The sequence below is a fragment of the Pseudophryne corroboree genome, chromosome 7 (assembly GCF_028390025.1).
Source record: "Pseudophryne corroboree isolate aPseCor3 chromosome 7, aPseCor3.hap2, whole genome shotgun sequence".
Lineage (NCBI taxonomy): Eukaryota > Metazoa > Chordata > Amphibia > Anura > Myobatrachidae > Pseudophryne > Pseudophryne corroboree.
In genome coordinates, this window is record NC_086450.1 from 146,011,774 (window position 1) to 146,083,862 (window position 72,089).

Here is a 72,089-nt window from a genome sequence, read left to right on the forward strand (position 1 = left end):
CACACTGGAGCCGCAGTTTGATCATGACGCTATACTGCTGAGGCTCTGGACGCAGCGTGGGGGAAGAGATGGGGATCACATCGCCTTTGTTTTGTGGGAGTGCCGAAGCCAGTGACAGCGTCTTCTGATTTACTGGCAGCGGTGGCGTAGATGTAGCATCCATTCTGAGTCACCTTACGCTGATGGCTGATGATCAAGCTGATGATCTGACGCTGCCTCTTCGGACACAACAGTGGATCAGAGAAGCCAGTAGGAGGCATCTACTGATACAAGATGCCTACAGTGGCATTTGCATGTTGTCACAATGCTGCTGCATACAAAAGATCAGCGGCGGCAACAATAGGGTCAACCTCTGAATCAGCTCCATAGTCGTTACAAATAGAAATTAGTACTGCCACCACCAGTGACATCTATTGAGGGTGAGGGGACACTGCTTACTTCAGTCACCAACAGATTTTAAACCAATTGGCTTGGGCTTTAATCCCAACTCCTGGATTTTGGCTACTCTATGATGTAGTGCCCTAGTAGTGCAGCGACTGCGATGCTATGACTTTGCAATACTGCTCAGCAAGTCCGTCACTTTGCCTGGGGCTCCCGGACGATATGATACGGACTGAGTTACTATTACTTCTAGGCAGTGGTGCAAGTAGAAAAAATGTCTTACAGATACTGTATGCAAGCGCCGAAGGCGCGCGTGCCCAAAAATGGGTGTGGCCAAATGCCACATGGGGCGTGGCCAATTAAAATGGGGGTGTTATACACATATGGGGGGGGGGGGGGGATACACATATGATCCCAGTAGTGCCAGATATACGTTACCCCACAGTGCCAGATATACATTGCCTCACAGTGTCAGATATACATTGCCCCACAGTGTAAGATACACATTGCCCCACAGTGCCAGATACACAAATACCCCCACTGTGTCAGGTATACATTGCCCCCCAGTGCAAGATACAGAAATGCCCCCACAGTGCCAGATATGCCCCCAGTGCCAGATACAGAAATGCCCCCAGTGCCAGATACACATGTCCCCACAGTGCCAGATATGCCCCCAGTGCCAGATACAGAAATGCCTCCACAGTGCCAGATATGCCCCCAGTGCCAGATACAGAGATGCCTCCAGTGCTAGATACACATGTCCCCCCAATGCCAGATACAGAAATGCCCCCACAGTGTTAGATATGCCCCCAGTGCCAGATCTGCCCTCAGTGCCAGATAGAGATGCCCCCAGTGCCAGAGATTCCCCCGCAGTGCCAGATATGCCCCCCAGCGCCAGGTACACATGCCCCCCCTTCCCCTGCTGCTTACCACGCTGCTGTAAATTAAATAAAATTGGCCACACGTGGCGCTCCTGTTTAAAAATTCATAAAATGGCTTACACAATGGTAACTGGCAGTGAATCTCACTCTTAAATCAGATCAGAAATCCATCACAATATGGATCATTAGTCCTAAAATTTAAAGGAAAATCCAATAGTGCAAATAAAAGATGGCACCATAGAGAGGAAGACTTGCTTTATTGGTCCCACTCACATGGATACAGACGAATCAATGCATATCACCCTCATAGGGTTATCACGAACATGTTGGGAAAATCAGTGGAGAGACTCCAGGATCCGCTGTGGCTGCAAGGTCCAGTTGTTACAGAGTCCCCTTTATCCAAAGCAGGATAAAGGGGACTTTGTAACAACTGGACCTTGCAGCCACAGCGGATCCTGGAGTCTCTCCACTGATTTTCCCAACACTAGGTGATACATCTGATCTTGTGAGGAGCTCCAAGTACATCAGGACTAGCGTGACTGTTGGGGAATCCAATACCAGGGAACTGGTGATATATGCTTTTATGTTATTCTTTTATGTGAGTGCAATGTCATATTAAATACTCATTCTTTAAAACCAACAGAATTGCACTATATTGCTCTTTTTAAGTTTTAGCTGTATAAGGAACATTGTCGTGCTGATCGTATGAGGATGATAAAGACCTTATTGATGTTCGTGATAACCCTATGAGGGTGATATGCATTGATTCGTCTGTATCCATGTGAGTGGGACCAATAAAGCAAGTCTTCCTCTCTATGGTGCCATCTTTTATTTGTACTATTGGATTTTCCTTTAAATTTTAGGACTAATGATCCATATTGTGATGGATTTCTGATCTGATTTAAGAGTGAGATTCACTGCCAGTTACCATTGTGTAAGCCATTTTATGAATTTTTAAACAGGAGCGCCACGTGTGGCCAATTTTATTTAATTTACTGTTGCACTTAGGGGTTTGGTGAAAGCTCTGTTTTTTGTGTTCACACAGGCTGCTACTGTTTTCTTTGCAAGAGCTTTGGAGAATATTTTGTATTCACTGCTTACCACGCTGCTGCTGTGCTGTCCTGTGTGTGAGGGGAGGAGAGCGCAGTGTGCGCCTCTCCTGCCCCTTAGTCTCTGGCGGCGGTGCGGGTGTCACTCTACCTTCAATTAGGTGCCGATCCGTGAGCCAATCAAAGCTCGCGGTCCGGCAGCCAATCAGGAGCCTTGGCAGCCGGTCCGCGAGCTCTGATTGGCTCATGGGATGTCGCCGAATTTAAGATAGAGACTGAGGGGCAGGAGAGAGGCAGGAGAGGTGCACGCTGCGCTCTCCTCAGCAAAGGGAGCGGCGGCCCGTCGGAGGTGGGTACGGCATACCCACTGCTAAATTCTTAAGGGTACGCCGTACCCACCCGTACCCGCCCACTTGCACCGCTGCTTCTAGGTGCAAACTGGAAAGTAGTCACTGTAGTGCTTTCATCATTGGAGTGGATTCTAAAATGCTGACAAGTGTCCAAAGCACTCAGTACAAACTGTTGCCAGCTGAAATATATCATACAAGAGCAGATCCTGTCCCATTTTATCGTAATCACTCACTAGTAGTGTGAATAAAAAGTGCTGCATTTTTTTAGTTATAACATGACAGAAAATGTAACAACAGCCAGAGCCAGATTAACACTTTGAGGGCTTTGGAGAACTTAAAGCATGGGTGGCACTGGCCCTTCAGTACAGTGGTTTCCAAACTTTTTTGAATCACGGTGCCCTAGAGAATCAGGATTTTTTTCACAACAGCCCTAAGCCAGAAGTTTCTTATTGTAAGATTCAGAAAAACATTAAATTAAGTAAATTGTGCTTATTTATGTCATACTTAAATATGAGGTGAGTGACAGGATTCACTTCTGTTTGTCCTCATAGTTTATGATGGGAAGCCACAAACACTGGTTTTACCTATTACACTGGCCATAAATAATTGTAATTGATCCTGAACCACCAACCCAGGCAGTAGCGGATCTTGCCACGGGCAAGCAGGACTTTTGCCCGGGGCGCCGCCTTCCGGAGGGCGCTGGCGCCATCCGGAGGGCGCCGCACCATGGCAAGATCCGCCACTGCTGTGCCCTGCGCTGCCTGCTGTGTCCCCCGGCTGTGAGCTGTGTCCCCTGTGAAGGGAACTAGACGCTACGCGTCTAGTTTCCCTTCGTGGAGAGGACCTTTTGCTGTGCAGTGCGCGATGACGTCATCGCGCACCGCTCAGCATTTAAGCGGCGCTACTACTATACAGGGGGTGTACCTGACCACGCCCCCTGTATTAAGCCACACCCCATTTCCTGCCCGGGGTGCAGAGGGCCCTCGAACCGGCCCTGAACCCAGGGCACCCCTGCAATTGCCATGAGGCACCCCAGAGGAACCACTGCTATAATAAAAAAAATAAGGAGCATAGTGTCATCAAGCAGAAGAGAGTGAGAATTACTAGAAGATGTTAAAGATGAATATCATATAAATGTGTATATATGTGGATGTGTATATATATATTTAATATATAAAATAAGCTTTGTTTGTATATAGACAATATAATCAAACCACCTCATAATGATTATTAACTACATGATCGGTCAGTGTTCTCATTCTCAGCCATTAACCCTCTCATAACTATTACATATCAGAGCCTCATTTTAAATCCTTCTACATCACAAACTTGCCAATCTGTGATCCCCAACATTACAACTGCCCTCCTTATATCCATCTACTCACTCATCCCCATCATTAGTTAATGTTGCATCATCAATTCAAATTACAGTATATACATTTACCCCCGCAATACCTCACTCAGGCGCATATTTATCAATTATTGGGTTTTAACCTGATCATTGAAATTTCTTATCACCGCTATTCATGGTAATAAGACCTTATATACCAGCCATAACTAACACGCAGAGGCTCGGAAAGGATAGGGACTCCAAATGGGATTGGCTGTGGGGGTTTTGACAAAAGAGTACATTTTAGGCTTTGAATGGAACATGTTGATGGCTTCACACATTTAGAAATAAAATATACAAGGAGCTAGGAGAGACATTTTTAAAAACAAAAGACTCTGGGTGCAAGAAAGCAAACACATCACTCAGCCAAATGTCACTGCTTTCTGATGATTACGGAAACAAACCAGACACAATGAGAGTGGATAACGCACTGACATTACTTATTCATTAAACATACATATGCTGCGTTCCACTTGCTCCAGAAAACCGAGATTCACACTGTTCCACAAAGGATTTTGATTATGAAGATGCAAATTAGATGAACGTGTTTTGGTTCCCTACTCCTTCCAGGGACCCCCTTAGCTCCAGCATATAATAAGCAGATGCCCATAACCTTGATTTGGAGAAAATGGATTCATTATTAATTGTACACTCAGCAGATATGTTGTGTGGCTATTTTGTTTAGAGTTAAGAATAAAACATTACCAAAAAGCTGTGACTCACACAATTGCATTAATGGTAGCAATGCCATGTAAAGAGGTGGACTCTTCATGGGAACTTTCTAAATAAATAGCTATGAAACTCTTTGGATTTCTATTATGTTATGGCGACTGGATCCTGCTAAAATAAAATAAAAATCACTGGTGGTAATGGTAAACTAAGCAATAAACGCACAGATATTGCCACATAAAAATATTTTCCTGAGTTTCTCTGTATTGTAAGAAGATGAGAACAGCAGGCATTTGTTGTAGACTGTAGCAAACAATCAGATTCTATTTCATCCATTACTAATATATTTCCAACGCAGAACGCATGGCATAGGACTGTGATGATAGAGAACACAGCACAGATACAAGGTTGAACTGGCCCAGACAGGAACACAGAGAAAATCCCTGGTGGGTCCCACTGACTGGGGAAAGGGGGGGGGCAGTTCAGACAGTACACTCGATGTCAGGTTTCGGATAGTGTACTAAATTATACATTATAAAGAAACATGGATGAACAGACCAAGCACTGTAGTATCCATGTTGTGTGCAGGCTATGTCCTGTATAATGGTTGACCAAACCTCTGCGGTGGACGGCCACACCCCCTTAAGCATGGGTCTCTGTCAGTGCCTCCCCAGTGGGCCCTTCAGTCCGACACTGCACAGACACATAGCATAGCAATACTAATAATAATACTACTACTTCTTCTATTACTACTACTCTAGATTAATCTACAGTAATTGTGTTTTATTAAAAATTATAGATAGATTATATATATATATATATATATATATATATATAAATGTCATACACAAGGAAAGAAATAAGTTGGGTATATACCAGATTTACATAAGCACTCTGTACAACACAAAAGGTTGGGCAAGCCACCCATACATATATATTACTGATTGCTTGACCTATGTGTCCTATTTGTGTCCAACGTTTTGCTCTATCATTGTGACTATACCAGTGGTTCTCAAACTGTGTGCCGTGGCACCACGGGGTGCCGCAAGACACTTGCTGGGGTGCCTCGGGTTGGTGGTCCAGGACCAATTCAAATTATTTATGGTCTATGTAATAGGCAAAACCAGTGCTAGTGGCTGCCAATCATAAAATATGTGGACAAACAGAAGTAAATCCTGTTCCTCACCACATTGACCCTAAGGATAACATATAAACACAAATTACTTAATTTAATATTTCTTTTTAATATTTCTCAATAAGAAACTTTTGGCCTAGGAGTGCCGTGAAAAAAATTCTGATACTCTAGGGCGCCGTGATTCCAAAAAGTTTGAGAACCGCTGCACTATACTGAATGTATCTATTGCCACTCGCCACTAAGGCCGAATGACTGATCACATGGGGCCCAGGTAATTATGTCAGTTGGTGTTTGAGCTAGAGATGAGCGGGTTCGGTTTCTCTGAATCCGAACCCGCCCGAACTTCATGTTTTTTTACACGGGTCCGAGCGACTCGGATCTTCCCGCCTTGCTCGGTTAACCCGAGCGCGCCCGAACGTCATCATCACGCTGTCGGATTCTCGCGAGGCTCGGATTCTATCGCGAGACTCGGATTCTATATAAGGAGCCGCGCGTCGCGGCCATTTTCACACGTGCATTGAGATTGATAGGGAGAGGACGTGGCTGGCGTCCTCTCCGTTTAGAAATTAAAATAGATAGGAGAGTGAGAGTGAGACACTTCATTTACTTACTGGAGCTTAGGAGGAGTTATACTAGTGACTGATGACCAGTGACCTGACCACCAGTGCAGTTTTATAATTTATTATTATTTAATAATCCGTTCTGTTCTTGTTCTCTGCCTGAAAAAAACGATACACAGTGACTCAGTCACACTCACATACCATATCTGTGCTCAGCCCAGTGTGCTGCATCATCTATGTATAATATCTGACTGTGCTCACACAGCTTAATTGTGGGGGAGACTGGGGAGCAGTTATAGGTTATAGCAGGAGCCAGGAGTACATATTAAACAGTGCACACTTTTGCTGCCAGAGTGCCACTGCCAGTGTGACTGACCACTGACCACTGTGACCAGTGACCTGACCACACTGACCACCAGTATAGTATATTGTGATTGAATGTCTGCCTGAAAAAGTACACTCGTCGTGTGACTTGTGTGGTGTTTTTTTATTCTATAAAAATTAAAAAACTCATTCTGCTGACAGACAGTGTCCAGCAGGTCCGTCATTATATAATATATACCTGTCCGGCTGCAGTAGTGATATATATATATTTTTTATATCATTATTTATCATCCAGTCTATACTAGCAGCAGACACAGTACGGTAGTTCACGGCTGTAGCTACCTCTGTGTCGGCACTCGGCAGTCCATCCATAATTGTATACCACCTACCCGTGGTTTTTTTTTTCTTTCTTCTTTATACATACTACATCTCATTATCATCCAGTCTATATTAGCAGCAGACACAGTACAGTACGGTAGTCCACGGCTGTAGCTACCTCTGTGTCGGCACTCGGCAGTCCATCCATAATTGTATACCACCTACCCGTGGTTTTTTTTTTCTTTCTTCTTTATACATACTACATCTCATTATCATCCAGTCTATATTAGCAGCAGACACAGTACAGTACGGTAGTCCACGGCTGTAGCTACCTCTGTGTCGGCACTCGGCAGTCCATCCATAATTGTATACCACCTACCCGTGGTTTTTTTTTTCTTTCTTCTTTATACATACTACATCTCATTATCAACCAGTCTATATTAGCAGCAGACACAGTACAGTACGGTAGTCCACGGCTGTAGCTACCTCTGTGTCGGCACTCGGCAGTCCATCCATAATTGTATACCACCTACCCGTGGTTTTTTTTTCTTTCTTCTTTATACATACTACATCTCATTATCAACCAGTCTATATTAGCAGCAGACACAGTACGGTAGTTCACGGCTGTAGCTACCTCTGTGTCGGCACTCGGCAGTCCATCCATAATTGTATACCACCTACCCGTGGTTTTTTTTTTCTTTCTTCTTTATACATACTACATCTCATTATCATCCAGTCTATATTAGCAGCAGACACAGTACAGTACGGTAGTCCACGGCTGTAGCTACCTCTGTGTCGGCACTCGGCAGTCCATCCATAATTGTATACCACCTACCCGTGGTTTTTTTTTTCTTTCTTCTTTATACATACTACATCTCATTATCATCCAGTCTATATTAGCAGCAGACACAGTACAGTACGGTAGTCCACGGCTGTAGCTACCTCTGTGTCGGCACTCGGCAGTCCATCCATAATTGTATACCACCTACCCGTGGTTTTTTTTTCTTTCTTCTTTATACATACTACATCTCATTATCAACCAGTCTATATTAGCAGCAGACACAGTACAGTACGGTAGTCCACGGCTGTAGCTACCTCTGTGTCGGCACTCGGCAGTCCATCCATAATTGTATACCACCTACCCGTGGTTTTTTTTTCTTTTTTCTTTATACATACTACATCTCATTATCATCCAGTCTATATTAGCAGCAGACACAGTACAGTACGGTAGTCCACGGCTGTAGCTACCTCTGTGTCGGCACTCGGCAGTCCATCCATAATTGTATACCACCTACCCGTGGTTTTTTTTTTCTTTCTTCTTTATACATACTACATCTCATTATCAACCAGTCTATATTAGCAGCAGACACAGTACAGTACGGTAGTCCACGGCTGTAGCTACCTCTGTGTCGGCACTCGGCAGTCCATCCATAATTGTATACCACCTAGTCCTACCCGTGGTTTTTTTTTTTCTTTCTTCTTTATACATACTACATCTCATTATCATCCAGTCTATATTAGCAGCAGACACAGTACAGTACGGTAGTCCACGGCTGTAGCTACCTCTGTGTCGGCACTCGGCAGTCCATCCATAATTGTATACCACCTACCCGTGGTTTTTTTTTTTCTTTCTTCTTTATACATACTACATCTCATTATCAACCAGTCTATATTAGCAGCAGACACAGTACAGTACGGTAGTCCACGGCTGTAGCTACCTCTGTGTCGGCACTCGGCAGTCCATCCATAATTGTATACTAGTATCCATCCATCTCCATTGTTTACCTGAGGTGCCTTTTAGTTGTGCCTATTAAAATATGGAGAACAAAAATGTTGAGGTTCCAAAATTAGGGAAAGATCAAGATCCACTTCCACCTCGTGCTGAAGCTGCTGCCACTAGTCATGGCCGAGACGATGAAATGCCAGCAACGTCGTCTGCCAAGGCCGATGCCCAATGTCATAGTACAGAGCATGTCAAATCCAAAACACCAAATATCAGTAAAAAAAGGACTCCAAAACCTAAAATAAAATTGTCGGAGGAGAAGCGTAAACTTGCCAATATGCCATTTACCACACAGAGTGGCAAGGAACGGCTGAGGCCCTGGCCTATGTTCATGGCTAGTGGTTCAGCTTCACATGAGGATGGAAGCACTCAGCCTCTCGCTAGAAAACTGAAAAGACTCAAGCTGGCAAAAGCACCGCAAAGAACTGTGCGTTCTTCGAAATCCCAAATCCACAAGGAGAGTCCAATTGTGTCGGTTGCGATGCCTGACCTTCCCAACACTGGACGTGAAGAGCATGCGCCTTCCACCATTTGCACGCCCCCTGCAAGTGCTGGAAGGAGCACCCGCAGTCCAGTTCCTGATAGTCAGATTGAAGATGTCAGTGTTGAAGTACACCAGGATGAGGAGGATATGGGTGTTGCTGGCGCTGGGGAGGAAATTGACCAGGAGGATTCTGATGGTGAGGTGGTTTGTTTAAGTCAGGCACCCGGGGAGACACCTGTTGTCCGTGGGAGGAATATGGCCACTGACATGCCTGGTGAAAATACCAAAAAAATCAGCTCTTCGGTGTGGAAGTATTTCAACAGAAATGCGGACAACAGGTGTCAAGCCGTGTGTTGCCTTTGTCAAGCTGTAATAAGTAGGGGTAAGGACGTTAACCACCTCGGAACATCCTCCCTTATACGTCACCTGCAGCGCATTCATAATAAGTCAGTGACAAGTTCAAAAACTTTGGGCGACAGCGGAAGCAGTCCACTGACCAGTAAATCCCTTCCTCTTGTAACCAAGCTCACGCAAACCACCCCACCAACTCCCTCAGTGTCAATTTCCTCCTTCCCCAGGAATGCCAATAGTCCTGCAGGCCATGTCACTGGCAATTCTGACGAGTCCTCTCCTGCCTGGGATTCCTCCGATGCATCCTTGCGTGTAACGCCTACTGCTGCTGGCGTTGCTGTTGTTGCTGCTGGGAGTCGATGGTCATCCCAGAGGGGAAGTCGTAAGCCCACTTGTACTACTTCCAGTAAGCAATTGACTGTTCAACAGTCCTTTGCGAGGAAGATGAAATATCACAGCAGTCATCCTGCTGCAAAGCGGATAACTGAGGCCTTGACAACTATGTTGGTGTTAGACGTGCGTCCGGTATCCGCCGTTAGTTCACAGGGAACTAGACAATTTATTGAGGCAGTGTGCCCCCGTTACCAAATACCATCTAGGTTCCACTTCTCTAGGCAGGCGATACCGAGAATGTACACGGACGTCAGAAAAAGACTCACCAGTGTCCTAAAAAATGCAGTTGTACCCAATGTCCACTTAACCACGGACATGTGGACAAGTGGAGCAGGGCAGGGTCAGGACTATATGACTGTGACAGCCCACTGGGTAGATGTATGGACTCCCGCCGCAAGAACAGCAGCGGCGGCACCAGTAGCAGCATCTCGCAAACGCCAACTCTTTCCTAGGCAGGCTACGCTTTGTATCGCCGCTTTCCAGAATACGCACACAGCTGAAAACCTCTTACGGCAACTGAGGAAGATCATCGCGGAATGGCTTACCCCAATTGGACTCTCCTGTGGATTTGTGGCATCGGACAACGCCAACAATATTGTGTGTGCATTAAATATGGGCAAATTCCAGCACGTCCCATGTTTTGCACATACCTTGAATTTGGTGGTGCAGAATTTTTTAAAAAACGACAGGGGCGTGCAAGAGATGCTGTCGGTGGCCAGAAGAATTGCGGGACACTTTCGGCGTACAGGCACCACGTACAGAAGACTGGAGCACCACCAAAAACTACTGAACCTGCCCTGCCATCATCTGAAGCAAGAAGTGGTAACGAGGTGGAATTCAACCCTCTATATGCTTCAGAGGTTGGAGGAGCAGCAAAAGGCCATTCAAGCCTATACAATTGAGCACGATATAGGAGGTGGAATGCACCTGTCTCAAGCGCAGTGGAGAATGATTTCAACGTTGTGCAAGGTTCTGATGCCCTTTGAACTTGCCACACGTGAAGTCAGTTCAGACACTGCCAGCCTGAGTCAGGTCATTCCCCTCATCAGGCTTTTGCAGAAGAAGCTGGAGACATTGAAGGAGGAGCTAACACGGAGCGATTCCGCTAGGCATGTGGGACTTGTGGATGGAGCCCTTAATTCGCTTAACAAGGATTCACGGGTGGTCAATCTGTTGAAATCAGAGCACTACATTTTGGCCACCGTGCTCGATCCTAGATTTAAAGCCTACCTTGGATCTCTCTTTCCGGCAGACACAAGTCTGCTGGGGTTGAAAGACCTGCTGGTGAGAAAATTGTCAAGTCAAGCGGAACGCGACCTGTCAACATCTCCTCCTTCACATTCTCCCGCAACTGGGGGTGCGAGGAAAAGGCTCAGAATTCCGAGCCCACCCGCTGGCGGTGATGCAGGGCAGTCTGGAGCGACTGCTGATGCTGACATCTGGTCCGGACTGAAGGACCTGACAACGATTACGGACATGTCGTCTACTGTCACTGCATATGATTCTCTCAACATTGAAAGAATGGTGGAGGATTATATGAGTGACCGCATCCAAGTAGGCACGTCACACAGTCCGTACTTATACTGGCAGGAAAAAGAGGCAATTTGGAGGCCCTTGCACAAACTGGCTTTATTCTACCTAAGTTGCCCTCCCACAAGTGTGTACTCCGAAAGAGTGTTTAGTGCCGCCGCTCACCGCTCACCTTGTCAGCAATCGGCGTACGAGGTTACATCCAGAAAATGTGGAGAAGATGATGTTCATTAAAATGAATTATAATCAATTCCTCCGCGGAGACATTGACCAGCAGCAATTGCCTCCACAAAGTACACAGGGAGCTGAGATGGTGGATTCCAGTGGGGACGAATTGATAATCTGTGAGGAGGGGGATGTACACGGTGATATATCGGAGGATGATGATGAGGTGGACATCTTGCCTCTGTAGAGCCAGTTTGTGCAAGGAGAGATTAATTGCTTCTTTTTTGGTGGGGGTCCAAACCAACCCGTCATATCAGTCACAGTCGTGTGGCAGACCCTGTCACTGAAATGATGGGTTGGTTAAAGTGTGCATGTCCTGTTTATACAACATAAGGGTGGGTGGGAGGGCCCAAGGACAATTCCATCTTGCACCTCTTTTTTCTTTAATTTTTCTTTGCGTCATGTGCTGTTTGGGGAGGGTTTTTTGGAAGGGACATCCTGCGTGACACTGCAGTGACACTCCTAGATGGGCCCGGTGTTTGTGTCGGCCACTAGGGTCGCTTATCTTACTCACACAGCTACCTCATTGCGCCTCTTTTTTTCTTAGCGTCATGTGCTGTTTGGGGAGGGTTTTTTGGAAGGGACATCCTGCGTGACACTGCAGTGCCACTCCTAGATGGGCCCGGTGTTTGTGTCGGCCACTAGGGTCGCTTATCTTACTCACACAGCTACCTCATTGCGCCTCTTTTTTTCTTTGCGTCATGTGCTGTTTGGGGAGGGTTTTTTGGAAGGGACATCCTGCGTGACACTGCAGTGACACTCCTAGATGGGCCCGGTGTTTGTTTCGGCCACTAGGGTCGCTTATCTTACTCACACAGCTACCTCATTGCGCCTCTTTTTTTCTTTGCGTCATGTGCTGTTTGGGGAGGGTTTTTTGGAAGGGACATCCTGCGTGACACTGCAGTGACACTCCTAGATGGGCCCGGTGTTTGTGTCGGCCACTAGGGTCGTTTATCTTACTCACACAGCTACCTCATTGCGCCTCTTTTTTTCTTTGCGTCATGTGCTGTTTGGGGAGGGTTTTTTGGAAGGGACATCCTGCGTGACACTGCAGTGACACTCCTAGATGGGCCCGGTGTTTGTGTCGGCCACTAGGGTCGCTTATCTTACTCACACAGCTACCTCATTGCGCCTCTTTTTTTCTTTGCGTCATGTGCTGTTTGGGGAGGGTTTTTTGGAAGGGACATCCTGCGTGACACTGCAGTGCCACTCCTAGATGGGCCCGGTGTTTGTGTCGGCCACTAGGGTCGCTTATCTTACTCACACAGCTACCTCATTGCGCCTCTTTTTTTCTTTGCGTCATGTGCTGTTTGGGAGGGTTTTTTGGAAGGGACATCCTGCGTGACACTGCAGTGCCACTCCTAGATGGGCCCGGTGTTTGTGTCGGCCACTAGGGTCGCTTATCTTACTCACACAGCTACCTCATTGCGCCTCTTTTTTTCTTTGCGTCATGTGCTGTTTGGGGAGGGTTTTTTGGAAGGGACATCCTGCGTGACACTGCAGTGCCACTCCTAGATGGGCCCGGTGTTTGTGTCGGCCACTAGGGTCGCTTATCTTACTCACACAGCTACCTCATTGCGCCTCTTTTTTTCTTTGCGTCATGTGCTGTTTGGGGAGGGTTTTTTGGAAGGGACATCCTGCGTGACACTGCAGTGACACTCCTAGATGGGCCCGGTGTTTGTGTCGGCCACTAGGTTCGCTTATCTTACTCACACAGCTACCTCATTGCGCCTCTTTTTTTCTTTGCGTCATGTGCTGTTTGGGGAGGGTTTTTTGGAAGGGACATCCTGCGTGACACTGCAGTGCCACTCCTAGATGGGCCAGGTGTTTGTGTCGGCCACTAGGGTCGCTTAGCTTAGTCATCCAGCGGCCTTGGTGCAAATTTTAGGACTAAAAATAATATTGTGAGGTGTGAGGTATTCCGAATAGACTGAAAATGAGTGGAAATGATGGTTTTTGAGGTTAATAATTCTTTGGGATCAAAATGACCCCCAAATTCTATGATTTAAGCTGTTTTTTAGGTTTTTTGGAAAAAAACACCCGAATCCAAAACACACCCGAATCCGACAAAAAAAATTCGGTTAGGTTTTGCCAAAACGCGGTCGAACCCAAAACACGGCCGCGGAACCGAACCCAAAACCAAAACACAAAACCCGAAAAATTTCCGGCGCTCATCTCTAGTTTGAGCACGCTGGCTGAATACTGCATGTTGTCTGCATGCTTTGTTTCTGAACCTGTTTATCGCGTCATACTTAAAATGACTTAGACGTTCTCAGCACTTTTCGTCAGTATTGCAATATTTTTAAACCAACATTCCCTGAATTTAAACAAAATGCAGTTTGGAGTGCAAACACAGCAGAGCCTGCCAATATTGTGGTACGTGTGTGTGTGTGTGTATATATATATATATATATATATATATATATATACACACACACACACACACACACACACACACACACACACACACACACACACACACACACAGTATTTTAGACTTGAGGAGCCTGCACACTCAGAGTGCCGAGCGTTCCTTTTTTTCATTGCTCCTATCCCTGATGTCACATCAAGAGCATACATGCCTCAGTTTTTTTGTTGGTCACTAAGTTTTACAATAGTGAAAATGTGATACAAATTCATCCAGTAGTTTCTGTGTGATGCCGGAACGAACAGACAGACAAAAAGTCAGAATTTCTTTCATCTCCATAGTTCATAAACAGTCTGTAGAAGTATATTTCTCAACAAATAATTGCTATGTACACTGTACAGACACAACCCTTATATATTTTTTTATCTGTTTAAATATACCATCTATTTATCTATCTATCTATCTATCTATCTATCTATCTATCTATCTATCTATCTATCTATCTATCTATCTATCTATCTATCTATCTATCTATCTATCTAGACGGATTGGTCCGCCGGGATTCCGGACCTTCGTCGGTCCTATTATCCCCTGCTGCTATCGGATGCTTAGCTCTGACCAGGCAGAGGGCAGCGCAGGAGCTCCGTGTGTCCTTATGTAAGATGGCTGCAGGAGGTCTGCTGTGCAATTGTGCATACCGATCCACAGGCAGCTCCTCCCAAGGTTCTTCGTGGAGCTTGTGAGTCAACTCACGGCTCCTCCTCCTGCAGCCTGCAAGTCCTGCTTCTTAGCGTGCGTGTCCGATGCTGGTGACTGTGCGCATGCATGGCTGATCCGGTTGTTCTCTTCCCGGTCTCTCTGAGTCTCTACGGAAGAGCATTTGAAGACCATGGACATGGAGTTGCAGCATTGGAGTACAAAGGGGACATGGGGATGCAGCATTGGGCTACAGATAGGGATGTGGGGCTGCATCATTGGGGATCAGATGGGAATGTGAGGCTGCAGCATTGTGGTACAGATGGGGATGTGGGGCTGCAGGATTGGGGTACATAGGGGGACTGTGGGTTGCAGCATTAGGGTACATAGGGGGGACTGTGGGGCTACAGCATTGGGCTACAGATGGGGATGGGACGTGGGTCTGCAAAATTGTATTGTAAGCAATTGTGTAATCTATCCAGTGCACTGTAAGTAATGTGGAGTGTACTGTATGCAGTTATATGCAGTGTAAGTGACATGCAATGTAAGTGATGTGTAGTCTAAACTAACTGTATTGTAAGTAAAATGCAGTGTTCTGTAAGTGATGTACAGTGTACTGTACAGTGCAGTGTAGGTAATATGCAACATAAGTGATATGCAGTCAGGGGTGTCAAAAAGTTTTTTGTTTGGGGGGGCAAGCTAGAATCTCAGTTTGGCGCCCCTAGCTTATGGCCACCTTAGACGGTGGCCATGAGCTCGTGGTGCTAATTGGCTTGTGAGGACACTGAGGAGTCCTACCTTGCGGAGTACTGTGGGAAGAAACACTGCGGAGGAGGGGGCAGGGCTACTAAAGAGGAGAAGTCGGCACTATGGAGGAGGCAAGCCGTCTTCAGCCGCAGGAGATGGAGAGAGGAGGTATGGTGGGAGGAGAAGAGGTGGCCGGCAATGGTACAGCCAGGGCCGGCCCGTGCCTAATTTTTTGGGCATGTGAGTATATATTTTGGCGCCCCTTAGTGGACTATATAGAGCTGCTTATACATGTGACACCACAGAAGAGCCGCTTATACACGTGACACCACAGAAGAGCCGCTTATACACGTGACACCACAGTAGAGCTGATTATACACGTTACACCACAGAAGAGCCGCTTATACACGTTACACCATGGTTGAATCGCTTGTATACGTTACACTACAGTAGAGCTGATTATACACGTTATACCACAGAGGAGCCACTTATACACGTTACACCACAGAGGAGCCGTTTATACACATTACATCACAGAAGAGCCGCTTATACACGTTACACCACAGTAGAGCCGTTTATACACATTACACCACAGAGGAGCCGCTTATACACGTTACACCACAGTAGAGCCGTTTATACACATTACACCACAGTAGAGCCGTTTATACACATTACACCACAGAAGAGCCGCTTATACACGTTACACCACGGTTGAATCGCTTGTATACGTTACACTACAGTAGAGCTGATTATACACGTTATACCACAGTAGAGCCGCTTATACACATTACACCACAGAGGAGCTGCTTATACACACCACATAAATTGCATAAAGGGCACACTGACACACACACACACACACACACACACACACACACACACACACACACACACACACACACACACACACATAACAGCAACCAGGGGCACACTGACACATTGTACAGGGGAGCTGCACATACGTTCCATCTGTAGGGTCATAGCTCCAGCTCCCCTCGTTAGCAGATGCTGCACTGTCTCCCTCACCCTGTTCCCTAGCATCAGGGGAGGGCTGTGGAGACGGGTGTGGTATGGAAGGTAGATAGTAACTAGGTCGACAGTGTCTAGGTCAACCACTATTGGTCAACAGTAATTAGGTCGACAGGGTCTCTAGGTCGACAGGGTCTTTAGGTCGACATGGTCTAGGGCGACAGGCCAAAAGGTCGACATGAGTTTTTAATGTTTTTTGGGTGTCGTTTTCTTCGTAGAGTCACTGGGAACCTCAATTAGTGCACTGTGTCCCCTTGCATGTCTTGCTTCACTCACCATGCTTTGGGCAAGGTGCCTCGCTTTGCTCGGCACAGATTACTGTTCCAATCGTAGTCCACGTGGATCATTAAGTATGAAAAGGTTCAAAATAAGAAAAAAATCGTGAAAAACTCACGTCGACATTTTGACCTGTCAACCTAGAACATGTTGACCTAGAGACCCTGTCGACCTAATTACTGTCGTCCAATAGTGGTCGACCTAGATAGTGTCGACCCAGTTACTGTCGACCTAGAGACCGGATCTCGTGAAGACAGCTGTCACTCGGGAGGCGGATCATCAGGCAGTTCCAGGTCTCCTCTGTGCGCCTGTCAGAGGAGCCTGCTTGTTACTGTCCATGGTGGGAGGCGGGTGGTGAGCGCCACGTGGGTAGAGAGAGGTGAGCAGCGGGTGGTGAGTGGCGGGTGGCAGGTGGTGTGCGTCAGGATGCGGGCAGTGAGCAGCGTGTGGAGCGTGGCGGAGAATGAGTGACTGTGACTTCATCAGACTAGATGGGCCAAGTGGTTCTTATCTGCCGTCAAATTCTATGTTTCTATGTTTCTATCAGCGCCGAAGCGCCCTCACAGGTCTAGCGCTCTACGCAGCCACGTAGTCGGCATATGCGTAGGGCAGAGCCTGGGTACAGCACAGCACCATAGGATAGCTGAGGTGAGTCCGCCGTCCGGCCGCTGGGACCAGGAGCCACTGCACTACGGAGGAGAAGGTGTAAGGTGCGGCAGCGGCATTTCACCTCACCGCTTGCCGCTCCCCTGCTCCTCCAGTATCGGCTCCTCTCTCATGTTTTGGGGGAGCAAGCTGTCCCCTTGCCCCCCCCCCCCCATTCCAACGCCTCTGTATGCAGTGTAAGTGAAGTACATTGTGTACTGTAAGTGGTGTGCAGTGTAGGTGACATGTGGTGCTAATGGTATGATACTGATATGCAGTGTAAGCGATGTGCACTGTAAATGATATGCAGTTTACTGTAAGAAAAGTGTAGTGTGTGCAAGGGCGGATTGGGCGGGAAAGTTCTTGGTACCATCAGTCGGAAACAGCGGCGCTGCGCAGAAGCACTGGCTCCAGTTGCAGCCTTTAAGCTATCCTGCCCTACTCCCTGAGACAGCTGCATAGAGTACCCACTCACCCCCAGCCTCCAAAGCATACCCTCCCCCCCCCCCCCATCCACCTGAACTCCGAACATACCCTATCCGCTGACCTCCAGAACATACTCTACTTCCAATCCAGGATAGAGCTGGTGAAAGTTTTAATGGTGCAATCAATGACGTACAAAGCATAATTGCAGCATTTGTATACACTGAAAGTCTGTATCTCAGTTCTTGCATATTTGGAAGGACGGATGTACTTCTTGAACTAAAATTGTATCCTGCACCAGACTTTTAAATACTCAATATTGCTCATTTTATAAAAACCAGCTATCGTCAGTCCAATAGTAAACCCTATATATTCATTGCTGAAGCTGGAGGTGCTCCTGGAATTATGAAAAACTTCACATAAACACTATTTGTGGGGACTAGCCCCGGAGAAAATTCCTTTTAGGAGCACTCTTTTATGATATATAACAAAATATGATATGAAGCGAAATGATGTGTATGATTAAAACATAACTTTTTTTCATTTATATTTTTCATCCACATATAATATATAGGTAAGAAATAAAAGTTATGTTTTAATCATACACATCATTTAGTTTCATATCATATTTTATTATTATATATCATAAAAGAGTGCTCCTAAAAGGAATTTTCTCCGGGGCTAGTCCCCACAAATAGTGTTTAAGTACTTATGTACACCAGGGAACTGAGGGAAGGGCATTGTAGCAGCATTAGCCGCAGATACAACCGCAGCAAAAGACACAAGGGGGGAGATTCAAATGTTTGAAAAGTCAGTTGGAAGTCTGTTTTTTCCTATCTAATAGACAGGAAAAAACAGACAACCAACTGACTTTTCAAACATTTGAATCTCCCCCAAGGAATGCCACAACTGTATCTATTAAGAATCAAGACCACAAAGAGATCCCGCCCCCTCAACTGACCCTGCCGCCATTAGGGCTGCTTCCATAAATTTCCTGGGCTGGTTTTCCATACCAATCCACCCCTGTGTATATCTATCTATTTATATACATAGATAGATATTAGAGATGAGTGGGTTTCGGATGGTGATGTGGTTTGTTTGAATAAGGTACCAGTGGAGACAGTTTATGTCCGTGGGATGAGAAAGCCCATTGTCATGCCTGGGCAAAATGCCAAAAAAGCCACCTCTTCGGTGTGGAATAATTTCTCCACAAATCCGGACAACAGGTGTCAAGCCGTGTGTTCTCTTTGACAATCCATAATAAGTAGGGGTAAGAACGTTAACCACCTAGGAACATCCTCCCTTATACGTCACCTGCAGCGCATTCATCAGAAGTCATTGTCAAGTTCAGAAACTTTGGGTAAGAGCATAAGCAGTCCACTGAAACCTAAATCCCTTCTTCCTCTTGTACCCAAGCTCCTTCAAGCCACATCACCAACTCCCTCAACATCAATTTCCTCCTCAGTCAGGAACATCAGTAGTCCTGCAGGCCATGTAACTGGCATGACTGACGAGTCCTCTCCTTACCGGGATTCCTCCGGATGAACCTTGAGTGGTACGCCAATTGCTGCTGCTGCTGCCGCTGCTGTTGCTGCTGGGAGTCGATCGTCATCCCAGAGGGGAAGTCGTAAGACCACTTGTACTACTTCAACTAAGCAATTGACTATCCAACAGTCCTTTGCGAGGAAAATTTAATATGACAGCAGTTACCCAGTTGCAAAGTGGATTACTGAGGCCATAACAACTATGCTGGTGTTAGACGTGCATCCGGTATCCGCCATTAGTGTAGTGGGATTTAGACAGTTGATGGATGTACTGTGTCCCCGGTACCAAATCCCATCTAGATTCCACTTCACTAGGAAAGTGATTCCTGGACTGCACAGGGACATTAAGAAAAGTGTCCTCAGTGTCCTGAAAAATGAGGTTGTACCCAGTGTTCACTTAACCACAGACATGTGGACAAGTGGAGCAGGGCAAACTAAGGACTACATGTCTGTGAGAGCCCACTGGGTAGATGTATTGCTTCCCGCAGCAACAACAGCAGCGGCACCAGTAGCAGCATCTCACAAACGCCAACTCATTCCTAGGCAGGCTACGCTGTGTATCACTGGTTTGCGTAAGAGGCACAACCTCTTACGGAAACTGAGGGACATCATCGCACAATGTCTTACCCCACTTAGACTCTCCTGGGGATTTGTGATATCGGACAATGGCCCTCATTCCGAGTTGATCGCTCGCTGCCGTTTTTCGCAGCGCATTGATCAAGTGAAAAAGCGGCAAATCTGCGCATGCGCATGGTACGCAGCGCGCATGCGCTAAGTACTTTCACACAAAACTTTGTAGTTTTACCCAAGCTCAAGCGACGTTTTTCAGTCGCTCGAGTGTTTGTAGTATGATTGACAGGAAGTGGGTGTTTCTGGGCGGCAACTCTGCGTTTTCAGGGAGTGTGCTAAAAAACGCAGGCATGCCAGGCAAAATCGCAGGAGTGGCTGGAGAAACGGGGGAGTGGCTGGCCGAACGCAGGGCGTGTTTGTGACGTCAAACCAGGAACTAAACAGACTGCAGTCATCGCAAGATAGGAGTAGGTCTGGAGCTACTCAGAAACGGCATGAAATTTTTCCTGTGCAGTTCTGCTAATCTTTCGTTCGCACTTCTGCTAAGCTAAGATACACTCCCAGAGGGTGGCGGCTTAGCGTTTGCACTGCTGCTAAAAGCAGCTAGCGAGCGATCAACTCGGAATGAGGGCCAATGCCACCAATATATTGTGTGTGCATTACATCTGGGCAAATTCCAGCACGTCCCATGTTTTGCACATACAATTAATTTGGTAGTGCAGAATTTTTTAAAAAATGACAGGGGCGTGCAGGAGATGCTGTCGGTGGCCTGAAAAATTGCGGACCACTTTCAACATTCAGCCACTGCGTGCCGAAGACTGGAGCACCAGCAAACACTTCTGAACCTGCCCTGCCATCACCTGAAGCAATAGGTGGTAACAAGGTGGAATTCAATACTCTATATGCTTCAGAGGATGGAGGAGCATCAAAAGGCCATTAAAGCCTATACACCCACCTATGATATAGGCAAAGTAGGGGGAATGCACCTGACTCAAGCACAGTGGAGAATGATTTCCGTGTTGTGCAAGGTTCTCCAACCCTTCGAACCTGCCACACATGACGTTAGTTCAGACACTGCCAGCTTGAGTCCAGTCATTCCCCTCATCAGGCTTTTGCAGAAGCAGCTGGAAAAATTGAAGGAGGAGTTAAGACGGAGCGATTCCACTAAGTATGTGGGACTTGTGGATGAAGCCCTTCATTCGCTTTGCCAGGATTCAAGGGTGGTCAATTTCCTCACTGGCCTCGCTTGGTCCCATCTTGCTCCCCTCCAATCTGTCCTGAACTCCGCAGCTAGACATATCTTCCTATCCCGCCGCTCCACATCTGCCACTCCCCTTCGACAAAATCTACACTGGCTCCCATTCCCCTACAGAATCCTCTTCAAACTCCTCACCCTCACATACAAGGCCATCTCTAATTCCACTGCTCTCTACATCTCCATCCTCCTCTCCCTTCGTACTCCCTCCCGCCCCCTACGGTCGACCAATGACCATCGCCTCTCCACTGCCCTGGTCACTGCTTACCATGCTCGAGTTCAAGACTATGCCCGTGCTGCACCCCTTCAGTGGAACACACTCCCCCGCTCCATTAGACTCTCCCCAACCTTGCAAAGCTTCAAATGGGCACTAAAAACCCACATATTCATCAAAGCATACCCTCCCGATGCATAACTTAGTCCTGAGGCCACTCCTCTATCCCCCTGCCTCATGCCTTGAATATCTCAGCTTTGCTTACATACTGCCATCAGGCTACCTCCCGCTTGCTTCCACCTCATGTCATCTGTCTGTCGACTCTTCCCACTAGATTGTTTGCTCTTCAGAGCAGGGCCCTCTTTCCTCTTGTTATCTAAGCCCTCTTCTCGACACATTTCACTCGCAGCTCTCCCCTACTCAGCGACCATCTTTACCCGTTTTTTCTCCTGCTTGTAAAGGCTCATCTCCATCTAAGGCCACCAGTCCCTTGTAGTATGATGATCACTCCATCACTACTTATATCTTAGCTGTATTATGTCTTGAGAATTGTGGTGCTCTTTGTTACCTGTACTCTATTTCTGTTATTTATTTACTGCAATGCTAAGTTTTGTCTCCCTGTACTGTCCTTTGTACAGCGCTGTGAAACACTTATGGCGCCTTATAAATGAAATGTAATAATAATAATAATAATAATAATAATAAATCAGAGCACTACATTAATTATTTGTAAAGTAGCGCCTTTGATCTTCCTTCCATTTATTGTTTTATACTTGTTTCTTGTGTGATCTGGATTTGGGCGGATCATAGGAAGGTTAGGATTGGGCTGCTAACTTCAGTGCGCCAGAACTCATACATATCTATTTTTATTTTGGCCACCGCGCTCGATCCTAGGTTTAAAGCCTACGTTGTATCTCTCTATCCGGCAGACACAAGTCTGCAGAGGTGCAAAGACCTGCTGGTGAGCAAATTATCAACTCAAGCGGAACGTGACCCGTCAACAGCTCCTTCTTCATTTTTTCCCGCAACTGAGGCTCCGAGGAATAGGATAAAATTCCCTTGCCCACTCACTGGCGGTGATGCAGGGCAGTAAGGAGCAAGTGCTGACATCTGGTCCAGTTTGAAGCACCTGCCAACATTTACTGACATGTCTATTGTTACTGCATATGATGCTGTCACCCTTGAAAGAATGGTGGAGGATTGAATCGGTGACAGCATCCAAGTAGGCATGTCAGACAGTCCATATGTATACTGGCAGGATAAAGAGGCAATATGGAGGCCATTGCACAAACTGGCCGTATTTCACCTAAGTTGCCCCCTCTCCAGTGTGTACTCTGAAAGAGTGTTTAGTGCAGCCAGTAACCTTGTCAGTGATCGGCGTAGGAGGTTACTTCCGCAAAATGTGGAGAAGATGATGTTCATCAAAATGAATTATAAATTCCTCCAGGAAGACCTTTACCAGCAATTGCCTCCAGAAAGTACACAGGGACCTATGGTGGTGGATTCCAGTGGGGACTAATTAATACTCTGTGAGGATGAGGATGTACACACTGAAAGGGGTGAGGAATCGGAGGATGAGGACGACATCTTGCCTCTGTAGAGCCAGTTTGTGCAAGAAGAGATTAATTGCTTCTTTTTTGGTGGGGGTATTAATTGCTTCTTTTTTTGTGGGGGCCCAAACAAACCAATCTTTTCAGCCACAGTCGTGTGGCAGGACCCTTTCGCTGAAATGATTGGTTTGTTAAAGTGTGCATGTCCTGTTTATACAACATAAGGGTGGGTGTGAGGGCCCAAGGACAATTCCATCTTGCACTGCTTGGTGTCGCTTAGCTTAGTCATCCAGTGACCTCGGTGCACCTCTTTTTTTTTCTTTGCATTATGTGCTCTTTGGGGCCTAGTTTTTAACACTGCCATCCTGTCTGCCACTGCAGTGCCACTCCTGGATGGGCCAGGTGTTTGTGCCGCCCACTTGGTTCGCTTAGATTATCATCCAGCCACCTCAGTGCAACGTTTTGGCTTATAAACAATATTGTGAGGTGTGAGGTGTTCAGAATAGACTGGAAATGAGTGGAAATTAATGTTATTGAGGTTAATAATACCATAGGATCAAAATTACCCCCAAATACTGTGATTTTAGCTGTTTTGTGTTTCCCCCTCCCCAAAAAAATCATCCAGATCCAAAACCAAAACCCGAAAGTGTGGTTTTGGCAAAACCAATCCAGATCCAAAACACGAGCGGGGATCCAGATCCAAACCCAAAACACGAAAAGTGCCCGCCGCACATCTTTAAATATATATATATATATATATATATATATATATACTTATATCTTATGCGGGAGCTCTATTTGGAGAGAGCGAGTGTGGCATTCTTACTAGAGATGAGCGGGTTCGGTTTCTCTGAAACCGAACCCGCACGAACTTCATGTTTTTTTCACGGGTCCGAGCAGACTCGGATCCTCCCGCCTTGCTCGGTTAACCCGAGCGCGCCCGAACGTCATCATGACGCTGTCGGATTCTCGCGAGACTCGGATTCTATATAAGGAGCCGCGCGTCGCCGCCATTTTCACACGTGCATTGAGATTGATAGGGAGAGGACGTGGCTGGCGTCCTCTCCATTAGAAATTAGATTAGAAGAGAGAGAGAGATTGTGCAGAGTCAGACAGAGTTTACCACAGTGACCAGTGCAGTTGTTGTTAGTTAACTTTTATTTATTTTAATATATCCGTTCTCTGCTATATCCGTTCTCTGCCTGAAAAAAAACGATACACAGCAGCAGCCAGTCACACAGTGTGACTCAGTCTGTGTGCACTCAGCTCAGCCCAGTGTGCTGCACATCAATGTATAAAAGGCAAAGCTTATAATAATTGTGGGGGAGACTGGGGAGCACTGCAGGTTGTTATAGCAGGAGCCCCCAGGAGTACATAATATTATATTAATTTAAAATTAAACAGTGCACACTTTTGCTGCAGGAGTGCCACTGCCAGTGTGACTAGTGGTGACCAGTGCCTGACCACCAGTATAGTAGTATATTGTTGTATGTATTGTATACTATCTCTTTATCAACCAGTCTATATTAGCAGCAGACACAGTACAGTGCGGTAGTTCACGGCTGTGGCTACCTCTGTGTCGGCAGTCGGAACTCGGCAGGCAGTCCGTCCATCCATAATTGTATTACAATATATACCACCTAACCGTGGTATTTTTTTTTCTTTCTTTATACCGTCGTCATAGTGTCATACTAGTTGTTACGAGTATACTACTATCTCTTTATCAACCAGTGTACAGTGCGGTAGTTCACGGCTGTGGCTACCTCTGTGTCGGCAGTCGGCAGGCAGTCCGTCCATCCATAATTGTATTATTATTATAATATATACCACCTAACCGTGGTTTTTTTTTCATTCTTTATACCGTCATAGTGTCATACTAGTTGTTACGAGTATACTACTATCTCTTTATCAACCAGTGTACAGTGCGGTAGTTCACGGCTGTGGCTACCTCTGTGTCGGCAGTCGGCAGGCAGTCCGTCCATCCATAATTGTTTTATTATTATAATATATACCACCTAACCGTGGTTTTTTTTTCATTCTTTATACCGTCATAGTGTCATACTAGTTGTTACGAGTATACTACTATCTCTTTATCAACCAGTGTACAGTGCGGTAGTTCACGGCTGTGGCTACCTCTGTGTCGGCAGTCGGCAGGCAGTCCGTCCATCCATAATTGTATTATTATTATAATATATACCACCTAACCGTGGTTTTTTTTTCATTCTTTATACCGTCGTCATAGTGTCATACTAGTTGTTACGAGTATACTACTATCTCTTTATCAACCAGTGTACAGTGCGGTAGTTCACGGCTGTGGCTACCTCTGTGTCGGCAGTCGGCAGGCAGTCCGTCCATCCATAATTGTATTATTATTATAATATATACCACCTAACCGTGGTTTTTTTTTCATTCTTTATACCGTCGTCATAGTGTCATACTAGTTGTTACGAGTATACTACTATCTCTTTATCAACCAGTGTACAGTGCGGTAGTTCACGGCTGTGGCTACCTCTGTGTCGGCAGTCGGCAGGTATCCAATACTAGTATCCAATCCATCCATCTCCATTGTTTACCTGAGGTGCCTTTTAGTTCTGCCTATAAAATATGGAGAACAAAAAAGTTGAGGTTCCAAAATTAGGGAAAGATCAAGATCCACTTCCACCTCGTGCTGAAGCTGCTGCCACTAGTCATGGCCGAGACGATGAAATGCCAGCAACGTCGTCTGCCAAGGCCGATGCCCAATGTCATAGTACAGAGCATGTCAAATCCAAAACACCAAATATCAGAAAAAAAAGGACTCCAAAACCTAAAATAAAATTGTCGGAGGAGAAGCGTAAACTTGCCAATATGCCATTTACCACACGGAGTGGCAAGGAACGGCTGAGGCCCTGGCCTATGTTCATGGCTAGTGGTTCAGCTTCACATGAGGATGGAAGCACTCAGCCTCTCGCTAGAAAACTGAAAAGACTCAAGCTGGCAAAAGCACCGCAAAGAACTGTGCGTTCTTCGAAATCCCAAATCCACAAGGAGAGTCCAATTGTGTCGGTTGCGATGCCTGACCTTCCCAACACTGGAGGTGAAGAGCATGTGCCTTCCACCATTTGCACGCCCCCTGCAAGTGCTGGAAGGAGCACCCGCAGTCCAGTTCCTGATAGTCAGATTGAAGATGTCAGTGTTGAAGTACACCAGGATGAGGAGGATATGGGTGTTGCTGGCGCTGGGGAGGAAATTGACCAGGAGGATTCTGATGGTGAGGTGGTTTGTTTAAGTCAGGCACCCGGGGAGACACCTGTTGTCCGTGGGAGGAATATGGCCGTTGACATGCCAGGTGAAAATACCAAAAAAATCAGCTCTTCGGTGTGGAGGTATTTCACCAGAAATGCGGACAACAGGTGTCAAGCCGTGTGTTCCCTTTGTCAAGCTGTAATAAGTAGGGGTAAGGACGTTAACCACCTCGGAACATCCTCCCTTATACGTCACCTGCAGCGCATTCATAATAAGTCAGTGACAAGTTCAAAAACTTTGGGTGACAGCGGAAGCAGTCCACTGACCAGTAAATCCCTTCCTCTTGTAACCAAGCTCACGCAAACCACCCCACCAACTCCCTCAGTGTCAATTTCCTCCTTCCCCAGGAATGCCAATAGTCCTGCAGGCCATGTCACTGGCAAGTCTGACGAGTCCTCTCCTGCCTGGGATTCCTCCGATGCATCCTTGCGTGTAACGCCTACTGCTGCTGGCGCTGCTTTTGTTGCCGCTGGGAGTCGATGGTCATCCCAGAGGGGAAGTCGTAAGCCCACTTGTACTACTTCCAGTAAGCAATTGACTGTTCAACAGTCCTTTGCGAGGAAGATGAAATATCACAGCAGTCATCCTACTGCAAAGCGGATAACTGAGGCCTTGGCATCCTGGGTGGTGAGAAACGTGGTTCCGGTATCCATCATTACTGCAGAGCCAACTAGAGACTTGTTGGAGGTACTGTGTCCCCGGTACCAAATACCATCTAGGTTCCATTTCTCTAGGCAGGCGATACCGAAAATGTACACAGACCTCAGAAAAAGAGTCACCAGTGTCCTAAAAAATGCAGCTGTACCCAATGTCCACTTAACCACGGACATGTGGACAAGTGGAGCAGGGCAGGGTCAGGACTATATGACTGTGACAGCCCACTGGGTAGATGTATGGACTCCCGCCGCAAGAACAGCAGCGGCGGCACCAGTAGCAGCATCTCGCAAACGCCAACTCTTTCCTAGGCAGGCTACGCTTTGTATCACCGCTTTCCAGAATACGCACACAGCTGAAAACCTCTTACGGCAACTGAGGAAGATCATCGCGGAATGGCTTACCCCAATTGGACTCTCCTGTGGATTTGTGGCATCGGACAACGCCAGCAATATTGTGTGTGCATTAAATCTGGGCCAATTCCAGCACGTCCCATGTTTTGCACATACCTTGAATTTGGTGGTGCAGAATTTTTTAAAAAACGACAGGGGCGTGCAAGAGATGCTGTCGGTGGCCAGAAGAATTGCGGGACACTTTCGGCGTACAGGCACCACGTACAGAAAACTGGAGCACCACCAAAAACTACTGAACCTGCCCTGCCATCATCTGAAGCAAGAAGTGGTAACGAGGTGGAATTCAACCCTCTATATGCTTCAGAGGTTGGAGGAGCAGCAAAAGGCCATTCAAGCCTATACAATTGAGCACGATATAGTAGGTGGAATGCACCTGTCTCAAGTGCAGTGGAGAATGATTTCAACGTTGTGCAAGGTTCTGATGCCCTTTGAACTTGCCACACGTGAAGTCAGTTCAGACACTGCCAGCCTGAGTCAGGTCATTCCCCTCATCAGGCTTTTGCAGAAGAAGCTGGAGGCATTGAAGAAGGAGCTAACACGGAGCGATTCCGCTAGGCATGTGGGACTTGTGGATGCAGCCCTTAATTCGCTTAACAAGGATTCACGGGTGGTCAATCTGTTGAAATCAGAGCACTACATTTTGGCCACCGTGCTCGATCCTAGATTTAAAGCCTACCTTGGATCTCTCTTTCCGGCAGACACAGGTCTGCTGGGGTTGAAAGACCTGCTGGTGACAAAATTGTCAAGTCAAGCGGAACGCGACCTGTCAACATCTCCTCCTTCACATTCTCCCGCAACTGGGGGTGCGAGGAAAAGGCTCAGAATTCCGAGCCCACCCGCTGGCGGTGATGCAGGGCAGTCTGGAGCGACTGCTGATGCTGACATCTGGTCCGGACTGAAGGACCTGACAACGATTACGGACATGTCGTCTACTGTCACTGCATATGATTCTCTCAACATTGATAGAATGGTTGAGGATTATATGAGTGACCGCATCCAAGTAGGCACGTCACACAGTCCGTACTTATACTGGCAGGAAAAAGAGGCAATTTGGAGGCCCTTGCACAAACTGGCTTTATTCTACCTAAGTTGCCCTCCCACAAGTGTGTACTCCGAAAGAGTGTTTAGTGCCGCCGCTCACCTTGTCAGCAATCGGCGTACGAGGTTACATCCAGAAAATGTGGAGAAGATGATGTTCATTAAAATGAATTATAATCAATTCCTCCGCGGAGACATTGACCAGCAGCAATTGCCTCCACAAAGTACACAGGGAGCTGAGATGGTGGATTCCAGTGGGGACGAATTGATAATCTGTGAGGAGGGGGATGTACACGGTGATATATCGGAGGGTGAAGATGAGCTGGACATCTTGCCTCTGTAGAGCCAGTTTGTGCAAGGAGAGATTAATTGCTTCTTTTTTGGGGGGGGTCCAAACCAACCCGTCATATCAGTCACAGTCGTGTGGCAGACCCTGTCACTGAAATGATGGGTTGGTTAAAGTGTGCATGTCCTGTTTTGTTTATACAACATAAGGGTGGGTGGGAGGGCCCAAGGATAATTCCATCTTGCACCTCTTTTTTCTTTTCTTTTTCTTTGCATCATGTGCTGATTGGGGAGGGTTTTTTGGAAGGGACATCCTGCGTGACACTGCAGTGCCACTCCTAGATGGGCCCGGTGTTTGTGTCGGCCACTAGGGTCGCTTATCTTACTCACACAGCTACCTCATTGCGCCTCTTTTTTTCTTTGCGTCATGTGCTGTTTGGGGAGGGTTTTTTGGAAGGGACATCCTGCGTGACACTGCAGTGCCACTCCTAGATGTGCCCGGTGTTTGTGTCGGCCACTAGGGTCGCTAATCTTACTCACACAGTCAGCTACCTCATTGCGCCTCTTTTTTTCTTTGCGTCATGTGCTGTTTGGGGAGGGTTTTTTGGAAGGGCCATCCTGCGTGACACTGCAGTGCCACTCCTAGATGGGCCCGGTGTTTGTGTCGGCCACTAGGGTCGCTTATCTTTCTCACACAGTCAGCTACCTCATTGCGCCTCTTTTTTTCTTTGCGTCATGTGCTGTTTGGGGAGGGTTTTTTGGAAGGGACATCCTGCGTGACACTGCAGTGCCACTCCTAGATGGGCCCGGTGTTTGTGTCGGCCACTAGGGTCGCTAATCTTACTCACACAGCTACCTCATTGCGCCTCTTTTTTTCTTTGCGTCATGTGCTGTTTGGGGAGGGTTTTTTGGAAGGGACATCCTGCGTGACACTGCAGTGCCACTCCTAGATGGGCCCGGTGTTTGTGTCGGCCACTAGGGTCGCTTATCTTACTCACACAGCGACCTCGGTGCAAATTTTAGGACTAAAAATAATATTGTGAGGTGTGATGTGTTCAGAATAGGCTGAAAATGAGTGTAAATTATGTTTTTTGAGGTTAATAATACTTTGGGATCAAAATTACCCCCAAATTCTATGATTTAAGCTGTTTTTTAGGGTTTTTTGAAAAAAACACCCGAATCCAAAGCACACCCGAATCCGACAAAAATAATTCGGTGAGGTTTTGCCAAAACGCGTTCGAACCCAAAACACGGCCGCGGAACCGAACCCAAAACCAAAACACAAAACCCGAAAAATTTCAGGCGCTCATCTCTAATTCTTACAAGAAATGCACCTCAAACTATAGTACTGGCTGCTCCTAAACTTGAAAATGATTATTACCACCATGTCTTTTGCAGTAACCCAACTGGTAAATCACAGGGGGTTGCTATACTTCTCTCCCACAGGCTAGTGATTACTGAAATTTCTCACCATATTTTAATGGCTGGCATATGCCAGGTCCTGAATGCAAAATATAAAATCGTCTGTACACTTTTGTTAAAGCTTACTCTCCCAACCTGCACCAGTGTCAGTTTTTTGTTAAAATTCTGAAGACTTATAGAGTCACTGAAAGAGGGATATTTAATTATCTGGGGAGATTTCAATTGGTCTTTGAACCCCTCACTAGACTGTTCCTCTGGGTCCCCTCGTGCCTTCTCTAGGGACTACTGTAGAGTACATCAGCTCTTACATCACTACCATTTGCTAGATCTGTGGAGGACTCAGCACCCCACTGTCTGGAAGTACTAAAGTTAGTGCCAGAGTATCGACTGTATGAAGTATATGAAAAATACAAAGAATATGTTAGAAATGTCTTCTTTGTATTATTTTAATAATTTTTATAGTCAAAACTCTGGAGTAAAAGTTTATGGCAGTTGAGGCAGTGCCTCCCCTGCCTATCTTTTCCGCACTTCTCCGATCAAAAGTGACCAAATTTTCCAGGAGTTTATACCTCTGTACCTGTGTATAATGCCCACATGAACCCTTTGGCTCATATATTGTGGGTAAATCTGGCTCTGGTACTAGCCAGTGCCTCCTCAACGATTTACCTCACCGCTCGTCCCTGCGGCCTGTTTATGCATCTGTGAGTCTTCCTGACGCCACTCACAGGCCTTGGACACGGCACTTCAACAAACTTTTGCTTCATGATACTTGCATGAAGGAAGACCTTTTTCGGTCCATTACGGATTACATTTCTTTCAATGATGTTTCAGACTCCCAGGCTGTGATGGTCTGGAAGGCTCATAAATGTGTGATCCGGGGGAAGTGTATACAACTAGGCTCCCAACTGAACAGGGAAAAGGAAGCTCAACGTAAGCGACTACTGGCCCGTATACATTCACTGAAAGTTTCTTATAAATCTTCCTTAGATGGAGCGTGACGCGCGATCGCACTGAAGCTAGATAGGCCCTTAACAAACTTCTTCATGATAAGACTAAACACGAACTGCGGAGATACCGCCACAAATTTTATTAATGGGGTGATACACTGGTTCTATGTTAGCAAAAGCTCTGAGAACCCAGCACATACAGTGTTATGTTCACTCAATTAAGGACTCTGGGGGTAACACTGCTCGCTCCTTTCCCAAGATTGCAGCTGCATTTCAAACGTATTATTTGAATATCTAGAATTTAAAGGGGTGTCAGTCTGCAAACGACCTCCCCACCTCTTCTGCTGCAGTAGAAGATTATCTTTCCTCAGTTGAGTTTTCACAACTTGCTGACAGTGACTTGGCTTCCCTCCAACTGCATTTCACTATTGAAGAGTTAGATCTTGCCTTGTCCTCGACACCGATTGGTAAGAGCCCACGTCCTGATGGTTTTCCAGTGAGTTACTATAAGGCCTTCTGGTCACAGTTAATGCCCCTATTTGTAAAGGCTTGCTATTTGTTTCCCCTCAGTCCCTTGAGACTTACATCTCTATAATGCCAAAGCAAGAAGAAGAAAAAAGAAAGACTCTGTGTTGGGGCACACTTAGAAATTTGAAATAAATTTATTAAAACTTAACATTTAATTGATGACAAATAAAAATAATAAAGAGTTTGATACAAAAAAATGTTCAAAAGCACAAAGTATACATATAATAATGACAGAGGTTGCAGCAAAAGATTTTTGGTACTAAAATAGAGTCAGGATAAGCCTGATACAGGGTAGAGAGCACCTGTGGTGAAAAATATAACGAAAAGTACAATGAAATGGTGCCTGAGTAGGTCAGAAATCAATAATGGGGTAGAGGTAGACGACATGTACATATAATCACCACAGTGATAGTATTAGGAGGACACCTAGTCTGAATACCTCATAGAAATAGAAAAAGGGCACAAAAGTTCCTAATTGAGATGTCAAATGACTAAAGGTAATCGCCTGGTAAAGAATCTGTTTGCTGAAGAAGTGGAAATACTGAAAATATAGTGAAAATACTGTAATAAAGTACACAGGAAGAACTCATGATTTTTTCTGTGCACATCCTGGCTCTTTTTCTCTTAGCATCTGACATGACTCACGTACAGTAAGCATACTTACTGTATGTGTGTCATGACTGGGTACACACACCGCACTGCAGGACTGAGGACACAGGCATGCGCTCGGGCTGGCACCCAACAGCTGTCTAATCACTGACAGACTGCTAGGAGTATTCCGCCAGTTTAGCTCTCTGACAATTTCGGTGGTCTGCCAGAAATGCCCTTTATACAGCCTTGTGGCGGGCCCCCTGGGACCAACAGGGCCCTAAACAGCTGCTTTGGTTGTCTTGTGGTAAATCCTCCTCTGGCTGTTGGGACTTAGGAGCTGAGCCAAAGCAGCAGGGACCTACTGTCTGCTCTCTAGGTTGCAAGGTGCTGCTCCAGACACCCTGAAAGCCAAATGCTGGTACCATGGGGGTACGATGGTGCCAATCCAGGTCCTGCACCCTGGGCAGCTGCACAACTCACTCACTCATCACTAGTTACAGCCCTGAAGGAGTACCAACTGAATAAGAGTATGTAATTAAATATCCCATGTACTGTAGTAATAAATTATACAAATACAACAAAAAACTGCCTACTTCTGTGTGATGAATCATTACAGCATTCCTGCACTGTTAAAGCAAAAAATGCAGCATTGCCCTTAGGAATTTCAGGCCAGTAAACCCTTAATTATGTTAAAGGGACAATACAGAAACCCATGCTGCATTCCTGATCAGTGCACACAAACGCAGCAACAGTTGTTCCTCTTTGGGTTGTCTGACAGATCTATCACGTTTCAGTACAGACCTGACTCTTGGTAATTACACCCAAAATGACCCCCAAGTTCACATGTGCTGGGACAGAGCTATTTTAAAAGGAGATCATCTTAATGTAAATATTTGTCCTTCATGACTATGTAATAAAATAGCCCCAGCTGCCCAGAATATTGCCCCCACCAACGCTGAATACCATTTCATAAGAAATTGTTGTAGTCAGCCATAAAAAGAGTCCACTCATATCTCTATCTTATACAATGGGGTATATTTACTAAGCTCCCGATTTTGACCGAGATGCCGTTTTTTCATCAAAGTGTCATCTCGGTCAATCTCGGTCATTTACTAAACACTAATCACGGCAGTGATGAGGGCATTCGTAATTTTTTGCTAGTTCAGGTAAAAAATTACGAATGAATACACCATCGGTCAAATTACGCCTGTTTAGATACGAATCTCGGTCATTTACTAAGCAAAAAAACACAAAACACTGCCGTGAATAATTACAATTCGCAAAAAAGTCCTAAAAAAAAACAGACCTGCTTTTTTTTTTCGTGATTTGAGATGCATGCAGGGATCCATGAGATCCGTGCATGTATATCAATGGGAAGTGGTGGGAAAGTGCTTTTTGTTGTTAAAAAAAAATGCGTGGGGTCCCCCCTCCTAAGCATAACCAGCCTCGGGCTCTTTGAGCCGATCCTGGTTGCAGAAATATGGGGAAAAAAATGACAGGGGTTCCCCCATATTTAAGCAACCAGCATCGGGCTCTGCGCCTGGTCCTGGTCCCAAAAATACGGGGGACAAAAAGAGTAGGGGTCCCCCGTATTTTTAAAACCAGCACCGGGCTCCACTAGCTGGACAGATAATGCCACAGCCGGGGGTCACTTTTATACAGCGCCCTGCGGCCGTGGCATCAAAAATCCAACTAGTCACCCCTGGCCGGGGTACCCTGGGGGAGTGGGGACCCCCTCAATCAAGGGGTCCCCCCCCCCCCAGCCACCCAAGGGCCAGGGGTGAAGCCCGAGGCTGTCCCCCCCCATCCAATGGGCTGCGGATGGGAGGGCTGATAGCCTTTGTTGAAAAATAAAAGATATTGTTTTTAGTAGCAGTACTACAAGTCCCAGCAAGCCTCCCCCGCATGCTGGTACTTGGAGAACCACAAGTACCAGCATGCGGCGGAAAAACTGGCCCGCTGGTACCTGTAGTACTACCACTAAAAAAATACCCAAAAAAACACAAGACACACACACCGTGAAAGTATAATTTTATTACATACACACATACATACATACTTACCTTATGTTCTCACGCAGGTCGGTCCTCTTGTCCAGTAGAATCCAAGGGGTACCTGTTGAAGAAATTCTACTCACCAGATCCAGTGGTCCAGGCTCCTCGTCAAATCCAGGCATAATCCACGTACTTGAATAAAACAAAAAAACGGTTGCCCGACCACGAACTGAAAGGTGACCCATGTTTGCACATGGGTCACCTTCCCACGAATGCCAGAAACCCACTTTGCCTTCTGGCTAAGTGGGTTTCTTCAGCCAATCAGGGAGTGCCACGTTGTAGCACTCTACTGATCAGCTGTGTGCTCCTGTCCTCACTGACAGGCGGCACACGGCAGTGTTACAATGTAGCGCCTATGCGCTACATTGTAACCAATGATGGGAACTTTGTGCCCTGCGGTTGACCTAAAGTGACGTCACCGCTGAGCAGAAAGTTCCCATCATTGGTTACAATGTAGCGCATAGGCGCTACATTGTAACACTGCCGTGTGCTGCCTGTCAGTGAGGACAGCAGCACACAGCTGATCAGGAGAGTGCTACAACGTGGCACTCCCTGATTGGCTGAAGAAACCCACTTAGCCAGAAGGCAAAGTTGGTTTCTGGCATTCGGGGAAAGGTGACCCATGTGCAAACATGGGTCACCTTTCAGTTCGTGGTCGGGCAAGCGTTTTTTTGTTTTATTCAAGTACGTGGATTATGCCTGGATTTGACGAGGAGCCTGGACCACGGGATCTGGTGAGTAGAATTTCTTCAACAGGTACCCCTTGGATTCTACTGGACAAGAGGACCGACCTGCGTGAGAACATAAGGTAAGTATGTATGTATGTGTGTATGTAATAAAATTATACTTTCACGGTGTGTGTGTCTTGTGTTTTTTTGGGTATTTTTTTAGTGGTAGTACTACAGGTACCAGCGGGCCAGTTTTTCCGCCGCATGCTGGTACTTGTGGTTCTCCAAGTACCAGCATGCGGGGGAGGCTTGCTGGGACTTGTAGTACTGCTACTAAAAACAATATCTTTTATTTTTCAACAAAGGCTATCAGCCCTCCCATCCGCAGCCCATTGGATGGGGGGGGACAGCCTCGGGCTTCACCCCTGGCCCTTGGGTGGCTGGGGGGGGGGGACCCCTTGATTGAGGGGGTCCCCACTCCCCCAGGGTACCCCGGCCAGGGGTGACTAGTTGGATTTTTGATGCCACGGCCGCAGGGCACTATATAAAAGTGACCCCCGGCTGTGGCATTATCTGTCCAGCTAGTGGAGCCCGGTGCTGGTTTTAAAAATACGGGGGACCCCTACTCTTTTTGTCCCCCGTATTTTTGGGACCAGGACCAGGCGCAGAGCCCGATGCTGGTTGCTTAAATATGGGGGAACCCCTGTCATTTTTTTCCCCATATTTCTGCAACCAGGATCGGCTCAAAGAGCCCGAGGCTGGTTATGCTTAGGAGGGGGGACCCCACGCAATTTTTTTTAGGATTTTACTTTGTTTAATTAAAAAAAAAAAAAAAAAAAGAACCCCAGCACGGATCACACAGATCCGGCCGAGATTGATTGTAAAAAAAAACGGCAGTGTTTTGCTAATCACTGCCGTCAAATTAGGTAAAAAAACACGAATGACATCGACATCGGAAGCAAAGAAAAACACGAATACGACAGCTTAGTAAATTAGTCGTAATCCATTCAAAAAGTTGCAGTTTTACACTGTCGATGTCATTCGTGATTGAACTTTGACCTTTTTTCGGAAATTACGAATCTTAGTAAATAAACCCCACTGTATCAAATACCAAAGGTTTGTTCATAAGTGTGTATTTATGAGGGGATGTAGTTATGTGACCGCCGGTCTCTATACTGATGCCGGGATCCCGAGCAATTCAAAGTATGACAGTTGGCATGCCAACTAACAGGGACTATTTCCACTCGTGGGTGTCCACGACACCCATAGAGTGGGAATAGAACCTGTGGTGAGCACAGCGAGGGGCTTTGTTGCACTCGCCCCCCACAGTCAATCTAAACCTAGGGATCCCTGCATCGGTATGGTGACCAACGGGATCCTAAATACCAGTCACCCATACCCAACCCAGAGTTGTCTATGGCAGAGGTACAAAGCTTGTATCTTTCCAGCTTCTACTGGACACACCTGCCAGCATATATCAGAGGTGTAAGTCATCAATATCTGTACAATCAGTCACAAAGGATCTCTGGCAGAGGTTCTCATCATATACGGTCCTCAAGGCACCCCAACGGTTCAGGTTTTAGGTATATTCATGGCTCAGCATGTATGGTTAAATTAAATTGACTGAGGTGCTAATTAAGTCACCTGTGCCAAGCTTGGATAAACATAAAACCTAGACCGTTGGGGTGCTTGAGTACCGCGTTGAGAACCTCTGGTCTGTGGGTTTTGGTTAGGCTTCTGGTAGTGGTTATTGATCCATTACAGCAACGCAAAGTAAAACTTAAAGAAATAGAGGGCATTTACATGATGTAAATGTGTTTTCCACTTTTGACCAACCACAATAACTTAGCCCTCTTGTCATGCAGAAACATATTTACCTAGAGATCCCTCTCTTATTTTATCTAAGCTATAATACTTTTTGATAAGGGTTACCTGTAGTACAGAACTCTGTAGTACAGAACTCTGAGGTCATGGGTTCAATTGACCCTAACTGTTTAGCGTTTGTATATTCTCCCTGTACTTGCATGGGTTTCCTCAGAGTATTTCGGTTTCCTCCCACAATCCAAAAATATACTGGTAGGTTAGCTGGCTCCCAACAAAAAATAACCCTAGTGTGTGTGTGCATGTACATATGTTTAGGGCCACGTGGTTCTTAGCTGCCGTAAAATTCTACTGTATGTTCCTATGTAACTCTACCATATGCATGGCCAGATTCAGGCTGGTTGGGGCCCCTGGGCAATGAAGATGTGGGGGCCCCCACTAGTAATAGTGATTGGAAGCCCTCAGTCCCCCCCCCCAATTACATGTCCGTGCTCCGCACCAGCTGTACACCCAGCCAGATCACAGTCAGTGCCTCGCGGGATTGTACTTCCTTATACCGTGAGACTCACTAGAGATGCAGGAGCTCTTCGGTGGCCTCTGGAGCCACCAGATGGAGACTCTTCCACTTCACGCAGCACTGTGACCGCCCCTGTCACCCCTCCCTTAATCCGGCCCTGACAATATGAGAGAAGAGCTAAGAGACAGAGAGTAGTAGAAGAGAGATTCAAACAGTTTGGGTTGGAGGTGTGTCATGACTGTTGACCTATTGGTGGTTACCCAATGAAGTGTCCCTTTCACACCTTCCTTTTTTGCAGGCTGAATTAACCCACCAATGCAGATAGGTCTTCACCTTTGCTCTAAAATATGATGCTCCTACATCTCTAACTAAACATGAATTGTAAGATGAAACTGTAGCTCTGATGCTGTCTGTGTGGTTATATTCTGACTATACAAACAGGCTGCAATGAAGTCATCTAGCAAGCCAACCAGAGAGACAATTAATCTTATTTCCCACTTGCATACATTGAACATTGATCATGTTGCCTGACTCTCCGGCTGAGTGGCAAGATGATGAGTGTTCTCCTTTACATGGCCGAGTTTGCAATATATTAATAAGAATGGACTTTGTTTCTTCTGTTGCAAGTGAGGAATATTCAGCGGTTAGTGAAAGTGCTGATCAATATGGGCGGGTGGTCTTCTGATTGCCGGCGGCCGGGCTCCCAATATGGGCCTGTTATCTTCTCATTAAACTACACTGTTGTAAACCTTAATGCAACATTCTGCAACTTTTAGTAGCTGACCATGTATTTGTATCCATTAAAAACTGTACTGTAAATATAAAATAGCAGAGAGAGTGTTTGAAGCACACAGCGGTTATACAGTAGTTAGCACCCGGCCACATTTCCCGCAAGGCAACCTATGCACCCACGTAGGGCTGGGCCCCACAAAATCCAGCTCTGGTACTACGAGACTCGATTCCCCGAGGAGCATTGCGCATGCATCTCAGCCCGAGCCTGCCCCAGCCTCACTGCACTGGACTTCCACACAGTCAGCCTCAGAACCCTCTGCTCTACTATGGCGCCACATAGGCCGGACATGCACCCTGCACAATGGGGATGAAGAGAGACCGGCTAGTGCTACAGCAGCATGTACAATATATTCGGCCAGAAGAGATGGAGCTGGGTCACTGAGCAGGACAAGGCAGTGCTGGTGAGAAGAGTCACTGTGACTGACTTCTTAAACACACCCACTACACCTGCACACCCGAATCTCACTGCTGCCACACACCTGATTCTTCTCCTTTATATTACTTATACCCCTCCTATTCATACTGACACCCTCACACATGACTCTCCATGCCCTCCTGCTCCTATTACTGCTGCCTCAGTCCAGCCTCAACTGCTTGCCTCTATCTCTTTTCCACTCACCTGCCTAAGCCCTTACCCTGCTGCCTGCCTCTCTCTCTCTCTCTGTTCCACTCACCTACCTCAGCCTAGCCCCTGCTGCATGTCTCTCTCTCTCTCTGTTCCACTCACCTGCCTCAGTCCGGCCTCTGCTGTCTGCCTCTGTCTCTATTCCACTCACCTACCTCAGCTGACAGTCTCTCTCTCTGTTCCACTCACCTACCTCAGCTGACAGTCTTTCTCTCTGTTCCACTCACCTGCCTCAGCCCAGCATCTGCTGCCTGCCTCTGTCTCTACTCCATTTACATACCTCAGAACAGCCCATATGACCTGCCTCTCTCTCTCTATTCCACTCACCTGCCTCAGCCCAGCCTATCTTCTATGTTCCACTATTTCTGTTTTGGATATATAGTATTGGACTCCTCACAGACTGCTTGTGCTCAACACCTGCAGCAATAATAACATGCAAATAATAGGACATATTATCTGCCTTGCTAAACTACTAAATGAAGACAATTGATATGTGCAGAGTCTCTTGCGTCTTCATGACTGGACCTTCCCAATCCGTAATCTTGGTTGTTGTTATTATTATTATGATTATTATTATTTTTATGTATTATTATTAGTATTATTATTATTATTATTATTATTATCATCATTTAGCCGTAGGACTGAAAACCCCAGATTAAGTAATTTGGTACAACAGACACTATGGACGGGATGTAATGAAGTCCAAGTTCATCGACCATGCAGGATGCCAGCCGAGCTCTGACTTTTTTTAAAGAGGCAATCATTTACAAGGCATAGTTTAGCCTTGTAAATGATTGCCCTTTAAAAAACATCCGAGTTTGGCCAGCATTCAACACGGTCGATGAACTCGGACTTCATTACATCCCGCCCATACTATCCGTTGCACCAAATTACCTAATCTGGGGTATTCAGTCCTACGGTCTACTTAAAGTTTTAGTCCTGGACTCTTCTCTGTCCAGATGCGGTTACCCTACTGTGTCTACACCCTTTGACATATATCATTAACATGAGTTAATGTGAGTTATAAAATGTGAAATTCAATTGTATAGATGTATAGTAATATTGAATACTTTGCCTCGTTTTTGTTCCTGTGTGTTTATTTGGAACATTATATGTCCCTCTGTTTATTCCATGTTTCACATATTATATTGTAATGTTTTTGTAACCATTTGAAATGTTTTAATAAAACGTTCTCTAAAAAAATCTATTATACTTATTTGTTGGTGACATTATTAATTAATATTAATTTATTTATTACTTTAATATAAAAGCAGAATTGGCGCACTCAGCTTAACTAGATTTTAGCCACCACGCTGATCTATGGCCTAAAATGTTCAGATTTGATTATTTTAAATATTTGTAGTTATGTGTTTGGCAATGAATGGCATCCTCTAAATTACCCCAAATCTAAAGGTGGGTACACACTGATAGATATATCTGCTGATCAATTGATCGGCAGATATATCTATGGACGGATCGAGCAGTGTGCTGTGCATACACACTGCCCGATCCGTCGGGGACTGACGTCATGAACTGTTCAGCTGTCTATCACCGCCGGCCACCGCAGCATGTGTACGGGCGGCCAGCTGATCGCCCGTACACACCCAGCGATGCGCCAATATATCGGTAGATATATTGGCCATCAGCTGTGCTGCGGGGCTGATGCGATATGTCTGTGAACGACGGAGTTCACAGACACATCGCCCGTACACACTGGCCGACAGACCCGCGATATATCGGCCGTTCAATAGAAGGGCTGATATATCGGCCAGTGTGTACCCACTTTTAGTCAATAAAAAGTATTGCATTGTCTATATCTACTTTTTACATATCGCTGAAACATAAAATGTTGATTTATTTTGACAGACCCCCTGTTAACTGGCATTTCTGTAGCAATGTGGCATATATACATCTGACTATGTCCATAATTTATTCTGCTAATTTATTTATAGTTGGAATATCATCTATGAGCACTGTTGGTTTATAAACAGTCTATAGAGTGGATATACAAATAAGTAGACCTGTGTCTTTAGGTACTGATAGAATAGTGATAGTGATTCAAATCTTCAACAGTACCCATTCTAAGTGTATATAGCCCTGTACACCCAAACAATGGAGTCACCTATTTAGGTGTTACTAATTGTCACTGATACCTCAGCCTACTTTTTTGGACCCAGGGAGAGGCCTGGAGGATGGTTTGCCTAGGGGCACACAGGATGTGCTCTGACCCCACTTGGAACAGTGAAGAATGAAAATACTGTGAAAATGAATTAAGTGGTGATAAATTGGGGTAGGTTTCTATCCAGAGGGAAGAACTGGCTCTCATGCTGTGCTAATTAATGATAATTACCAATTAAAGTGCTTAATGAGCTCTCTGCATGTAAATGAAGAAGAGAGAGTAGAAAACAAATTGAAAATGTTCCACCAAGTTCCTCTACAGATTTCTCCTCCAAGGCCTGGTGACAAAGGTAAAACATGCAGGGATTACCAACACTACAATAGACTGAACATCAAAAACTAGTCTCAAAACATTAAGAATGCCTTTGTAACACAAGAGGTACGGTAACTGAAACCCGGGCATTTATTAACAAAGTGGATGTTCGAAAATTGTTTCCGATAGGTATGTGTATAAATGTCTACTATATGAATTCATCACTCTTATTCCGCATCACAACCCCTTTCTTTTGATATCTTCTGGGCTAAGATCAAAGGATAATGAATAGTAATCAATTCATGTTTTGCATTTTGGCAAATCATGAAAGGGATAACCCATTTGTTAAGAGAATGAGGAAGAATGTAAGGTTTCTCACAGGAAGAAACATGAGTGCACAAATGGCTTATATGGATCTATAACATGTATTGTCTGGTTGCCCTCCTGCTCCACATCAGTGGAGAGTTTATCGAATGCAGGTAAGGCAGCATTAACAGGGCTTCAGTATGGTGAGTAGGTTAGTATGGCGAATTGGATACATTATGCCGTTATTTGTATTGGTGATGGCGTTTGTCTGTATATGTTGCTAGGCAATGTCTGGGATGGGAGAAGCGTAGAGTTTGCATGTTGCAGACCTGTGATGTCACTCAGACTCCGGCTGATGGCTCACCATACCGAAGCCCTGGGAGTGCCACCTTACCTGTCTATCTATCTATCTATCTATCTATCTATCTATCTATCTATCTATCTATCTATCTATCTAATAGTGAGTTATTGAGCTGTTAACGAAATGCAGGTGCCAAAAGTATTAATGATGATTAAATTGGCTGTTATGGAAATTATGGGGGGGTGTTTTTAGGTGGGTGGGATTATTCTTTTGTGTATAGACAGTGAAAAGATTATGTTGGTGGTATTCTCAAGATTAAGCCTAAGGGGCATATTTATTAATTGGCAGGTATTAGACACAATAATTGTAATTACTTATGACCGCTATTCACAGCTATAAGAATATATACTGCCCTAAAGTATCAAAACCCACGCAAGGCCTGGGGCTCCGAAAGAAGCCTGTCTCTACAATGTGTTCAAAGGGAAGTATCCGTGTCAGAGATCACTTCACTCCTCTATCAGACTCCTTCACTCCTCTATCAGACTACTGTGCATGCACATCTGCTGACCACGTGGTAGCCATTGGCCTGAGGAACCCTGTTCTGGTAATTTTTGGAAAACTGTAGCCCATAGGATACAGTGGCTAAAGCCATCTTCAGACGATGTTAGCTGCGGTGGTCTAACCCCGACAGTGTTGCGACTGTGTCAGAATTGTTGGGACAGTGGTAGATAATGGTGATATCTGCTGTGGTCCCTCCATGGTACGTTTAGGGGATACTTAATTGTGGGTATCCCTCAAAAATGGTTGTTTTGGGTAGATATCTCACAAATATTATTTAATAAACTGGCCCCTAAATCATTTTTAGCAAAAGACTATTCTTCTCGTTAGTCCATGACATCATGTGTATTCTTATTGCAACTACCAGCCTCCACACGCAGCAGAAGGAGCAGTCGGGGAGCAGACAATCAGTGAGGGCAGTGGGCAACAAAAAAATGGCTGCTGGAGGAGGGCTGTTGTGAATGCCAACCTACAGCAACTCCTCCTCCCATGGGCCTTGCGGAGTCCAGTAGGCTGTGCCTTCGCTGACTCCCTGCTGTTGCCCATAATAATCAAATGTTTCATTTCATTTCCTAAAATAGATTGGGTTGTTTGCTGTGGGCAATAGCATATAGCATTTGCGTAATGAGTACAGTATAAAACCCAGCCATGACATTTTAAATAGAGCCTCAGAGCTTAAGCCGTGTACACTACACACTAGCAATGTGTACCTGGCCAATATCATGGGATGAAAGGGGATTCCATGTTGCATTTGGCAGCATGGCATCACTAGCATATTCTTCTGGTTAACCCTGCAGCAAGGCCAACCAGAACATATCACTAACAATGGCTGAGGCGTGCATATTGGGCATAGACATTAGACACTGAACGATCCAGCCAATATGCCAATTTAATTTGTCCGGAAATGACATATGAGGCCGAGATCATTCTAGTTTGTACCCAGATTTAGCCTCAAAAGGTGTAATTCACTTTTCTAACATGCAATCCGCAAAACTAAATATTGTGCTGTAATTTCCAATGCATGTTCTAACGTGTGCAATTAAAGTCACTGGCATAAAATGGGCAATGGCTTATTTATAGTTAATCTCCCAATAATACAGAGACTTATACGGGCTGGCTGTGCAGATAAAATGAACAGAAAGCCTGTTTGCCAACAATAAATGAACAAGTCACCCTACAAATAACGCTCATGATAAACCTATGGTCTTATGCAGTGGCGGCTTCTACAGTACCTGCCAGTTTCAGGACGCCATGTTCCCGGAGACCTGTGCATGGGCACTAAACTCTGCAATAATGCCAGAGTAGTACTTATGGCCAGAGAGGAGGGGCCAGCCTGGAGCCTGCACGCGGGCACTCTTCTCTTTTAAAACATCCCTGTGCACAAGCCACAGTCAGTGTCAAGGGAGTAGAAAAAAGACCCCACAGCATCGCACTGGCTTCTATGTACTGCATTGACTGCTGCCCATAGATGCACATTACGACTGGCAGGGAAAGTTGTGCATGTACACCTGCAACCCCCTTTCTCCCCTGAATCTTCCAGGGACTGCATCACCTGCAGCCCTAGAAGTACATTAAAGCTGGCAGAAAGGCTTCCTACTGGAAGCCCTATCTGTCGAACACAGTCCAGCATATGATTGTCAGATTGTGCTTCCAATAGGAAGCCACTGCAATCACTGGGGGCACACTGGTGGTGGCAGATATTTACTGGGAGAGCTGCAGCCCTGTAGGCCCAAGCTAAGAGCCATCACTGGTACTTATTTAATCAAATACAGTAGTACTCTGTATACAATAATATGTAACAATCAGCAACCAATGTTATGTTGATGTATGGTATAAAAAGTAGAGATGAGCGCCTGAAATTTTTCGGGTTTTGTGTTTTGGTTTTGGGTTCGGTTCCGCGGCCGTGTTTTGGGTTCGACCGCGTTTTGGCAAAACCTCACCGAATTTTTTTTGTCGGATTCGGGTGTGTTTTGGATTCGGGTGTTTTTTTAAAAAAACACTAAAAAACAGCTTAAATCATAGAATTTGGGGGTCATTTTGATCCCATATTATTATTAACCTCAAAAACCATAATTTCCACTCATTTTCAGTCTATTCTGAATACCTCACACCTCACAATATTATTTTTAGTCCTAAAATTTGCACCAAGGTCGCTGGATGACTAAGCTAAGCGACACTAGTGGCCGACACAAACACCTGGCCCATCTAGGAGTGGCACTGCAGTGTCACGCAGGATGTCCCTTCCAAAAAACCCTCCCCAATCAGCACATGACGCAAAGAAAAAAAGAGGCGCAATGAGGTAGCTGACTGTGTGAGTAAGATAAGCGACCCTAGTGGCCGACACAAACACCGGGCCCATTTAGGAGTGGCACTGCAGTGTCACGCAGGATGTCCCTTCCAAAAAACCCTCCCCAATCAGCACATGACGCAAAGAAAAAAAGAGGCGCAATGAGGTAGCTGACTGTGTGAGTAAGATTAGCGACCCTAGTGGCCGACACAAACACCGGGCCCATTTAGGAGTGGCACTGCAGTGTCACGCAGGATGTCCCTTCCAAAAAACCCTCCCCAATCAGCACATGACGCAAAGAAAAAAAGAGGCGCAATGAGGTAGCTGACTGTGTGAGTAAGATTAGCGACCCCTAGTGGCCGACACAAACACCGGGCCCATTTAGGAGTGGCACTGCAGTGTCACGCAGGATGTCCCTTCCAAAAAACCCTCCCCAATCAGCACATGACGCAAAGAAAAAAAGAGGCGCAATGAGGTAGCTGACTGTGTGAGTAAGATTAGCGACCCTAGTGGCCGACACAAACACCGGGCCCATTTAGGAGTGGCACTGCAGTGTCACGCAGGATGTCCCTTCCAAAAAACCCTCCCCAATCAGCACATGACGCAAAGAAAAAAAGAGGCGCAATGAGGTAGCTGACTGTGTGAGTAAGATTAGCGACCCTAGTGGCCGACACAAACACCGGGCCCATTTAGGAGTGGCACTGCAGTGTCACGCAGGATGTCCCTTCCAAAAAACCCTCCCCAAACAGCACATGACGCAAAGAAAAAGAAAAGAAAAAAGAGGTGCAAGATGGAATTGTCCTTGGGCCCTCCCACCCACCCTTATGTTGTATAAACAAAACAGGACATGCACACTTTAACCAACCCATCATTTCAGTGACAGGGTCTGCCACACGACTGTGACTGATATGACGGGTTGGTTTGGACCCCCCCCAAAAAAGAAGCAATTAATCTCTCCTTGCACAAACTGGCTCTACAGAGGCAAGATGTCCACCTCATCATCACCCTCCGATATATCACCGTGTACATCCCCCTCCTCACAGATTATCAATTCGTCCCCACTGGAATCCACCATCTCAGCTCCCTGTGTACTTTGTGGAGGCAATTGCTGCTGGTCAATGTCTCCGCGAAGGAATTGATTATAATTCATTTTAATGAACATCACCTTCTCCACATTTTCTGGATGTAACCTCGTACGCCGATTGCTGACAAGGTGAGCGGCGGCACTAAACACTCTTTCGGAGTACACACTTGTGGGAGGGCAACTTAGGTAGAATAAAGCCAGTTTGTGCAATGGCCTCCAAATTGCCTCTTTTTCCTGCCAGTATAAGTATGGACTGTGTGACGTGCCTACTTGGATGCGGTCACTCATATAATCCTCCACCATTCTTTCAATGGTGAGAGAATCATATGCAGTGACAGTAGACGACATGTCCGTAATCGTTGTCAGGTCCTTCAGTCCGGACCAGATGTCAGCATCAGCAGTCGCTCCAGACTGCCCTGCATCACCGCCAGCGGGTGGGCTCGGAATTCTGAGCCTTTGCCTCGCACCCCCAGTTGCGGGATAATGTGAAGGAGGAGATGTTGACAGGTCGCGTTCCGCTTGACTTGACAATTTTCTCACCAGCAGGTCTTTCAACCCCAGCAGACTTGTGTCTGCCGGAAAGAGAGATCCAAGGTAGGCTTTAAATCTAGGATCGAGCACGGTGGCCAAAATGTAGTGCTCTGATTTCAACAGATTGACCACCCGTGAATCCTTGTTAAGCGAATTAAGGGCTCCATCCACAAGTCCCACATGCCTAGCGGAATCGCTCCGTGTTAGCTCCTCCTTCAATGTCTCCAGCTTCTTCTGCAAAAGCCTGATGAGGGGAATGACCTGACTCAGGCTGGCAGTGTCTGAACTGACTTCACGTGTGGCAAGTTCAAAGGGCATCAGAACCTTGCACAACGTTGAAATCATTCTCCACTGCGCTTGAGACAGGTGCATTCCACCTCCTATATCGTGCTCAATTGTATAGGCTTGAATGGCCTTTTGCTGCTCCTCCAACCTCTGAAGCATATAGAGGGTTGAATTCCACCTCGTTACCACTTCTTGCTTCAGATGATGGCAGGGCAGGTTCAGTAGTTTTTGGTGGTGCTCCAGTCTTCTGTACGTGGTGCCTGTACGCCGAAAGTGTCCCGCAATTTTTCTGGCCACCGACAGCATCTCTTGCACGCCCCTGTCGTTTTTTAAATAATTCTGCACCACCAAATTCAAGGTATGTGCAAAACATGGGACGTGCTGGAATTTGCCCATATTTAATGCACACACAATATTGCTGGCGTTGTCCGATGCCACAAATCCACAGGAGAGTCCAATTGGGGTAAGCCTTTCCGCGATGATCTTCCTCAGTTGCCGTAAGAGGTTTTCAGCTGTGTGCGTATTCTGGAAACCGGTGATACAAAGCGTAGCCTGCCTAGGAAAGAGTTGGCGTTTGCGAGATGCTGCTACTGGTGCCGCCGCTGCTGTTCTTGCGGCGGGAGTCCATACATCTACCCAGTGGGCTGTCACAGTCATATAGTCCTGACCCTGCCCTGCTCCACTTGTCCACATGTCCGTGGTTAAGTGGACATTGGGTACAGCTGCATTTTTTAGGACACTGGTGACTCTTTTTCTGAGGTCTGTGTAAATTTTCGGTATCGCCTGCCTAGAGAAATGGAACCTAGATGGTATTTGGTACCGGGGACACAGTACCTCCAACAAGTCTCTAGTTGGCTCTGCAGTAATGATGGATACCGGAACCACGGTTCTCACCACCCAGGATGCCAAGGCCTCAGTTATCCGCTTTGCAGTAGGATGACTGCTGTGATATTTCATCTTCCTCGCAAAGGACTGTTGGACAGTCAATTGCTTGGTGGAAGTAGTAAAAGTGGTCTTACGACTTCCCCTCTGGGATGACCATCGACTCCCAGCAGCAACAACAGCAGCGCCAGCAGCAGTAGGCGTTACACGCAAGGATGCATCGGAGGAATCCCAGGCAGGAGAGGACTCGTCAGAATTGCCAGTGACATTGCCTGCAGGACTATTGGCATTCCTGGGGAAGGAGGAAATTGACACTGAGGGAGTTGGTGGGGTGGTTTGCGTGAGCTTGGTTACAAGAGGAAGGGATTTACTGGTCAGTGGACTGCTTCCGCTGTCACCCAAAGTTTTTGAACTTGTCACTGACTTATTATGAATGCGCTGCAGGTGACGTATAAGGGAGGATGTTCCGAGGTGGTTAACGTCCTTACCCCTACTTATTACAGCTTGACAAAGGGAACACACGGCTTGACACCTGTTGTCCGCATTTCTGGTGAAATAGTTCCACACCGAAGAGCTGATTTTTTTGGTATTTTCACCAGGCATGTCAACGGCCATATTCCTCCCACGGACAACAGGTGTCTCCCCGGGTGCCTGACTTAAACAAACCACCTCACCATCAGAATCCTCCTGGTCAATTTCCTCCCCAGCGCCAGCAACACCCATATCCTCCTCATCCTGGTGTACTTCAACACTGACATCTTCAATCTGACTATCAGGAACTGGACTGCGGGTGCTCCTTCCAGCACTTGCAGGGGGCGTGCAAATGGTGGAAGGCGCATGCTCTTCACGTCCAGTGTTGGGAAGGTCAGGCATCGCAACCGACACAATTGGACTCTCCTTGTGGATTTGGGATTTCGAAGAACGCACAGTTCTTTGCGGTGCTACTGCTTTTGCCAGCTTGAGTCTTTTCATTTTTCTAGCGAGAGGCTGAGTGCCTCCATCCTCATGTGAAGCTGAACCACTAGCCATGAACATAGGCCAGGGCCTCAGCCGTTCCTTGCCACTCCGTGTGGTAAATGGCATATTGGCAAGTTTACGCTTCTCCTCCGACAATTTTATTTTAGGTTTTGGAGTCCTTTTTTTACTGATATTTGGTGTTTTGGATTTGACATGCTCTGTACTATGACATTGGGCATCGGCCTTGGCAGACGACGTTGCTGGCATTTCATCGTCTCGGCCATGACTAGTGGCAGCAGCTTCAGCACGAGGTGGAAGTGGATCTTGATCTTTCCCTAATTTTGGAACCTCAACATTTTTGTTCTCCATATTTTAATAGGCACAACTAAAAGGCACCTCAGGTAAACAATGGAGATGGATGGATACTAGTATACAATTATGGACGGACTGCCGAGTGCCGACACAGAGGTAGCTACAGCCGTGAACTACCGTACTGTGTCTGCTGCTAATATAGACTGGTTGATAAAGAGATGTCGTAGTATGTATGTATGAAGAAGAAAGAAAAAAAAAACACGGTTAGGTGGTATACAATTATGGACGGACTGCCGAGTGCCGACACAGAGGTAGCCACAGCCGTGAACTACCGTACTGTACTGTGTCTGCTGCTAATATAGACTGGTTGATAAAGAGATGTCGTAGTATGTATGTATGAAGAAGAAAGAAAAAAAAACCACGGGTAGGTGGTATACAATTATGGACGGACTGCCGAGTGCCGACACAGAGGTAGCCACAGCCGTGAACTACCGTACTGTACTGTGTCTGCTGCTAATATAGACTGGTTGATAAAGAGATGTAGTAGTATGTATGTATAAAGAAGAAAGAAAAAAAACCACGGGTAGGTGGTATACAATTATGGACGGACTGCCGAGTGCCGACACAGAGGTAGCCACAGCCGTGAACTACCGTACTGTACTGTGTCTGCTGCTAATATAGACTGGTTGATAAAGAGATGTCGTAGTATGTATGTATGAAGAAGAAAGAAAAAAAAACCACGGTTAGGTGGTATACAATTATGGACGGACTGCCGAGTGCCGACACAGAGGTAGCCACAGCCGTGAACTACCGTACTGTACTGTGTCTGCTGCTAATATAGACTGGTTGATAAAGAGATGTCGTAGTATGTATGTATAAAGAAGAAAGAAAAAAAAACCACGGTTAGGTGGTATACAATTATGGACGGACTGCCGAGTGCCGACACAGAGGTAGCCACAGCCGTGAACTACCGTACTGTACTGTGTCTGCTGCTAATATAGACTGGTTGATAAAGAGATGTCGTAGTATGTATGTATGAAGAAGAAAGAAAAAAAAACCACGGTTAGGTGGTATACAATTATGGACGGACTGCCGAGTGCTGACACAGAGGTAGCCACAGCCGTGAACTACCGTACTGTACTGTGTCTGCTGCTAATATAGACTGGTTGATAAAGAGATGTAGTAGTATGTATGTATAAAGAAGAAAGAAAAAAAAACCACGGGTAGGTGGTATACAATTATGGATGGACTGCCGAGTGCCGACACAGAGGTAGCTACAGCCGTGAACTACCGTACTGTGTCTGCTGCGACTGGATGATAAATAATGATATAAAAAATATATATATATCACTACTGCAGCCGGACAGGTATATATATTATATAATGACGGACCTGCTGGACACTGTCTGTCAGCAGAATGAGTTTTTTATAGAATAAAAAAAAAAACACCACACAAGTGAAGTCACACGACGAGTGTTTAACTTTTTCAGGCAATCACAATATAGTATACTACTAACTATACTGGTGGTCAGTGTGGTCAGGTCACTGGTCAGTCACACTGGCAGTGGCACTCCTGCAGCAAAAGTGTGCACTGTTTAATTTTAATATAATATGTACTCCTGGCTCCTGCTATAACCTATAACTGGCACTGCAGTGCTCCCCAGTCTCCCCCACAATTATAAGCTGTGTGAGCTGAGCACAGTCAGATATATAATATATACATAGATGATGCAGCACACTGGGCTGAGCAGTGCACACAGATATGGTATGTGACTGTCTTGTACTCCTGGCTCCTGCTATAACCTATAACTGGCACTGCAGTGCTCCCCAGTCTCCCCCACAATTATAAGCTGTGTGAGCTGAGCACAGTCAGATATATAATATATACATAGATGATGCAGGCATGCAGCACACTGGGCTGAGCAGTGCACACAGATATGGTATGTGACTGAGTCACTGTGTGTACCGTTTTTTCAGGCAGAGAACGGATATATTAAATAAAACAACTGCACTGCTGGTGGTCACTGTGGTCAGTCACTAAACTCTGCACTCTCTTCTACAGTATCAGCCTCAGGTCAATCTCTCTCTCTCTCTCCTAATCTAAATGGAGAGGACGCCAGCCACGTCCTCTCCCTATCAATCTCAATGCACGTGTGAAAATGGCGGCGACGCGCGGCTCCTTATATAGAATCCGAGTCTCGCGAGAATCCGACAGCGTCATGATGACGTTCGGGCGCGCTCGGGTTAACCGAGCAAGGCGGGAAGATCCGAGTCGCTCGGACCCGTGAAAAAAAACATGAAGTTCGTGCGGGTTCGGATTCAGAGAAACCGAACCCGCTCATCTCTAATAAAAAGTTGACATTCAGAATGTCGGCATGGACTGAATTTCAACATGGACGGGAAGACGACATTCACAATGTAATATATAGAATAAATGTTTAAATATGAATTAATATTGTTGTGTGTATGTGTCTAATCATGAGGATTCTTGCTTAAGTGATTTACAGACCCCTGGAGATATACAGTACATCTATATGTTAGTCAAAATTTTATGTGTAGGCAAAAATTAAAATTGATGAATCTTCTGGTCTATTTCAACATGTCATATGCAAAAATATAATGTCCTGTAGCTTAAAGTGATTACGGAATGATTACACAGTAATAAGCCCTGCTGATTGTATGTAATTGCTTTAAAACAAGACTTTTGGCAGGTTTTAAATGTGCAACAATGCAATGACTGTAGCTGCAGATAGAAAGAAGAAGGAAAAAGGGAGTTCCACCCTCATCGCAGCATATGTTTCTTCAGAAAATCCTCTGGTTGCAATGTGATTAGTTGTAAAAAATAAATTAAAAAAAATCTGTACCTGGAACAGACATTGTAAAAGTTACCCTGGGAAAATTAATTGATGGAAACTTTAAACAAAGAACTTTGAGCAGATCAAGACAATTCAGTCAGACTGCCAACACAAAACCCAGAAATGAAGGGGAGGAAACGATTGAAAGGTCTTTAGGAGGGGCTGCTGAAAGACTGGATTTCCCATGTACAATAAAATAATATTTGTGTAGTGCTTCAAAATTTAATAATGACCTTAAAATGAGGGGGCAGTTATGTATTTTATTTTACACATGCATGGTGAGTTTCCCATATCCATTATTCCGAAAACCAAAATATTCCCAAAAAAATGTTTTTGGGAGCCATGACATTTGACCTAATACTTGTTCCTCAAGGCTGTCTTGGAGAATTCTTTGGGCCCCCCTTCTCTGGTTCCCATGCATGCTCTCCTCCCTGCCATTAGCTGTGTAATTACCACGTACTTCTTCTGCTGTCGCTGCCTCTGCACCCCCGCTGAGCAGACACTTTCAGTGGCTCCCGGTGTACTCCGGATCCTCTACTCCATGATGACATCTTCTGGCAGCTGCTGGATCCTGGACCCAGCGCTGAATCCATGCTGACCCCGTGCTGATATCTACCGGTGGCCTCGGAATCCTGGACTCCATGCTGACATCTTCTGGGGGCCTCCAGATCCTGGACCCTGCGCTGACCCCATACTTAGTCGATGCTGACATCTCCCGGGGGCCTTGGGATCCTGGACTTCATGCTGACATCTCCTAGTCGCCTCCAGATCTTGGATCCAATGCTAACGCCATGCTAACCCTGCCCTGACAACTCCCGGTGGTCTCTGGTTCCTGGACCCTGCTCTGGCTCAGTGCTGACATCTCTCGGCAGTCTCCAGATCCTGGACCACCCCATGCAGACATCTGCCAGCAGCCTTCATATTCTGGAACCTGCACTGACCCTCTAGTCATTTTATAGCGGCCTCTGGAACCGGGACCTAGCACTGACCCAGCAAGCCAGGACTCCGGGATTCCTGAGCTGCCTGCCTCCCAACGATCTCCTAAAGTGCCTTGGCGAGTGCATTCCAAAATCCAGAAGAAGACGAAATCCGAAATGCTCCTGGTCCCAAGCATTTCAGATAGCATAGACTTAAGCTGGACACCCATAGGTATGCTATGCTACTGTAAGTGGCTGCACATGATTTCTCACTATGGATATAACATCACATTCTTACTGCACAGTTACTTGTGGACTACTGTAGTTTTCATGGGCATCCACAATAAATGTACTTTCTCAGTCACCAGAAAGAGAGGCTAAAGAATGTCTGGAAATCTCCCTGAAACCAGGCAAGACAAGGACGTGGTGGACAGGCCCCAGAGAGACGACTCAGAACACATCATGCTCCACCCACTGACGCAGTTTAGCGCATCAATGTGCTGCAGTATGAAAGTTGAATCAGTTCTGTCTGCCCCTGATCTCATGTAGCTCTCCCATCTCCTGCGGGTGAGCTCCGTAAAGTCAGCGTGCATTTGCAATAAAGGATTTCCTCATTGCAAGTTAAAATAGGAAGCTAACAATCAACTACAGCATCTAGCCCCCAACCTCCTCCCTTCTCCAAAATAGATTAGTTGATTATCATGCACATTAATGGCAAAGTGCATCCACTCAACATGGCTGGGGCTGACACCGAATGCAATCAGCCGTAATTGCTCCCATACTTGTATGGAACAAAATACAGATATGCGCTTGTATGCTGCATTGAACACGTCTCTGCGTCTAGCCGCCCCTATCTGTACACTTGGCTTGATTATCAGTATCAGTGCGCACTTGCAGCTACCTGATTATAAGTGCAAAATAAAACTGAAAAAGTCCTACAGTAATTGCGAGTACACACAACTCTGCACAGCCCACAATTCTGCTGACATGTCCTCACTCTACTACATGCAAACATACCGCTAACTTAGCTACACCTGCATGTGCAAGTGGACTGATGACTGAGGCCCTAATTAAGAGTAATGTCTGAGGCCCTAATTAAGATTTGTATGATGGTTTGCATACTAATCTGATGGTGTGGGGTCTGTGCAGGTTCCAGACCCATTTTCTGCATGATATTGTTTGCAGCCCCCTGTCAGCCGCAACATGATTGACATGCTGCAGCATTTGGGGGGCGGAGCAGGGTCAGCACCCGGCACTGTTCTTCAAATTGGGGGCATGTGGGCCTCCAGGATCCAGAAGCCGCTGGGAGTAGTCAGGGCAGGGTCAGCATGGGGTCAGCATTGGATCCAAGACCTAGTGGCGACTAGGAGATGTCAGCATGAAGTCCAGGATCCCGAGCAATTCATGCACAGCACATCATGCAAAGAAGAAAAAGAGGTGCAATGAGGTAGCTGTATGACTAAGCGACACAAGTGTGCGGCAAAAACACCTGGCCCAACTAGGAGTGGCACTGCTGTGGCAGACAGGATGGCACTTAAAAAAAAATAGTCCCACTGCACTAATGGCGGACACCGGACGCACGTCTAACACCAGCATAGTTGTTATGGCCTCAGTAATCCGCTTTGCAACAGGGTATATATATATATATATATATATATATACACGGCAGTATCCCTGAAATTATATGTCAGTACCACTGGACGTATACGGCAGTATCACTGGACTGGTTTTATATGCCAGTACCACTGGAATTATATGGCAGGATCACTGGAAATATACGACAGGAGCACTGGATTTATACGGCAGTACCACTGGACATATATGGCAGTATCACTGGAGTTATACGGCAGGATCACTGGATTTATACAGCAGTACCGCTGGACATATACGGCAGTATCACTGGACTGGATTTATATGCCAGTACCACTGGAATAATACGGCAAGATCACTAGAATTATACGGCAGTACCATTGTACTTATACGCCAGTACCACTGGACATATACAGCAGTATGACTGGACTGGATTATACGCAAGTACCACTGTAATTATATGGCAGGATCACTGGATTTATACGGCAGGATCACTGGATTTATACGCCAGTACCACTGGAATTATACGGCAGGCTCACTAGATTTATACGCCAGTACCACTGGAATTATACGGCAGTATCACTGGAATTATACGGCAGGATCACTGGATTTATACAGCAGTACTGCTGGACATATACGGCAGTATCACTGGACTGGATTTATATGCCAGTACCACTGGAATAATACGGCAAGATCACTAGAATTATATGGCAGTACCATTGTACTTATACGCCAGCACCACTGGACATATACAGCAGTATGACTGGACTGGATTATACGCAAGTACCACTGTAATTATATGGCAGGATCACTGAATTTATACGGCAGGATCACTGGATTTATACGCCAGTACCACTGGAATTATACGGCAGGATCACTAGACTTATACGCCAGTACCACTGGAATTATACGGCAGTATCACTGGAATTATACGGCAGGATCACTGGATTTATACAGCAGTACCGCTGGACATATATGGCAGTATTACTGGACTGGATTTATATGCCAATACCACTGGAATAATACGGCAGGATCATTAGAATTATACGGCAGGCCCATTGTACTTATACGCCAGTACCACTGGAATTATACGGCAGGATCACTAGATTTATACGCCAGTACCACTGGAATTATACGGCAGCATCACTGGATTTATATGGCAATACTGCTGTACATATACGGCAGTATCACTGGACTGGATTTATATGCCAGTACCACTGGAATAATACGGCAGGATCACTGGCATTATACGGCAGGACCACTGGATTTATACGCCAGTACCACTGGACATATACGGCAGTATCACTGGACTGGATTATACGCCAGTACCACTGTAATTATATGGCAGGATCACTGGATTTATACTCCAGTACCACTGGATTTATATGGCAGGATCACTAGACTTATACGTCAGTACCACTGGAATTATACGGCAGGATCACTGGATTTATATGCCAGTACCACTGGAATTATACGGCAGGATCACTGGATTTATATGCCAGTACCACTGGAATTACACGGCAGCATCACTGGAATTATACAGCAGGATCACTGGATTTATACAGCAGTACCGCTGGACATATACGGCAGTATCACTGGACTGGATTTATATGCCAATACCATTGGAATTATACGGCAGGATCACTGGAATTATACGGCAGTACCACTGGAATTATAAGGCAGTACCACTGGACATATACGGCAGTATCACTGGACTGGATTATACGCCAGTACCACTGTAATTATATGGCAGGATTACTGGATTTATATGGCAGGGTCACTGGATTTATACGCCAGTACCACTGGTATTATACGGCAGGATCACTGGAAATATACGGCAGGATCACTGGACTTATACACCAGTACCACTGGAATTATATGGCAGGATCACTAGATTTATACGCCAGTACCACTAGAATTATATGGCAGGATCACTGCAATTATACAGCAGGATCACTGGAATTATACGGCAGGATCACTGGATTTATACGCCAGTACCACTGGATTTATACGGCAGGATCACTGGAATTATACGGCAGGATCACTGGAATTATACGGCAGGATCACTGGATTTATACGCCAGTACCACTGGAATTATATGGCAGGATCACTGGATTTATACGCCAGTATCACTGGAATTATACGGCAGGATCACTGGAATTATACGGCAGTACCACTGGACTTATACGGCAGTACCACTGGACATATACGGCAGTACCACTGGACTGGACATATATGGCAGTACCACTGGAATTATACGACAGGATCACTGGATTTATACGGCAGTACTGCTGGACATATTCAGCAGTATCAATGGACATATACGGCAGTATCACTGGACATATATGGCAGTACCACTGGACATACACAGCAGCACAGGGACACCACCACTGGACTGATGCAGGACGACACAGGACCACTGCAATGTACTGGACTTATACAGCAGCACTGGACATATGGCAGCAGAGGACACCACCACTGTGTCTGGAATGATGCAGCACAATACACCACCACTGAACTGATGCAGCACAACACAGCACCACTGGACTGGATTTATACAGCAGCACTGGACATATGGCAGCAGAGGACACCACCACTGTGACTGGACTGATGCAGCACAAGCCACCACAACTGGACTGATGCAGCACAACACAGCACCACTGGACTGGACTTATACAGCAGCACTGGACATATGGCAGCAGAGGACACAACCACTGTGACTGGACTGATGCAGCACAAGACACTAACACTGAACTGATGCAGGACACTGAGGATGGAGACACGTCCTCTCTCTACACTCTCCAATGCTGGAGTGAAAATGGCGGCGACATGCTGCGACTTATGTGGAATCCAAACCCCGCGAGAATCCGACAGCAGGATGATGACGTTTTGCCTCGTTCTGGTTTCTGAGTCAGGCGGGAAAACCCGAGCCGGGCTTGGGCCCGGGCTTGGGTGGTGACGTTTGGGCGGGTTCGGTTCTCAGGAAACCGAACCCACTCATCTCTAGTTAATTAGAGGCAGTATGTTTCTGGGATAATCAGTGCTGATAGGTGTCAGGATTCCTCTTTCAGTCCTACACACACAAGGTCAGCCCTGTCTTCCTTAGGTAAGGGCAGGTTTCTCAGGCAGTGGAGCCCACCCTGCTCTCTGCACTAGGTCATTCCTCCGACATTGCTCAAATGGTCTGTGGGTGGCCAGAGAATAACTTGTTGCTGGCCTAGGCAGCAGTGGGCCCCTTAGTCCTCAGGGGCTCCGATGCAATGCACCTGCTGCACCAATGGTAGTTCCACCTCTGACCAGTCTAGACAGAATTGTCAATGCTAGTTTCACTTTTAGGGACCATATGCATATTTTTTCTTCTTTTAATTATTTATAGTATTATTTTACATATGAGCCAGAAAAGACATCTGCAATAGTATCTATCTCGCTGGCTGGCGGGAACTCTTATTCTGCAAGGTTTTCTGGTGCATTTTTTGGCAACTTTACAACTTGCTGGCTATTACACCTGGCAACTGCTATCTATAAGCGTGCGTTGAGACTGCTTTTGGCAGGTTTCTGTCTACTTTTCATCTATTTCTATTCTGTTACATACAGTTACTTAAAACTCAGAGGAAATCTGCCAGAATGGCATCAGTTTTACAAAATCGCATGCTATTTACATTCCCCTTGTTAGTGTAAAATTAAATTGGGTTTTATTGATATTTTAAGTATTTAACAAATGATTAATTTAAAGAGTTTCGAATAAAATATAACATATTTGTTATTAGTTGTTTTTTTTAATAATAAACACTTTCTGACACCACCATGCTTCTTTACAGCAAAAAAATAAATACAAATTGGAACTACAACACTGTTACAGACTTACTTCCGTAAATTATTTTGCTTTATATACAGTATATGTGTGTGTGTGTGTGTGTGTGTATGTGATCACAACATCACTATACTAGAGTACATCCCCGCCATTTGCTGCACTGCATCACTACATCACACTATGCACTGCACTACATCACTCCATATGCTAAACTACATCACTACACTAGGGATCAGTATGAATTACGGATGGTCGCTGTGCCGGCTGTCAGTATGTAGACAACGTCATCCCAGCTGTCAGTATGCCAGCAGCAGGGCAAGCCACAGAAAGCCCCTTGCGGGCTCAGAGACTTGCTGCACTCATCACAGGTTCTATTCCCACTCTATGGGTGTCGTGGACACCCACGAGTGGGAAAAGCCCCTGTAAACAGGGATTCTGGTTTGCAGCATTGTCAGCAGTCGGAATTCTGTCATCGGTATCCTGACCGCTGGAATCCCGACTATTGGCAATTTAACTGCATCCCCTACACTACATCACCCCAAAGCGCAGCAATACATTACAACTTCCTCCGTATACGCTGCACTAAGGGCCTAATTCAGACCTGATCGCTCGCTAGGGATTTTTTGCAGTCCTGTGATCAGATAGTCGCCGCCTACAGGGGGAGTGTATTTTCCCTTTGCAAGTGTGCAAACACATGTGTAGCAGAGGTGTACAAACAGATTTTGTGCAGTCTCTGAGTAGCCAAGGACTTACTCAACCGCTGCGATCACATCAGCCTGTCCGGGACCGGAAATGACGTCAGGAACCCTCCCTGCAAACGCTTGAACATGCCTGCATTTTTCCAACCACTCCTAGAAAATGGTCAGTTGACACCCACAAACGTCTTCTTCCTGTCAATCTCCTTGCGAATGCCCGTGCGAATGGATTCTTCGCACAAACCCATCGCTGAGAGGCGATCCACTATGTACCCGTGTGACGCGCCTGCGCATTACGGTGCATGCGCAGTTTAGACCTGATCGCAGGCTGTACGAAAACGCAGCCTAGCGATCAGGTCTGAAATAGGCCCACAATCCCTACAGTACAAATCTATTTTGCTAAGTCAGTCAGTAATTATGCCACCTTTTTCCACAGACAGAAATCCTGAAAATATGACCATGTGGAGGTATGTGAGAACTGGAGGTGAGAACCACTCTACTAGTAGGTCTCACTCTCATGAATTATGCCACATGGGCATAGTTATCAAGTTATTTTTACCAAAATAATGTGAAAAAGGATGTTTCCACACCCTGGCAGCGAAGACTGTGCTCAGAGACATCCCCTGTGATCAGCCATGTGTGTCTGATAGACACAGGTGTGGATCAATGGATTGACAATGTTATGGTTGACAGTCAATAAGCCATCACCAATGATCAACAGGTACAACAAGTCGACAGATGAAAGATCAACAGTGTTTAAGGTAGACAGGTACAAAGGTTCGACAGGGTCAAAAGATTTTTTTTGCGATCAAGCCATTTGCGGGCTTATATTTTTCAATACTGGGTAACAAATTATTTTCTAAATTTAATTTGAGATATAGGGGGTCATTCTGACCCGATCGCACGCTGCAGTTTATCGCAGCGGTGCGATCGGGTCAGAACTGCACATGCGCCGGTGCCGCAGTGTGCCGGCGCATGCCAGACGGCCGAAGGCCGTTGGGCCGCTACGATTGACAGGCAGAGTCGATCGCTGGGCAGGGGGCGGAACGGCGGCGTTTGGCCGCCGTTTCGTGGGCGCGGTCTGATCAACGCAGGTGTGGCCGGACCGAATGGGGGGCGGGCCGCGGCGGCTGCGTGACGTCACACGCAGCTGCTGCGGCCCGGGAGCGATGAGTAGCTCCCGGCCAGCACGACTAAAGCTGCGCTGGCCGGGAGCTGCTCTTGAAGCCTTTTCACTTCTGCGGGAGGGGGGGGGGGGGGGGACCGGCACTGACATGCGAGGTGGGATAGCCCTGTGTGAATGATCGTAGCTGTGCTAAATTTAGCACAGCTACGATCATCTCGGAATGACCCCCACAGTCTGCAGAGGATTTGGGTTTTGTTTGTAGTTTGCACCAAAATGTATTTAATAATTCTGTAAACATTGAATTTTTCATGGTGACTTGGAAGGCTCTCTGAGTGTTGTTTCAGGAAATGCCAACCGTAAAGACTATAAAGTGGTATGACAGGTGAGAAATTAGACAGCATACAGATGTCTAACTGCAGTCACTGGTATGTGTCATTGTGACTCTTTCTGTGTATTTGCCACAATGAAATTGCTTGCTACCGACCTGTTAGTATTTTGCTGGAATTAGCACTGGTACTAGCAGTCTGGCAGATAATTGCTAAAGTTATAGCACAGCCATAACCCCACATCCACCCCCTACATTCCACCAACAGTCTCATCATTGAAGCCACTGACTGCATGAATATGACTTTTAACGTAAATCACAAAACTGTATAAGCAGCAATGGTAAATTGATTTAAAATAGCTTTGTACTGTACCTAAATTCTCCAGATCACTGCATACATTTATTTTAATCTGAAATCTATTAAAGCATTGACAATAAAAGTTCATTCAAATCATTTTGCTCTTGTTGAACGCTAAATAGTCATAGATTTTCTTTGCCAAAAGTGGACAACTGTAATAAAGGAAGGAGGAAGGAATAGGAAATACATTAGTGACCAAGTAGCTTGCAGTAGTTATCACTCATTTATAAAACAGATTTGTGGGGGGGTTAATACAAAAGTATCGTGCAAAACAAAAACTAATTTTCATTGATTGCAGTTTATCAAAACGTGGTGTGTAAGCAAAAAGAGTGATAAGGTAGAGAGAGGTAAACTACCAACTAATCAGCTCCTGTCATTTTTCACATGAAGCTGATTGGGTGGTACTTTATCTATCTCCACTTTATCATCTCCAAGGCTTAGTACATCTCCCCCATATTCTGCTAGCCTGTAATGTTATGGACAGCCTTATACCAGTGGTTCTCAATCTCAACCCTCAAGTATCCCCATTAGGTCATGTTTTGAACATTTATGTCTGTGGAAGTAGATAGGATAATTACTGAGTCAGCAAAATAGATGAAGTCATCTGAGCGGGATTAAAGACATCCATAGAACATGACCTGCTGATGGTACTTGAGGACAGGAGTTCAGAATCTCCGTTATATTCCACTGTCCAATGCCAAATCTCTCTATTTTCTGCAAAGTATTTTGCTCTTGTGCATCTGTCAATACCTATAGTTACAAATGCTTTATTACTCCAGTAAGGAACATTTTTTTTATTACTGTTAGGGTAAGATGTGACAGCTATCACCTCATTGTTTAATCATCAATAAGATTATCTTTAGCTTGTGGTTTCACATTGCAACAGATAACAGACCAAGTAAGGGAAGAGAGAGACATATTAAGCATATTTTAAGAGCAAACAGCTAAAATAAAGGTTAATGTGAGAAAGTAACGCTGCAATAAAGAGCTTAGCATCAAAAATGTTTGACTATTTATTTTGTGAAGGTGTTCGGTGTGAAGAAACACTATACGTCTGCATGACCTGTGTACACTGTTGGCTACTGTAAGAACTCGTCTCAAATATGGACTTTAGAGATGGGATAATTCCAAGGGCTAAAGGGGGGTACACACGGAGAGATCCGTGCTTAAAATCTAAGCAATCTTGCTAGATTGCTTAGATTTTAAGCACGGATCTGCCGTGTGTATGCCCTCCAGCGATAGCGATGCGCGGCCCCGCGCATCGCTATCGCCGATGCTAGATTGAGCTGCATGCAGGCTCAATCTAGCGGGTCGCTCACTTCACCGTTGTGTGAAGTGAGCGCCCCCCCCGTCGGCTTTCCCCCTCGCTCAGCACATCGCGCTGTGCTGAGCGGGGTGAGAGATGTGTGCTGAGCTGTGTTAAGATCGCTCAGCACACATCTCTCCCGTGAGTACCCCCCTTTAGTTTACTAGGCGTCAATTTTTTAGGGGTTTCCCTGCACATCCTCAAAAGAAAAACAACTTCATAAGGGGGGTACAAAATCTAATAGGCCCTACACACTGGCCGATTTTTTGAAAGATATGAACGATCTCGTTCATAAATGAACGAGAACTCGTTCATATCTTTCAGTGTGGAGACTCCTGCGATGAACGATGCGCGTCCCCGCGCTCGTTCATCGCTGGTCTCCCGTCGGCTGTGCATGCAGGCCAATATGGACGATCTCGTCCATATTTGCCTGCACTTCAATGCAGCCGCGTGACGGGGGGAGTGAAGAAACTTCACTCCCCCCGTCACTGCCCCCCCGCCGCCGGGTCGCTCGTCGGCTGTATCCGCCGTCGGGCAGCTCGGCGGCGGGTCGGCCAGTCAGTAGGGCCCCTCAGGGGTGTTTAAAATCTAAGCAATCGGACTAGATTGCTTAGATTTTAGGCCCGGATCTGCAGTGTGTATGCCCCCCAGCGATAGGGCCGCGCATCGCTATCACCAGTACTAGATTGAGCCTGCATGCAGACTCAATCTAGCGGGTTGCTCACTTCACCGCTGTGTGAAGTGAGCGGCCCCCCGTCTGTCCGTCCGTCCCCTCGCTCAGCACATCGCGCTGTGCTGAGCGGGGGGAGAGATGTGTGCTGAGCGGTCTGTGTTAAGATCGCTCAGCACACATCTCTCCTGTCAGTATCCCGCTATAGGCTCTTGCTGATGCTTTCTCCAATACATTGTATATAGTATACTGTATTATAGTAATGAGAGATGCCATCTACTAACAAGGCATACTGTATTCTGTAGTACAGTATATATTTGACAAAAAAAGGGATGTAGAGTTATGGTGCACATATCAGCATATTTGATAAAATGTAACTGTTATTAGACAAGTCAATATACTAACTCCCCAATTTAAGATTAAAAATGGCAAAGTAGTTTGAAACTATGACAGTAAGAAAGAAAAAAGAAATTGTTTTAAAACTTGTTTGAGGCTCTCTTGGGCAGTAATTAGAGAATGTGTGTGGGAATATTGCTTTATCCCAAAACGTGTTTGTCACGAGTACAGCAGCACTATAGTGATCGTATATATGCTTACCCAGTTCGTATGGTACATGGATGTCTCTCTCGTTGGAAATACTGATAGTAGTGACCAAAGATAAATATTACACACTGATTGTAGTGTGATGTTGGCACGTCTGTGGTCGGACTGATTCTCATATCTTGTGTCACAGTTATGGCAAATGCCCCTGCGAATGTTCAAGGATAATTGTCTCCCCTTAGACTTGGGTCTTGTAACTGAACGTACTGATACAGGTAGAAAACCTTCAGTGGACATGGGGATAATTAGGATTTATTCAAACTCTATTCATTCAAGTATCCCTCCCCTATTCTCCAAATAACATCTTGTGATAAGATTCAGAATTCTTATCAGAAACCATCCAGAATTATCCAGGTACTATACCAAGAATATACTGGTCTTGATCATTCATTCAGTATAGGTTATATGTCCTTTCCAAAGTATTCAAATTTGTTTAAAAAAACAAAAACAGAGCATTAACAAAGTTTCTTAATGTGACAACTGTAATAAAAGATTCACATGTGTTGTTCAAATCTTGTTTTCATACACTGTGAGTTGTTAACTTCAATCACCGCTAACTGTGTATGTGTGTGGATCAGTGCCGTAACTAGGTATTTTGGCGCTGTGTGCAAGAAATGGCATTGGCTCCCCCCACCCCACGCAAGAAAGGAGCAGTGCGCGCCGCAGGCGCGCAAAAAATATATATGGGCGTGGCTTCATGGGGAAGGGGCGTGGCCACAAAATAATGACAATTCATACTACGGTGCATAGTAGTCTCCATTATTCAAATTACGCTGCACAGTAGAGCCACTACACCGGGTAGAGCCCCTTTTTACAAATTACGGCAGAAGGCATGCCTTTTTACACATTACGGCAGACAGCGTCCCCCTTTTTACGCATTACGACTGACAGCGTCCCCCTTTTTACACATTACGGCAGACAGTCCCCCTTATTACACATTATGGCAGAGAGCATCCCCCTTTTTACACATTACGGCAGCCAGTCCCCTTTTTTACACATTGCAGCAGCCAGTCCCCCTTTTTACACATTGCAGCAGCCAGTCCCCCTTTTTACACATTGCGGCAGCCAGGCCCCCTTTTTACACATTGCGGCAGACAGACACCAGAGAGAGAGAGAGAGAGAGAGAGAAAGAAGGGGAGAGAGAAAGAGAGAGAGAAAGAGAGAGAGAGACAGAAAGAGAGAGAGAGAGCTATATACTTACCGTCTCTCAGGCTCCTCGTGCTGGCAGAGATCCCGGGCAGCCGCAGTGGAGAAGGTGGAGGAGGGAGGGGGACTTGAGCCGCAGCAGCGCTATGTCATTGGTAGCGGCGCCGCTGCAGCACTCCCCTCTCCTTCCGTATTGGCTGGCCGCTGCTGAGAATGCTGGGATGAGGGAACCGCATCCCAGCATTCACAGCAGCGCTGGGCAGCCAATACAGAAGGAGAGGGGAGTGCTGCAGCAGCGCCGCTATCAATTAAATAGCGCTGCTGCGGCTCAAGTCCCCCTCCCTCCTCCTCCTTCTCTGCCTCCGGCGCTGCTCTCCCTCCAGCGCCGGAGGGCACCCAGCAGAGGCACCCAGCGCACGGCACCCAGCAGAGGCGGCATGCAATAATGAGTCAATTTGACTCATTACATGCCGCTCGCCGTGCGCCCTCAGTGTAACTGCGCTGTGTGCCAGGCACACCTGGCACATAGGTAGTTACGGCGCTGGTGTGGATCACACTCCTTGGGGTAAATTTACTAAGATTCGTATTTTCCCGTTTCAGGTCAAAGTTCAATCACGAATGACATCGAAAGTGTAAAACTGCAACTTTTTGAATTGATTACGACTAATTTACTAAGCTGTCGTATTCGGGTTTTTCTTTTGTTCCGATGTCGATGTCATTCGTGGTTTTTTTTCTATTTTTACGGCAGTGATTAGCAAAACACTGCCGACTTTTTTTACAATCAATCTCGGCCGGATCTGTGTGATCCGTGCTGGGGTTTTTTTTTTTTTTTTAATTAAACACTGTAAAATAATAAAAAAAAATGCGTGGGGTCCCCCCTCCTAAGCATAACCAGCCTCGGGCTCTTTGAGCCGATCCTGGTTGCAAAAATATGGGGGAAAAAATGACAGGGGTTCCCCCATATTTAAGCAACCAGCATCGGGCTCTGCGCCTGGTCCTGGTCCCAAAAATACGGGGGACAAAAAGAGTAGGGGTCCCCCGTATTTTTAAAACCAGCACCGGGCTCCACTAGCTGGACAGATAATGCCACAGCCGGGGGTCACTTTTATATAGTGCCCTGCGGCCGTGGCATCAAAAATCCAACTAGTCACCCCTGGCCGGGGTACCCTGGGGGAGTGGGGACCCCTTCAATCAAGGGGTCCCCCCCCCAGCCACCCAAGGGCCAGGGGTGAAGCCCGAGGCTGTCCCCCCCATCCAATGGGCTGCGGATGGGGAGGCTGATAGCCTTTGTTGTAAAAGAAAAGATATTGTTTTTAGTAGCAGTACTACAAGTCCCAGCAAGCCTCCCCCGCATGCTGGTACTTGGAGAACCACAAGTACCAGCATGCGGCGGAAAAACTGGCCCGCTGGTACCTGTAGTACTACTACTAAAAAAATACCCAAAAAAAGACAAGACACACACACCGTGAAAGTATAATTTTATTACATACATACACACATACATACATACTTACCTTAAGTTCCCACGCAGGTCGGTCCTCTTCTCCAGTAGAATCCAAGGGGTACCTGTTGAAGAAATTATACTCACGAGATCCAGGGGTCCAGGCTCCTCGGGAAATCCAGGGGTAATCCACGTACTTGGAAAAAAAAAAAAAACGGTGTCCCGACCACGAACTGAAAGGGGACCCATGTTTGCACATGGGTCACCTTTCCACGAATGCCAGAAACCCACTCTGACTTCTGTCTAAGTGGGTTTCTTCAGCCAATCAGGGAGCGCCACGTTGTAGCACTCTCCTGATCAGCTGTGTGGTCCTGTCCTCACTGACAGGCAGCACACGGCAGTGTTACAATGTAGCGCCTATGCGCTACATTGTAACCAATGATGGGAACTTTCTGCCCTGCGGTTGACCTAAAGTGACGTCACCGCTGAGCAGAAAGTTCCCATCATTGGTTACAATGTAGCGCATAGGCGCTACATTGTAACACTGCCGTGTGCTGCCTGTCAGTGAGGACAGGACCACACAGCTGATCAGGAGAGTGCTACAACGTGGCGCTCCCTGATTGGCTGAAGAAACCCACTTAGACAGAAGTCAGAGTGGGTTTCTGGCATTCGTGGAAAGGTGACCCATGTGCAAACATGGGTCCCCTTTCAGTTCGTGGTCGGGACACCGTTTTTTTTTTTTTTTCCAAGTACGTGGATTACCCCTGGATTTCCCGAGGAGCCTGGACCCCTGGATCTCGTGAGTATAATTTCTTCAACAGGTACCCCTTGGATTCTACTGGAGAAGAGGACCGACCTGCGTGGGAACTTAAGGTAAGTATGTATGTATGTGTGTATGTATGTAATAAAATTATACTTTCACGGTGTGTGTGTCTTGTCTTTTTTTGGGTATTTTTTTAGTAGTAGTACTACAGGTACCAGCGGGCCAGTTTTTCCGCCGCATGCTGGTACTTGTGGTTCTCCAAGTACCAGCATGCGGGGGAGGCTTGCTGGGACTTGTAGTACTGCTACTAAAAACAATATCTTTTCTTTTACAACAAAGGCTATCAGCCTCCCCATCCGCAGCCCATTGGATGGGGGGGGGACAGCCTCGGGCTTCACCCCTGGCCCTTGGGTGGCTGGGGGGGGGGACCCCTTGATTGAAGGGGTCCCCACTCCCCCAGGGTACCCCGGCCAGGGGTGACTAGTTGGATTTTTGATGCCACGGCCGCAGGGCACTATATAAAAGTGACCCCCGGCTGTGGCATTATCTGTCCAGCTAGTGGAGCCCGGTGCTGGTTTTAAAAATACGGGGGACCCCTACTCTTTTTGTCCCCCGTATTTTTGGGACCAGGACCAGGCGCAGAGCCCGATGCTGGTTGCTTAAATATGGGGGAACCCCTGTCATTTTCCCCCCCATATTTTTGCAACCAGGATCGGCTCAAAGAGCCCGAGGCTGGTTATGCTTAGGAGGGGGGACCCCACGCAATTTTTTTTGAAAAAATAAGCACTTTCCCACCCCTTCCCACTGATATACATGCACGGATCTCATGGATCCGTGCATGCCTATCCAATCACGAATAAAAAAAAAAGGTCTGTTTTTTTTTAGCACTTTTTTACGAGTTGTAATTTTTCACGGCAGTGTTTGTTTGTTTTTTGCTTTGCACTTCTTAGTAAATGACCGAGATTCATACTTAAACAGCCGCGTTTTGACCGATGGTGTATTCATTCGTAATTTTTTACTTGGACTTGCAAAAAATTACGAATGCCCTCATCTCTGCCGTGATTAGTGTTTAGTAAATTACCGAGATGACACTTTGATGAAAAAACGGCATCTCGGTCAAAATCGGGAGCTTAGTAAATTTCCCCCCTTGTGTCAGTGTATCTATATGTGACAGGGTTAGTAATATATCCACTGTCTGAACATCTATACAATAAAGAGTTATCATGTGCCTTACCTGCCGGAAATGTATACACTGATAGGAGTGTGATCCATACACATACACCTTTTACCTTACCCGGCTGGGCATGCTCTTTATGGCCCTGCTTCAATTGCCTAGATCGCAAGTATAAGGGGAGTCAATTATCCTTTAATACTCGCAGGGGCATTTGCCCTAACTGTGACACAAGATATGAGAATTAGTGCGACCACAGACGAGCCAAGCAGAAAGCGAGGCCTGATTAAATTTATCATCAATTAAAGCGAGTGTGTGGCTGGTCCCTGACGTCACACAGCTGTATGGGCAAATTCAAATGTGCACCAAGCTGTCATGTCTGGAACGACATATTGAACGGCCAATTGGTAAGTGTGTATGCTTGCCAGAATCAGACGCTCAGTCATCGCGACGGCTGGTCTGTGAATATATCTGTGCAGTGTGTACCCAGCCTTACTGTACATGTAGACAATGCTAAGACCATAATGGAATGTGTTATTAATTGCTAACTGAACTGTTGGCTTAAAGTTGACTGCCAGTAATAAATGGGGCTCTAGCCATAAACAGATACCAACCCCTGGGTTATAACTTATTTGTTTTAAAAAGTGGGTTACAGGAACAGTGTGGAAGTTTCATAGATCTAGATTTCTCTGCATAAGTTTATAAGACTGTAAACTCAAACCTTTTGCTTAATGCTGTAGCAGACACTGCCCTGGACAAATTGAATGCCATTTGCTCTAGAGACAGACAGCTTCAAATAACCATTGGTTTCCATCCGACTCCTCCTTACAACCATCTGCAAAGCAATGAATATATGCCAAATTGTAAATGAGAGGATGAGAAGCGCTGCAGTGACTACACATACACTACACAAATACTCCTGCTGGACCTGGTACTGTAGTATGCATGCATATGAATGAAAGACAATGATTTCTGTACTTACAAAGTACAAAACTGCAAGAGAGTTATGACCACATTGGGGGTCATTCCGAGTTGATCGCACGTAGCAACTTTTTGCTGTCCGTGCAATAAACTAGACGCCGCCTATGGGGGAGTATATTTCTGCATAGCAGGGCTGCGAACGCTTGTGCAGCCCTGCTATGCAAAAAAATTTCCTGTAAAAGAAGACCAGGGTAAGAGTTACTTACCCTCTGCGATCGATCCAGCGATGCAGGTCCCAGAATTGACGTCAGACATCCACCCTCCAAGCACCTGGACACGCCTACGTTGGACTCACCACTCCCCGAAAATGGTGAGCTGCCGCCCCGGATCCGCCTTCCTCCTGTCAATCTTCTTGTGGTCACCGCTGCGACCGCTTCCTTTGCTAGTGGCGTTGCTGCCTCGCGACGGCCATCACCGGGCAACAACGCGCCTGCTCAGTGCTGCCGCAGTGCATGCACAGTTCTGACCCGATCGCATGGCTGCAAAGAATCGCAACGTGCAATCGGGTCGGAATGACCCCCATTGTCCTCTTACCAAATACACCAGTAATGCAGTGCTAGCTATTTCTAGCTATAGTCTGTATTTAAATTAGGGACTACTAGTAAAATCATTGCAATGCGTGGACACTAACCAACCCATGCCAAAGTCTTCTATTACAGCCCAAATTCAGTTTGACATTTAACATGATCATTGCTATGCATTTTATTTGGATCCGGATGTTCTTGCACACATCTTTCATATGCAATTACTCCCAAAGTGATAACAGCCATTAGGCTGTACTAAGGAAATTGGATTTAGTGAATGTGAATAACTAAAAAATGGGGTACAAGAGAGATGAAGGCTCATTCTTTAAGTTCAACTTGCATAAGGGGAATCTCCATACTGTCCTACTCTCCCAGAACGTCCGAGGGACTCACAAAGAGCATGTCACCCTCCTACATCCCACCCAATTCCTAATAATGATATGGATGGGAAGAAGGGGGGCAAAAGGAAAGAGGCTAATGACAGGATGCCGGCTGCCCCACACAGTGAACCACTGCATCTACCCTCCAGGGAACTCTGCTAGAGTGCAAATGTAAAAGTTGTCAGTGAGGGATTCCCTAGGTGTATAATTGCTACTGCTTGGGGAGCAGGGTCAGATTAAGCTTTGGGGGGGGGGGGGGGTCGGGGGATGCACATGGGAATGTGGGGTTGAATATTAGATTGTGCATAACTCACAAAATGACCCATTACAGGAGAGAGCATTTTGTTCCTCCTGGAATGGGTCATGTTAACTTGGGAGGTATGGATTGTGTATTTTAAATTTAAACCAATGGTGTATATTATGTTTAAACTAATAGCTTAATAATGCTTGAGCAATGTTTATAGCTCCACCTAACTGAGAGAAAGCTGTTTTATAAAGTTTTCAAAGTGGAACAAAAACAAATTACACAACCTTACAATACACATAGAAAAATAAGATTTTACTTACCGGTAAATCTATTTCTCGTAGTCCGTAGAGGATGCTGGGGACTCCGTAAGGACCATGGGGATAGACGGGCTCCGCAGGAGACATGGGCACTTTAAGAAAGAATTTAGTTCCTGGTGTGCACTGGCTCCTCCCTCTATGCCCCTCCTCCAGACCTCAGTTAGAGAAACTGTGCCCAGAGGAGATGGACAGTACAAGGAAAGGATTTTGTTAATCCAAGGGCAAGATTCATACCAGCCACACCAATCACACCATATAACTTGTGATAACTACCCAGTTAACAGTATGAAAACAACATATCATCAGTGCAAGACCGATGCAACTATAACGTAAACCCTTATTGAAGCAATAACTATATACAAGTATTGCAGAAGAAGTCCGCACTTGGGACGGGCGCCCAGCATCCTCTACGGACTACGAGAAATAGATTTACCGGTAAGTAAAATCTTATTTTCTCTAACGTCCTAGAGGATGCTGGGGACTCCGTAAGGACCATGGGGATTATACCAAAGCTCCCAAACGGGCGGGAGAGTGCGGATGACTCTGCAGCACCGATTGAGCAAACATGAGGTCCTCCTCAGCCAGGGTATCAAACCTAGAGAATTTTGCAAAAGTGTTTGAACCCGACCAAGTAGCAGCTCGACACAGCTGTAGTGCCGAGACCCCCCGGGCAGCCGCCTAAGAAGAGCCCACCTTCCTAGTGGAATGGGCCTTGACCGATTTTGGTAACGGCAATCCAGCCGTAGAATGCGCTTGCTGAATCGTGTTACAAATCCAGCGAGCAATAGTTTGCTTTGAAGCAGGGGCACCAATCTTGTTGGATGCATACAGGACAAACAGCGCTTCAGTTTTCCTGACTCTAGCCGTTCTGGCCACGTAAATTTTCAAAGCCCTGACCACATCAAGTAACTCGGAATCCTCCAAGTCACGTGTAGCCACAGGCACCACAATAGGTTGGTTCATATGAAAAGATGATACCACTTTCGGCAGAAGTTGCGAACGGGTCCGCAATTCTGCTCTATCCATATGGAAAACCAGATAGGGGCTTTTATGTGACAAAGCCCCTAATTCTGACACACGTCTAGCCGAAGCCAAGGCTAATAACATGACCACCTTCCACGTGAGATATTTTAACTCCGCCGTTTTAAGTGGTTCAAACCAGTGTGACTTTAGGAAACTTAACACCACGTTAAGATCCCAAGGTGCCGTAAGTTTTAGGCCCAAATTCACTCCAGTTTGTAGGAAGTGAAGGAAACGGCCCAGATGGAATTCTTCCTTAGGAGCATTCCTGGCCTCACACCAAGAAACATATTTTCGCCATATACGGTGATAATGTTAAGATGCCACGTCCTTCCTAGCCTTTATCAGCGTAGGAATGACCTCATCCGGAATGCCTTTTTCCGCTAGGATCCGGCGTTCAACCGCCATGCCGTCAAACGCAGCCGCGGTAAGTCTTGGAACAGAGTCAGACATGGGCCCTGTTGCAACAGGTCCTGCCTTAGAGGAAGAGGACACGGATTTTCTGTAAGCATTTCCTGCAGATCTGGATACCAGATCCTTCGTGGCCAATCTGGAACAATGAGGATCTTTCTCACTCCTCCTTTTTCTTATTATTCTCAACCCTTGGGTATGAGAGGAAGAGGAGGAAATACATAGACTGGCTGGAACACCCACGATGTCTCTAGGGCATCTACCGCTACTGCCTGAGGGTCTCTTGACCAGGCGCAATAACTCTACAGCTTTTTGTTGAGGCGGGACGCCATCCTGTCTATCTGTGGCAGTCCCCACCGAACTGCAATCTGTGCGAAGACTTCCTGATGAAGTCTCCACTCTCCAGGACGTATGTCTGGTGAGGAAGTCTGCTTCCCAGTTGTTCACTTCCGGAATGAACACTGTTGACAGTGCTCTTACATGATTCTCCGCCCAGCGAAGAATTCTGGTGGCTTTCGCCATCGCCACTCTGCTCCTTGTGCCGCCTTGGCGGTTTACATGAGCTACTGCGGTGATGTTGTCTGACTGGATCAGAACCGGTTGGTCGCGAAGAAAGGTCTCCGCTTGACGTAGGGCGTTGTATATGGCCCTTAGTTCCAATATGTTGATGTGAAGACAAGTCTCTTGACTTGACCAAAGACCTTGGAAATTTCTTCCCTGT